General features: G+C 45.3%; 1 protein-coding gene and 1 long non-coding RNA gene across 2 annotated transcripts in view; both read right to left on the reverse strand.

Annotated features, from left to right (window-relative positions):
* LOC120817929 (uncharacterized) overlaps positions 1-1,480 on the reverse strand; it is a 2,007-nt gene extending 527 nt beyond the window's left edge. Inside the window, exons 1-2 of the long non-coding RNA XR_005712049.2 lie at positions 493-1,480; positions 1-10 (exon numbers count right to left, since the gene is read on the reverse strand). The exon at positions 1-10 is cut by the window's left edge and continues 527 nt beyond it. This is a non-coding gene — a long non-coding RNA (uncharacterized LOC120817929). The remainder of the gene's footprint in view (positions 11-492) is intronic.
* Positions 1,481-15,588: 14,108 nt separating this feature from the next.
* pcdh18b (protocadherin 18b) lies at positions 15,589-53,064 on the reverse strand. Its single transcript, XM_040174699.2, has 5 exons — positions 52,941-53,064; positions 23,030-25,633; positions 22,510-22,598; positions 21,318-21,487; positions 15,589-17,065 (listed from the first exon to the last, which is right to left on the reverse strand). Exons 2-5 carry the CDS (start codon positions 25,529-25,531, stop codon positions 16,116-16,118), a joined length of 3,711 nt encoding a protein of 1,236 aa, XP_040030633.2. The 5' UTR covers positions 25,532-25,633; positions 52,941-53,064; the 3' UTR covers positions 15,589-16,115.
* Positions 53,065-72,089: the final 19,025 nt, after the last annotated feature.

Here is a 72,089-nt window from a genome sequence, read left to right on the forward strand (position 1 = left end):
TTCCATTTTCCTGTGTAGAACAATAATAATAAAAAACGAATACAGATCGTCAAGGTGTTGTCATAGCATCGCAAATAGTTGTTTTCAGCAGAGAATTACGCATATGTATCTGCTATATTTATTATATAAAAAAAATGTATAGCATCATACTACATCAATATCACTTCAGATTTTGCTCATGTTCCGTAATAAACAGTATATCAACATTATATAGTATATAGCAAGTTAATATCAGATTGACTTTATATTCTATTCTAAACTTTTATAAAAAGAAAAATTTGCTTTTCGTTCAAGGTAACATAATTGAATTTTGACATAAAGCATTTTGTATTCCTGTTCAGAAATTAAATGAAGAAAAACAAATATAAAACAATGTTTCAGTACATGACAGTAATATACAATGTGTGTAATATATATGTAATATATAAGATATATAAGATACAGACACATCTCAATGTTTGCATAGTGTATGGTGTGATAATTTGAACATACTCCGTTCTGAAAATGCTTCTCCAGAGCTGCTACACGATGGCACGGAAGAGCTGCAGCCCAGCGGTGGCGGCAACTCAACGTTGTCTTCACGGTCGTTGATGGCAGACAGTTTTATAAAAATACACACAAGACGACAGTGCTTTAACAGCTAAGAAACATGCTAAGATAAGAACAACTCAAATAAAAATTGAACTTATCGCCGAGAACACAGTTGAGAACGTCAAAATGTGGATTTTGGCGTGGGCGCCCATTGTCGCTTCGACCGAGGTCCTTTTTTTGGTCCCTATAGTCTTTTAGTTTTTTTAGTTTGTTTGTTATCTGGACGAGGCTCCGGTCAAAACCAGCTATAGCCATCTCTCTCTGAATCTGCTGCAAAACCGGTTTCGTCCGCGAAGCCCCATCTAACTTACTCTGGACTTCTGAAGAGGACCAGAGTGCAAGAAAGCAGCTTGTTTCCTCGTCTGACCAGTGCTGTTTTTGCCTAGTAGCGTCCATTGTGTTGTTGTTTGCTCGATTAGCTGCTATCGAAAAATGGCGGATCACAAAGTTTCTCTCGTCTTGTTGGTCACGGTAACCCCACCCTCAGCCGCTGACGTAAGCGGTTCTTACTTCTAGACCAGCAATGATATGGTGCTACTTAAGAACCACTTTTACTGGTTCGGAGCTGGTGCTTTGGTGGTGGAAAACCAAAGAACCGATTTGAAACTAGGCTCTGGCTCCGAACTAGCACCAGTTCTGCCTTGGTGGAAAAGGGGTATATGTTGTGGCTGTGAGGGCAACCGCCTCACGCAACCCTTTAACAATTGCGTGGTTGTGTTCCTAACCAGCCGTTTCACAACTCATCATCAGTTATTACTTGAGAAAATCTGTGGTTAGTAGAAATATACAATGGTAACCGTTGTGTTTTCTTTTGCATTTTAGAGAGCATAAGTAGACATAATGTCTACACTGGATGAAGGAAGAGGATTGTTTTAGATGTCATTCTTCAGTGCCTTTCACATCACATGCTGAATTCCATTCTCCTGTATTATATTAGAGTGTGGGCAAAAATCTCTTAAATGGATCCCTGATCATGTGAAGGCACATAAGAACAAAGTTGTCTGTCATTTAGGCAGACTGACCCTTTAACCACATTTGAATCCAGCTTCAAATTAACTCAATGTGTACATAAAGGTTTTTGTAAGTTACGGCATTTGTAATTGAGGTTACTGGTGATGTATTGCTGTATAATAAGGCAAGGTAAAGAGAGTATGGTGGCAAATCACTGTCAACGTGAACTTCCTTGCTCGCGAGACTAATCTCTGCTTGGGCTCAAAGATGTTTTCTACGCGCTCGCTGTTGTTCTTTTTGACAGTAAGGGGGCGGGGCCAGTCACCATGCTACAACATCTCTACGTCTAATTGGTTACAAACCCCGTCTCTGGATTGGCTGGAGTTATGCATTCACAGAACTATAGAAGCCCATTTCCGCACTACAGAAAGGGGATAGAAAGTCGAAATTATGAAATAAAAAACAAACGATACCTCTCTGTTGCCACAGTGGAGCGTAGATGACAACCAGCTACAACCTTAATTTACCATCATTACCGGCCCTCCTCCGGCCGCACATTGAGACAGATGCGTCCAGCTCACAGACCGGTCTGTATTGGTAAAAAAAAGTCTGAATCTGTGAATATCCTGCCAACTTCGGATCGATTTTTTGAAAATGGAAATAATGACATAAGACATGCGCAGGCTCCTCCATTGTTCTGTAAAGTTGGCAAGATACTCACAGATTCAGACTGACGGACCGGTCTGCGAGCTGGACGAATCGGTCTTAATGTGCAGCCGGAGGAGTGCAGGTGATGATGGTATGGCGCAAATCACTGTCAAAATTCAAGAGCGCAAATCAGGTAGCTGCGCACGCATAAATCAAACCTCCGCGAGCAAACGTCCGTCTCTATTGAGTATTTTCTCAAGATTGGGAGGCGCACACAAAGCAATATGGCTGTTTGTTTTGTTTACAAGAAAACATGCCCCTCTTTTCATCCAAGCAGTTGGAGAGATGTTTTTCACCCCCTCCCTCCCCCAAAGGATGCGTGGTTACACCCTTGTATGTACTGTTATTATAAGCTTTATGATTGGATAATAAATACATGACCAACACCAGATACATAAGGACTGATTCACATCAGTACCTTTTAAACGACTGACAAGTTCTAATTGTCATGGCTTTATTGGCTTTATTCCTAATTTGCTCTTTTTCCAAAGCACCTGACTCCAGAAAGCTTCATAGATGTCATCATCATTTGCTTTCATTTTCAAAGCATTAAATATGATGACGAAGAGTCATCTTTGGAGCATACGGAATGGAACAATGCTAGACAATGCTGACATGTCAGCCTTCCCATTAACACACACTGTTGGACAGTTGCACCTGAGACTGGAGTTAATCTGGATCATATGTCAACAGAAATCTGCTCAGGCCTTGTAGACGGGAAAAGAAATCCAATTTAAGTGAGCATACATGAGATGCATTTTAACAACAGGTGTAAATGTAATCCAGCTAAACCTGAGCAGAGCCAGGTATGAGACACATGCTGGTGCCAGTTGGAGAGAAGGCCAGAGCTAGAGAAAAGAGGGATATCGAAGGCATATCCGAGAGCCAGCAGGCACATCCACGGTGGGGGGGAGGAGGAGCAGCCTCCTGAGGAAAAGGAATAGCTCCACCTAGTGGAGGGAAACACCTGCAATTGCTCATTTCAATGCATGGTGGTGTATCTGAATTGTGTAGACCTTTGCCTTTAACTCTTGCCTATGCAGACCAAATAACAGGTCCACCCCACTTTTTGGTTGCTGCCACTTTTCCCCTGCCTCTTTGTGCATGCACTATTCTGCTTACTACTTGCTCATAATCACACATGCTGAACCAGGGTCAGCTCTTGCTTTCTACACAAACACACAGAAACACAATCACGCACTCTCTTTACATCCTATTCACAGAGCATGATACAAGGAGAAGGTGTCAGGCAGGTTTACCTTGCCTGATGACAACCATATCTTTATTAATATCTTAGGCAGCATTGGTAGTGGATTTATTTATTGTTTATGGCAGCAGTGTTTGTGTGTATCTGGTGGGGAGAAGAGGCGCTGATGTTGTGCTGCTTTGAGAGACGTATGCTGCATGGAAGGTTATGTGATGCTAGTTTGCCAAGTTGGGTGTTACTGTATCTTCATATAAAAAGGGGCTTCTTGGCAAGTGTCAAGGTGAGAGATATGTTAGTGTACACATACACGTAGTGTAAAGCAGAATAGTCATGTGGCTGCTCAGCTATTGCTAATGTTGAATGCACAGCAGCTATGAAATCTGTGTAACTGGAAGGACAGTGTGTTTATGGAAAAGAGCATGTATGTGTAGGTACCTGAAGGCTTTTTTTTGGGCCTCTGCTGTGAAAATGGCACACCCGTGATGAAAATTGTAATAAACTCCTAAACTACTTTGTCTATCTGGACATTTTTTGTGGGAAGAAAGTGGAATCCCTGTGAGTTCATACGTTACTGGTGAAGAAATATATCTATATTGCACACAAAAATCAAGTTTGAATTTTGAGATTTGCCTGAAATTGTCACAAAGAGCTCTATAAATCCTATAAAACATTCATGAACCGGGCTAAAACCACATCTACGTGTGATAGCCCTGTGTATGGACAGTACACATAGTATGTTTTAAGTTGATAGAGTAAGGATAAACTACTCTAGAGAAGACTTTTGTGAAGGCCTCACGTCAGACGAACGTCTGAACCAAAATCTCAAATCTTCCCCTGGCTCGAAACACCTCATTCGACCATTCATTTCATCTGAGCTCACTGCATATGATCCCAGCCACAGAAATCCGTAGAAACTCTCTAAGTACCCTGAAGTCGGTACACCGCACAGAGAAAGAAGGGGTCGTAGCTCATTGCAAAAACAGCGGTTTAAAACCTCCCTACCGTGGAAACAAAGGAAAGCCATTAATGCTATAGCTTCTATGGCTTGGTGGGTTTTGTACTGCATGGTCGGCATGGTTTGACTAAGAGTAATATAAACAGTATCACACTTATTCAGGGCGATCTGCTGATGCTGTTTGATGTTTTTTTGCCATGGTAACACTTAGCATCGGAGGACTGACCAAGTTGTACACCAACGTACGCAGAATTTTTAAACTAATTTGCATAGCATATTTATTTCACTAAATTGTTGTGTTTGGAATATTTTCAAGTGGATTGTGGCTTATTGTAGCCAGGACTCTTATGCTTCAAACCAGGTGAAGCATTCATTTGTTTGTGAGTACCCTAAACGTTGGATGTTCTGGTTCACACCCGGTTTTGTGTCACCTTTATTTCCAAATGGGGGACTTTAGGGTACTCAAGCAGGACGTTTTTTTCCAAAATTATGGGGTGGGTACACGTGCCAGATACCCAAATTAACGTGTAGAAGCACTAAAAAAGTGGAATGTCCCCTTTAAGGCATTGTCTTTCTTTAACCAAGATGTTTCTGTACTAAAACCTGACAAAGCTCAACTAGTTTTAGGTTTTTACAATTCTGGAAGGCACTGCCTTTGCAGAGCTGTGAAAGATATTGAACTGTTGGCCTCCACCCACACCTCCCATGACAGTTGCCAGATAAGAGGAGGAAGATAAAGAGAAAATGTATAAATTACAGGACAGTCACACTGTTTTCAAAACAGGAAACCTATTTTTCCAAACACAGTCCAATGCTTTAGTGTTTACAGGAAACATATACCGGTAATGCTAATTTTAAGACTCCAACTTGTTTTTAGGGTTTCCACCTTACACACGTTCACATGTTTTGATGTTAAAAAAGAATATAATTTGTCTTGTATAGTCTGTGTGACTACGTTACATTTTAGCGCCAGTTTCTTTAAGCCCGCCCTCCCAATTCAGACCAATCTTAGCGCAAGTTCAGCGTTGTATTGGCCCTGGTTGAGAAAACAGTTTCAAAATAATTTCCGCAAACCCACAGCTTTATATATGAAATCCAGACTTGTAAATTTGGGACGCCATGTAGAGACTTGTACGGAACTGCACAAGCACTATCAAAGTGACATTTTCATGATAAGTCCCCTTTAAGATGCCAACCATTGCTCTTCGGTCATTGCTCTCATTAGAGAAAATCTGATAAACCCATTGTGCTCTACCTGCTCAGCCGCAGTGAGCGACTAGCTGGTGAGCATTGTGGAACCTGTAGCAGTTTGTCTCATGAGTTGTTGGGAGACCCCAGCTTAACGAGATTTGGGAGGTCCTAAATTCATCCGCTGGACACACACAAACTGCAAATGAATGGCTTCCTTCATATGGCAACTGGTTGCTATATGTATGCATATGAATATAACATTTCCTAAGAAATCAGTGATGGCAACTGTACGAAACCGTTTGAGAATTTCAAAGCTTCAACTTCAGTCACAGGATGGAAAGTATAGAAAAACATTATCAAAAATCTAAATTGATAAAGCTAGAGTGTCCATTTGATTCTGTGCTTCACACGGGACCCAAACTACGGTCTCCTGGGTGACAGTCCTGTCTTTCTTTTTTACCCCATCCATCCACCCTAGGAGGAGTTTCTCAATCGTGTTCTACTGTGTTGCTCTCAGCGTTCAATAATGGCTTCACATTGTAGGTAGCTGAAAGTCTGGTGTGTCTCATACAGACAAAGGGTGCCACAGTGAGACCGTATCAGAAGCAAGAGGCACACAGCTACGGTCAGACAAAGATTAGCTTTGTGTGTCTGACACATTCTCTCTCTCCCTCTCTCACACACACACAGACAGTCTTATCGGTCCAATCTGCTGTGGAACAGTCCCAGAATGTCCACAGATGTTGTTTACTGCCATATTCCAGGAGATAACACTGGTTTAGTGAGCCTTAACACACACACACACACACACACACACACACACACACATACACACACACACACACACATGCACACCAACAGACAGAGACATTGTAGCATCAAAGCAGATACATAGATGGGTTAGACTGAACAATCAAGAAATCCCAAATGCTCATAAACAAAATGGAGCACACAGATTGAGACATTAGCACACAAACACGGTGTGACAACACGGCATACACACACACACAGCAGCTATATTTTAGCTGATGGTCCATTATCTAACCACAGCCAGCCCTTCTCCTCAGCGTGTGTGGGTGCATGTATTTTTGGCTATAAGCTTTTTGTCACACTACAGGTGTTACGTTTAGTCCAAACACACACATATATGCATGTATACATAAAACAGACCAAACACAAATGAAAAACATCTCTCCAACTGCTTGGATGAAAAGAGGGGCATGTTTTCTTGTAAACAAAACAAACAGCCATATTGCTTTGTGTGCGGTGGGAAGACAAAAACAAAGACTGATTGAAATATGGTATTGTGTGTAATATATATATATAGGTGTGTAAGGTGTCTCACCAATGATGAAACCTCAATGAATGCTTACAAGGTTTTATCAAACTACAAAACAAGTTGCTGCAGTGACTTAGTCAAGAGGAATATCTGTGCGTATCACTTCTCTTGACCATTAATGCAGTGTATATTATGAAAACTCTGCACTAAATTTAAGAACAAAAAAAATCTAGAAAATAAACGCCAATCAAACATGAACAACGTATCAGAATCACAAGACCCAACAATGGGATACGATGCAGGTTCTATGACACGAGGGACAAGACAAACTAGCAAATGATAAAGGGAGGCGCGGAAAATATATATACACAGGATAAGGGCAAAGGTAGAACTAATCACAGTCGAGGCAGACAATCGGACCAGCTGGGAAGCACACTGGGGGAAGGAGCCAGTTGCCTGAAACGAGAGGAGAGTTAACTTTAAAAAAATAAAATATCATGAGACAACATAGATACGAGACCGATCCGACGATGCAGCAGCAGGAAGCTTGACCCACCATGCCCCCGATTTGTCCGACAGTGAGGCAGTGTTGTGAAGTGGAGCTTCTAATAATGACCCGAACATGTCTTATATTGAACGGTAACAGTTTTTTACTGTCTAAACGGCGCAGAACGCGCTCTCGATACAGGTTCACATATTACCCTAACCCAAAACAACGTCAATGCTACTTCCTGTTGTCCAACAAAATAAAGCACTTCCTGTTTAGTACGCTATTCAAACAAGCAGCGCCACAGAAGCACTCCAAAACAATCCACAACAGGCAGAGGCTGCGGTCTTTGAGCTGCAAAATGGGGAAGCGGTGGTGTTGCTGTTCAACTGATACAAAAGACAAAGACGTCTGTGGCTTCAGCGGGGACAGTAACAATGGAGAATGTCAGAAGCATTTGATTGTGCAGTGTATAGTGTTCATTACTGGCGGACGTTTCAAAATTTTATCAGGTACCGCTAAATTAGCGGTGTATAACCGGGCAGAGCCATTGGGGGTAGAGGCTATAGCGGACATTGTGAACAGATATATGCATTGGAGGGAGACATAGGATTTTTGATATGAATTTGTTGTTTATTTGAATATTTTTTACATGTAATTGTTTATTCTTTGTCACTCAAATGACTCAAATCTCTATAGGCCGGTGTCCTGATGTCGAAGTACATGTGTTAACAAATTTTGCAATTGACAAGTGGATGTTGTTGTCTACATTGGAGATCAAGTTTGTAAGATTTCTTTTCCTGTGTTGGGCAGCTGAAGTGGATTGCTTATAATTATTACTTACAATTATTTAAATTGTAGGTTTCCAACCTCGTACCTTAGCATCAGGTCTTTAAATGAGATAAATGAGTCGTTTTGAAACAGTCTCAATAATTTCAAATGCACAGTACGACTCACAAGTGCAAACCGGAAGATTCACAAATTCACACTGAAGGATTTACAAATAGATTTCAATGCACACTTCAATAAATTACGATTTATATTGGCAGATCGCTTCACATTTGTGTGTGGGTTTTTTGAGACTCGTCTTCTGGCGCAGATCCACAAATTAGTTTTTCTCAACATGGACCTGTCTGTAGCCAATCAGATGTCACCCTCATTTTTAACCAATCACAACTCCCCCCTCCCTCCAAGTTTATAGTTTCATGGCGTGCACGATTAACGTTAATTACGTTTGAGTTGTAAATGACTGCTAGGTAAAACATGTTGCATCATGGATGTATTTTGCGGCATTTTAATACAAGCCTTAGCTAACTGCTTTGCAAGGTAACGTTAATGCATACAGACAACCTAGCATTGTAAGCTAACGTTAACTTAGTTACTATACAATGATTTTTACTAACTTCACACAACATAGCCTTGCTAGTAATTTTTTACTAGCATAATTAAATCAAAAATTTAATATTAAATTATAAGTAAAGTACATTGTTCATCCCTCACAGATTGCATGATAGACTGGAACATTTCTTGGAGGCAACCTCTTGACATTGAAGGGTTCTGCTTCAAGGGCTTCTGTAACTCGTACTGAACGGTTAGCCTCCGTAATAAAAACATTGCAAAGGTGATGAAATTCACCTTGCAGTTCTTGAATGCAACATGTGTTTGTATCACACAGGATTGACACATCAACCCAATGTTATGTTATACAATTAACCTTGTGTTCAAGCTAATATGGAGTGCTATTTTGTAATGCTAGCCATCACTACAAGAAGTTAGACGTTTATTCAAAAATTTGACAAATGTGACCTTTTTGAGATCAAAAATACATCTGCAAAATAATGTGCTTACAATGTCATGGCTACATTAAATCAGAAGGATTTCTGCATAATTTACCTAGATGCACTGGCTGTATTAAAGTAATAAGGCCTAAACAATATAAATTACTAAAACATTATTTCACACTAAATTTCAGAAACGTCTTCATCCCTGAACTGGATGGCAAGTTGGAGACGAGCAAAACGCTAGTAGTGCATTTTTCTGAATTTGATTGATTCTGAATCTGTTACGGGCAAGTAAAGTCAATGAAGCCCTTGAACAAGTCGACATGCTCATCCTCACTGATAGCCAGGGACAGAAAATATTGGAATCAGAGGCACCGCCGGCCCCACGGGTACCCAGTTTCCCAATCCCTCACGCCCGACCGGACCCGGCTCCCTTCCCGACCCACCGAGGGCCTCCCAACTGTCAGGGCAGGAGTGTTGGAGGTGCGGGCAGCCCGGACACTACCGGCGGGAGTGCCCGCTGATAGACTATCTGAGAGGGAGTGGGACAGACGGTACGGGTTGCTGGGCCTCCAACACCCCCCCTGGTCCAGGAGCGACATACAGCGTTCCTGTAAGGATCAATGGGGGTACACATCAGGCGATGGTGGATTCAGGCTGCACACAGTTTATGATTCACCTGAGGCTGGTTCACCCCAGGGCATTGGTAGAGGCATTGCGGATGTGTGCATGGGGATATTCACGACTACCCAGTGGTGCCAATAGATATTAGATTTCGGGGTAAAAAGCATAAAGTGAAGGTTGCGGTTATCTCCCGCCTTACGCACCGCCTAATCTTGGGGACAGATTGGTCAAGGTTTCATAAATTAGTGGGGCAGTGCGTGGGGGTGCGTTGACGACCGACAGGGACATGCGGGATGTGTGTGGTGCTCAGGGGTGACGCAAGGTTGTCCGACACTGCAGACGGGGAGGGGGAACCGACGAAGCCTCCTATGGAGACCCTGCTGGTTCCCGAATTACACTCCATGGAAGATTTTCCACTGGAACAGTCTCGTGATGATACTATACGCTTTGCCTTCGACCAAGTGATACAAATTGATGGTCAAATGGTGCGCCCTGACGCAGCGTTATCATACCCGCACTTTTCATTGATGGGGACAGGCTATACAGAGTGAATCGTGACACTCAAACAGGTCAGGAAACATCCAGCTGTTTTTCAGCGGTGCCGAAAAGCCTGTTCGGACCAGTGTTTATCGGCTGAATAAAACCTTAAAATCGTAAATTCATTCACAACAATGAACGTAATTGGTATAAATGGCCTGATCCTCTGTTGTTAGCAGTATGGGATGTTCCCCAGGCCTCCACGGAATTTTCTCCCTTCGAGCTGCTGTTTGGCAGGAAACCACGGGGGGTGCTCGACCTGCCTAGGGAACACTGGGAGGAGGGTCCGAGCCCTGGTAAGAACGATATTCAGTACGTCCTAGACCTGCGAGCCAAACTCCACACACTGGGTGAGTTGTCACGTGAGAATTTGCTCCAGGCCCAGGAGCGTAAACAACAGCTGTACAACAGAGGGGCCAAGCTGAGGCAATTTACACGGGAGAAAAAATACTTATATTGCTTCCATCGTCTAGCTCAAAACTACTAGCCAAGTGGCAAGGGCCCTTTGTGGTCACACGGTGGGTAGGGGACGTTGACTACAAGGTGGTGCGATCTGACATGGGTGGAGCTACACAGACCTAACCCTTCTCAAATTATGGAGGGAGGCGGAGTCTGTTTCCCTGGTGTCCGCAGTAGCCGAGAGAGAGGAGCTGGGGCCAGAGGTCCACCAGTCCGACCCGGCTCCATTTCAACGTCCATCTCTCTGCAACCCAGCAAACAGACATAGCACTCATGCAGAATGAGTTTAATGGTGTGTTTTCCCTCCTGCCAGGTCGCACGGATCTCATAGTGCATCACATTGAGACGTCCCCAGGCGTGACAGTGCGGTCGCGGCCCTACAGGTTACCTGAACACAAGAGGAAAATTGTTCAAAGAGAATTGGCTGCTATGCTGGAGATGGGGGTAATAGAGGAGTACAACAGTGCCTGATGCAGCCCCATTGTTCTGGTCGCCAAGAAGGATGGCTCTATAAGGTTCTCTGTGGACTATCGCAGGGTGAATGCTGTGTCACGGTTTGATGCGTACCCGACAAAAGACGGCTTTCTCCACTCCATTTGGATTATACCAATTCACCACGCTTCCCTTTGGGTTGTTTGGTGCCCCGGCCACCTTCCAACGCGCCATGGACCGGGTGCTGCGTCCGCATGCTGCGTATGCCACCGCCTACCTGAATGACGTCATCATATACAGCACCACGTGGGCGGAGCACGTACGGCGTGTGGGTGCGGTGCTGGAGTCCCTGAGGCAGGCCGGGCTCACCACCAATCCGGATAAGTGTGCAGTTGGACGGAGGGAGGTACGGTATCTGGGGAACCACTGGGGCGGCGGGAAGGTGCGCTTTCAGGTGCGCTCTCAGGTGGACAAAACTGCAGCCATCAGCAGCCTTCCCCCGTTTTGTCCCAGTAGGTGTAGGGGGTGGACCGCCCGGTCCTCTACATCTACCGGAAACTATCTGAGAGAGAGACCAGGTACAGTACGGTGGAGAAGGCCATCCGTTGCGCGGTCAACCCTGCGGTACTACGTCCTGGGACGCCAATTCACCCTCTGTTCGGACCATGCTCCGCTGCAGTGGCTCCACCGTATGAAGGATACCAATGCCCGGATTACTCGGTGGTATCTGGCTCTACAACCTTTTAACTTCAAGGTGGTCCATAGGCCGGGGGCGCAGATGGTCGAAACCTGCTCACCGCAAAAGAAAAATGAAGTATATTGCCAAGTAGACCCGTGTGTCCGTGTGTCCTTCGACTAACCCGATGGTAGTAGCTCCATCGCGGCTACAGTCGGTGTCTGCAGTGCAGGAAACCAGACTAATACGGTAGATGTACCACTTTAGTCTTTTGACCACTCAAAGCGGTTTAACAGTCCATGGTGTGTACACACACATAGCGACTATGTAACCATTCATCACCGTTCATGCACATCCTGACTATTGTACCATTCATACCCTTTCATACATGCACTTACTTCACTAGCAATTTGGGGTTCTTACCCAAGGACACATTGATATGAACTAGTGGAGCCGGTGACAGAACGGCTGGTTCTATAGCACAAACTATTGCACATAAGCAAGGGAAATAATATCCATTATTATGGAGGTGTTTCTTTATCTTACTGTACAAAACAACAACAACACTGTGTATGATTGAAGATAGCATGCTGGCCTTAAAGTTTTTTGCATGTTTTGGAGGTAAATAATGTTTTATGCGAAATGTTGTTCCTTTCCTTTTTTTTGTTCTTTGTGTGCTTTGTGTTTCAGTTTTGCAATTACAAGACGTATTATACTGTTGCTTACTGGGTCTTTGAATGAGATCAAAGGTTGTATGGTTTGCAGTATCTTAGGGAATGTTGAAGAAAATTTTACGTTGCCACGCAAACTGTTTGAATCTGCCTTTAGTGCACTTATTTCTGCGTTTGTTGAGACCTTCCACAGTGGTTTGGAGGCAATGACCAGATCAGGTTTTTGGTTATTTGATTATAAACCACTGAACCTCAGATGAATTCAATCAGCTCATACAGAACACAGCTCCCAGCTGGTGTTCCACCTACCTATCACTCCCACACTACCTCCCGCAGCCTGTGTATTCCTCGCAGCTTCTGCCAGCTGGCTCGCCACTCAGTCAATGGGACTGTTTGCTATCAAGGACGACCCGTTGACATGAGGACAGCAGAAAGTCTACACTCTTCTGTCGCAGACTGAGAACCCACTTGTTCTGACATAAATTTTAATTACAAAATAAAAAAGAAGTTAAACAGTTTTGCTGAAATTGATGTACTTTGGCTTGGAAGAGTCACCTAAATAAAAGTTATGTATTGATAGGATGAGGACACTGGGTGATCATAAGATGTTGCTTGTAAGCTGTTGTTTTCGAAGGAGAAAATACACAATTAACAAAACAAGGTTTAAACAAACACACACAAACACACACACACACACACACACACCTCTACACTGACAATAGCCTCTTACTTGGGATAGCTTCGTAGCAATCAAAGTGTGATTCTTCCAACTTATCCTTAAACAGGGTTTATCCAGCCAATGACCGGGACTGTGAAACACTTTGTTGGTGGTTATGTGGAGTTCTGATCCTTTTGTATCAGCAGGGGGGGAAAAAGGATGTTGAATTCCTTGATCTTCCCTGTAAAGGTTAAAGTTGGTGTTATCCGTCTCTTCTTCAGGATTCAAGTGTGCTGATCTCCACAAAAACAGGTGTGCTAAGAAGATTACTGGGGTGGTATTGTGTACCAAAGTTGTTACAGCCTGCAGAAATGTAAATTGCAATGAGGAGGAACAGTGACATGGCGGGAGCCCATATCTATGGCCTTGGCAATGTCATGGCTAAATGGAAACATACCATAGTGTGAGAAAGCACTGCTGGAGTTATACATAGTCAAACTAATGAGATCGTTATTGATGAAACCAGAAAGCCTCTTAGCACAGTCCCGGTGCTTATACACAGTGAAGACATCAACATTGTAGACCAGTGAACATTTCCCCGTTTGATAATACCTTAAAGTTCTAATACAGAACAAACCAACATAAATACTTCCCCAGAAAATGTAATTCATACAGTGTTCAAAACAGTACTACCAACCTTCTACAGTTTACTTATTTCCTTAATTCTTTTGTTTTTCTCTATAGGAACAAAAAAAGTATGTTGTGTTTTGTGACTAATACTATAATCATAATAAAAAACTGTTTCATGTTAAGATTTGTGGATTTGTGAGTTTGGGTGGAATATGAAGCAAATTATAATTGGTTAACAGTCAACAAAAACTGACAACAATTAATTTGAGGCTATAGCCTAATTTAGATGTGAACAGTAAACTCTAATGTACTGTTCTGTATTACAATGTATTTTGAATTATACAAAATACAGTGATTTCGTTTAATGATTTAAAAAACAATTTAAGCTTTGCATGAAAATATGGGTGTCCCATGGCGGTTCCTTCTCAGTCTGCTGGTCCATTCAGCCGGTACCCTGAAAGCTGCAGGGTGGGGGTTTGTCCTCCAGGGGGCTCTGTCCGGTTGTCTGCTCTGGCTCCATGTCAGGCTTGTTGCTGCGAGTGGCAGTAGTAGTGATGTGGTAAGGGCCGGGTGCTGTAGTCACTGGTTTACAGTGCCTATGATAAGCCTCTAGGTGTCACCCATCATCTAGTCGTTAACGCAACAGAGGAGGGTGGTGATTTCACAAGTGGAGGTTGTGAAATCCCCAATGTAGACAACATTGGGGATTGCAGCAAATCTATCCATAAAACCTCCTCCTCTTTCTGCACAGCAGCTATTTTCGTCTGCTTTCACAGCAAATTTCTACCATTAGTCGCCATACATTCAAGGTTGATCCTTTTGTTTTGTGAACTCAAGTGGCACTGCAGAGCCTCTGTGTGCCTATTTTTTTGGGCTGAGACTACAATCTTAAGTCATTTAACAGTTGGAAAATGCCTTAAAGCTTAATCAAACAAGCTGATGCGAGTCACACAATCTGCTAACACTGATAAAAACCTTAAATTAGCCGGTGTGAAGATGAAGACTGGTGATGGGTTTGGTGAAGGGTTACGGTTTTTTATCATCTTTGAAGATTTAATGAGTCCATTGAGAAAATCCAAACGTATGGATCAGTTAAATGTATTCATACTTCAATGACATTAGTATAGTATCAGTTTTACTAAACAAACCAGCATCACTCACTTATCATCATAAAGGAAAGGGAACAACTACGAACTTCCATGCTATTCACCAGTTGGTAAGTGGTAGCAAACACACACACACGCACACACAACTAACCCTTTGCTGTGAAATGAGTTACTAAACTATTGTATTGAGAGTACACTGGTCAAAGAGAAAACAAACAGGATTACCTACAGTATATTAGATAGTATCCAACATTTTTCTATAGTTTAGATTAAGCACATCATGGTGTTATAGTGTTATGCAAAATGCAGTCCATGATGCTGATGGGTTTGCCTTTTGAAAGGGTTACAAGGCAAATAGCCCCCTCAGTGAATCATTATTGTGTTGAACACAACTGCTAGTATGAGGTGTCAGTCTTAATCAACTGCAATGGTCTGTTCTTTGCTGACAGTGGGACAACGACGACTTACGGTCTTTCAATAGTATGCTGACACTGTATAGGAATTCTGATCTTCATTGACATGAAGAGCCACTTTAACTACTTTCAGAGTGAAATTGTCTTCATGTCAGATCACATGCCAAATATATATAGTTTTCTTTCCCTGCTCATAAGAAGCAGAGTGAAAATCAAATATAAAACACCTGAACAATGTTTGTTATTTTTATTTGTTTACCATCCCCTTTCCCAACAATATTTCACAAAGACAGGTGTCCATTAATTCATTGATATATTCCGGTATACATATCGTAGTGACAAATAAAGAGAGAATAACAATTCAAAAGACAATTTAAATATGTAGAATGTTGATCGCATGTCAGTCTTGATTCAAGGTTTTCGTACTCAACATGCATTCAAAATATAAAAATAGACTTATTTTTAGTTTATATACATTTTTTTAAATAAATATAAGTATACAAATGTATTTTTAAAATACAAAGATAAATACAGTGACACAGAGTACATTGCGTACCAAACCAGCAATTACAAACAATTTTTTGGGATATTTAGCATTCACAAAACACAATTATTACATTAGAAATGCAACTTTAACGACAATTGCAGGTCTTGTTTTTTTTCTCTCCCTTTTCCCACCCATGGTCCCTCACTTTTTTTTAAAGTAAAGAAAGCAGTCTGTGGGTAGTTAATAAATAAAGAGGAACAGAAACAGGAAGTTTAGGTTTGCCGAACATCCTGTAAGAGTTTGTTGATTTCAGCCACCAGGTCGCTGGCGTCCACTAGCTCGTGTCTGCTGTCACTACGTTTGCCTTGAAGGTGGCCGAGCACGGAGTCAAAATCATCCTCCTCATAGTTCTCTGGGATCTCCTCCATGGCTGGCAGCCACTTGGAGGAGGGCCCGAGGAGCGCTGCTGGCACCGGTGCCGGGGAAGGTTGCACCAGAGTGGGGCTGACCAGTGCAGTGAGCATCGGGCTGCTGTGGGTTTTGGCGTTGTGGCTGTTGTTCTGGGGGCTGCTTTTGGGTGCCTGCGAGCCCTTGTGGCAGCTGCTTTGGGAGCTGAGCTTTGTGCTTGGTTTCAGGGTGTGGTAGCTGCCACCCTGGTGATGGCCAGATGGCCCAATGCTGCTTCCCGGGTTCTGGAAGTGGGTGTTGGCGGCCCAGGCCGCTACGCCTTGCTGGTGGACGGAGGGGTTGGGCTTCCCAGGGAGGTGGCATCTTCTGCGATCTAAAGATCCAGTCATGGGTACGCCCACTCCGCTGAGACTGGTCCCTTTCTGGTTCTCGTTAACATGGATGTACGAGTCTAGACCTTGGGGGAGCAACCGCTGGAACACACTACTCATCTCTGACAGCAGCGACGTGGTCCCACACAAGTCCTCATCTCTGGCATCAACCCCACCTCCCTCTCCCCCTTCCTCTTCTTCACCTTCCTCACCCCCTAGGTCCTTGCCGAAGGTAGAGAAGCTCTGGTTTCGGGCGGGGCCGCTGTCTGTGCAGGGCTGCGGGGGCTTTTCCTGAGAGAGGTCAGTTGCTTGGCGGGCTTCTTCCCCAGGGATGTAGAGGTTGCTGCGGTAGTCAGACGACGAAGACGGGGAGGCCAGGGGGGGCATCCAGCACTGATCTGAGTGACCTAGGACACGACACTCCTCTGTGCAAAGCCTCATAGCTAGAAAGAAAGACAGAAATATTTGTAAGTAATCAGGAATACCGAGCAGTAATAGAATACACACGCTCCTCACATCTGAGAAGCTCCAACCTGAAAGTGTTGATCTTTTCCATGGATTAAACACTTGAAACGACATCTGTAGTTGCACTGATTTGGACCTTGTTTACTCAGGTTGGTTTTGCAATCGGATCTGCATTATATGAGCCGTGCAGGTTTATGTGCCCATGTTTGGTTGTATGTGACAATCTGTGAATTGGAACTACAAGTAGGAGTTGGTCAAAAGAATCACAAAAATGTGGGAACCCATAGACTAAATTTGAAGTGAAAACAGTGGGTATATATTAATATATTCGCTTTTCAGAAAAATAAGAGGATAAAGTAAAAAAATGTTTTCTACTTTATGGGCTGAGGAAGGCAGAATTCTATTCTATTTTAAACCCTAACAATGTATCATTTTTTGAAAAGTTTACATTTAGAACATAGAGCACTTCAATTCAATTTCCGTTATATATAACAGGATAGTGTTTGTATTAGATACAGGCAAATTTTGCAGAAGAGACTCAGAGATCAAATTATCTTGTATTTGTTTCATGTTTCAACAAAACAACTATTAATCAGATAATAAATCAGAGTGATGCAAAAATGATTCCTGTCAGTCGAGTCATCTCCCATACAGCTTATCTCCCCCAGCTCCCCTCAGGTGCTTTTATTTTTTTTGCTAGGCTGCTCTAATTAGTGTGGAAGGCTCTCTGCAGGAGCAGTGCCTGCTACAGTACCGTCCAAAGTATTTACCGCAGAGAGACAATTCCGAGAGGCCGATCAATGCCTATTACAGATTCAAAATAACCCGTCCTCTAAAAGCTCTGCATCTTTCCCTTTCAAGTCGCTCTTTTCAATATTAAATCTTCAAATAGAAAATCTCTGAAGAATAAATTAGACAAATCAAATATGCCAACTTAAAGCCTTCATTAAAGGAGTGCAGAGCTTTCAGTCGTGCTATTGAGGGACTTCATTATCCCCTCATTAACATGAAAGCAACATTTATAATACATCTTAGAGCAGATGAAAAGTGCATTTGGGTGCAGTGGAAAGGGGGGAAAAAAAGAGTGCGGGGGCAGAGCAGATTGGGTGCCTTTCTAATGAAAGTGTAAAAATGAAGGATTTAACCCAAAAGATTTTAGTGTAAAAACAAATAAGAACATATAAGGCAAACACTAAGTGAAAGCTTGCCTATCTGATTGACTGAAGTCAATTCAGCTGCCTTACTAATTGATTTACATGCCAAAAATGTCTCTGGCTGGTTTATTTAGAACGACAAACATGACTCGTTGCCGATGATGGCTTTGTGAACTTTGTGAAGAGTTTTTTTTTTAGCAAACCTGAATCTGAGGACTACAATGTGGTGACACGTTTCAGGGAACATTTAAAGTATTTAGCATTGTAGTTCTGTAAGTTGGAGTGGTCCACTAGGAGACCAATAAAAAAATAAGAGTGGTCAAAATGTAAGAAACAAATGCTGAGCAATCATGACTTTTGGTTCCTAGCCGGGGTTCCATGAGCCCTATATACTACAAATTTCCGATAATGCAACCGGATGCTGCCTTATGTTGGATACTACTTGGTTGGTAAATGCTCACATCTTCAAACTCCATAACCTCAATTACTGTCACAGGTTTAAATTTATACATTTGTTCCTATTTTCTATAGGCTGTGTAGTCGGCATACCTCTCTTAAATAGTGAACTGACTTTGACCAATACAAGTGCTTATTTTACCCTTCTAAAAGGTCAATAAGAAATAGTATTCATGAACACTACACAACTGCCACTGTGACAGTACTCATTGATTGTGCAAAACGAATGGGGTCAGATCTCAACAGTGAGGGTACTTTTGATCAAAGCAATGACTGCGGTATATCAGAGTCTGGGGTGGAGAGGCCCACTTCTACACACAGCTCTGAAGAACAACCTCAGAACAAGCATATATTCTTTGGTCTTAAAAATGTCAATTGTGACGTTATTTTCTAAATAATGAAAATAATTTGAAACAATGTGGCCAGAGTAAAACGGTTTTCACGGCCTTGCAATTTTGGGCTAATAAGCCAAATACCTTTATTGCAGGAGTAAAATATTTATATTAATGTCGTGCTTTTGCTATTAATATGGGGGTTTTAGAGTTTAGCTTAGCATTCAGACAGGAAGCAGGACAAAACAGCCCCTGAGACAGATGCTTTGTCTAAAGAGGTTGAACTCAAGTCAAAACTGTAAAGTTATTATTTTTTGATTTGTCAGAAACATAAAAGGTGCAGTATCTCTGAATTGCATTAACGTTGGCAACTCAAGTTTGTTTCTGTCTCTGCTCAGGTTTGATGCTACCACAGCTGATGGCAAGACTTCCGTAATCAGCGGTTTGTCAAGAAAGATAACCAGCAGCTAGCTAATTTATATATATATATATATATATATATTTTACAGGAGCTGATGGGTGTATTTTTCAACTCTTCACAGGGTAGAAGTCCCCCCCCCCCTTCCCCTTTGCAGTTTTTATGCTAAGCTCTCTGCCCCGCTGCTGCGAGCGCCACACAGACTTATTTGCAACATATTAATGTTAGTGTGGAATTGCAGTGCGTGGAAAAATAACAACAAAAATGTATCACCATCAAATGTTTTTTTTAGAACAAGTATTGATCTTATCGTCTCACTTTCTCAGAAATAAGTAAGTCAGCCAAAGCAGAATATAGAGTAGACTGTCGTACTCGTCATGGTTTCTTAAGAACAATAATTTATCTATTGTTTAAGCCTGAAATAAATAGTTTCTACCTCACTGGTCCCTTCTGCAGGGAAGGCGACCATATCAAGGCTTAATGACAGGGCACTGACTAAATACTGCTGAAAATCATCCATGCTGCAGTGGACACGGGGGCGGGAGGCGGGGTGAAAGGTGCGCTTCGAGATATAATTATGCTCTTCAGGGCTTAATCACGAGCGCAACTCGGCGCCGACTCCATGGCAACTATTCGTCACATGGCAATTAAGTGGCTCCTTTTCATCACAGGAGGACGAGGGCTTCAGTTTGGACGGCTGGAAGTGACGGCTCGAATGTGGAGAAAAAGGACGAGTGACTAACGAGCAGAACTATGAGGGAAGGGAGGCAGGAGGTTTTGGTGATTAGATTGTCTACCTGTCTGGGTCAGCTCTAAATGGGATGTAGCTCAAATGTAGTGTTAAGTGATTAATGTGTGGGAAGCTGGCTGAAAAAGAAGCGGGAGCTCTGGGATAAGAGGGATGGCTTGATAAAAGAAGCTGCGGCAGCTTGCAACCTGTGCGAAGTAAGCTAAGACAAGCTGAGAGGACGAGGGATTTTGGAAAGTAAAATATTTTAAAGTTAGTACGGGTCAAACAATGTTCAACAACTTTTCAAAGTTCTTCCTTGTTAACTTCGCTAAGGAGAGGAGGAAACGTTCATGCAGTGTTACAGTAGGGAGAGGAGATGGGTGGCTGTAAAGGAGGATTAGTTGAGCCATCCAGACAGATATCTCAACAACAGAAAACGGCAAGGAGAAACTATTCAATGGTTGAATACATTCAGTAACATTGTCAAACATCCAGCCACTCGTAATGCAGCAAAAAGACATGCCGGAATGGCTGAAACAGTCCTTTGCTAACAAGCAGCTGATGAATAAAGTGAGATATGGAGCTTTGCTATGTGTAGATCATGGGTTTCTCAACCTGTTGTGGCCTGTCAAAGGGTCACAAAACTAAAAGGGGTGATTTCCAGGAGATGGGGGTGATTTCAGGGGTGCAATGATATAATCGAAGGTGAAACACTATAATAGAATAATTTAATATAACAAACAGATACATTATTTCAATTCTAACTATTTAAGAGCTGAACAATTAGTTGATTGCTCAAATTGTCAACAACATTGATATTTAACTGTTTCCACATAACATGTTGCTGAGAGAAGATATAAGCCTTTTCTGCTATTTTTTTACATGTATAAAGTACTTTTCTCACATATATAAAATCTCCCGTTAATTTGAATTAAGTACTTGTCCAAATGTTTTGCAGATTAAAACAATGAGGAAAGTCATTGGCCTCCAATCATTGCTCCAATTTAATAATCTGATGCATTGTACAACCTGAAAAAGGACTGAACTCTGGATCCACCAGTAGATGCTAAGACACGAGCGTAATGGTTGGGCATGAATGAGAGGTTGTGGGGTGCGATGGATGGAGGACTAGGGGTGTACCTGCATGCGATCTGTGCTGGCCATCAGGGGCATATATCTCAGTAAAGCCCTCACCAAGGAGCCTGTCCATGGGTGACTCCCTTCCAGCCTCGTAGTCACTGTCCCCTGCCTCACTGTCTCCACGACCGCTGTCCTTCAGACTGAACTTGTCCATCTCATTCAGGGCAAATCTGCAAATAGAGACAGGCAGATGGATTTGATATATTTCTCATAGAGCACTGGGGTCAAATAAGGCTGGGCGATGACCAAAGAATTCATATCACAGTGGTTTCTAAGATTCTGACGGTATCACGTATACCACAGTATTTTTTGGGGAGTAAACATATTCATTCATTGACGACAAAGAGGACCGCTGTCAACCGCTCGCTGAACAACTCACTAGCAACTGGCCGGCGAGTTAGCTTGTTAGAACCAAAAACCCTCCGCCCATAGCTCCTCTCTTTGGCACACGTTATGTTAGTGCATCTCTGCTCTCCCATTGTTCCTCCTGCATTGTTTTCATGTAGCAAAAGAGTTTCTTCTTGTTTTGATGGCGGGGGAGCGCTAACCACAATGCAGTTCAGCAGGGTAATTTTATAAATTTACAATTATTAGTGTTACAAATTGTTGTGTCAAACTGTTTTGTCATGGTGTTTTACTATGTTAAGTTGTGGGTTATTAATTGTTCTAAAGTTATAACCATGACTCAATCTCAATACACGTACGACGACTAGCTAAAGACGACTAGCTAAAGACTAGCTAAGACTACTGTGCGCTCTGCAGTGAGCTGTGAAAATAAATTCTGCTGCCTGCCAAAGAGCAACATCAGTTGTTACGGCTATTCACGTATGGCTATACGTGAAAAACTCATACCCCAAGGAAACCTGTTACCGGTTGAATCAATATAGCCTAATATCAATACCTAAGGGAATGCGCTGCTACTGATGAATAACACGGTGCACTGAGAACCAAAGACCACCCTGCAGAAGAGGTTTTACATAAAATTATGCAAATGTGAAGTTATTGGACATACAGTTTGACACTAAACCAAATGTTCCTGGATATGGATTAAAGGGCCTGTGAGAAAGCACTCATAGCAGACATAATCATGTGGTCATGATAATATAGAAGTGTACAATAGAGTTACCATTATTTTTTAACAAAAGATATCTGACAATAAAGGTTTAAAAGCATAATGTTGTGTGTGTGTTACCTGTAGCTCCTGGTGTATTTGTTGCCTCTGAAGCTTGGCCGTGGCTGGTACTGGCCCTGATGGAGCATGGACAGAAGCTGTGAGACTTGCTACAATCCCAAGAGAAACCAAAAAAAAAGAGAAACAAAAGGGAAAAAGAAAAAAAGGAAAGAAAAAATGAGGGGAAAATGATTGGAGTCAAACCAAACAAGCAAGACCACAAGACAATGTATAGGTGGGTTGGGGTTGGTGGCATGATATATTTGACTTAATGGGATGATCAACAAAAATATGACACAAAGAGCTGAAGGTAACAGAATATTAGGAGCAATTTATTTGAAACAAATACTGAATATAAGAAAAAAAAATATTTTAATGTTCATAATAGAATAGAATATTGCAAGTGGGATGTCTTTAGGTTTTAAGAGACATCAAATCCATTCGTAAAACTAATACAGCTATGTATTTAAGGTATTTTTTAGGATTTAGGTCTAAATGGAACTAAATAAAATCATTAGACATAGAAATATAGTTGTCTTACCTCCACTGGGGGCGTAGCGTGGGCCAGCTCTAGGGCGAAGTTCTCTGGCACATGATTGGAGGAAATGGTTACCAGGCTGTTGAGGGACTGACGGCTATGGTGGCTCTGCCTGCTGCCAAGGGTTCCCCTCTCAGGCATCGGGGAGGCTGAAGGGGAACGTGGGTGGGCCCGGATAGGCAGAGTCCCATTAACGGTTGGGACCAGTGTGATATCTGCCTTGTGGATCTGCCTAGCAGGCTTTTTGGGATGGTTCTGGTAGCTGTTCTCTGCCACACGGCAGTTATAATTGTTTCTGGGGTCTTTCTTCTCTCGGCTGCAGCGGGCAGTAGCAAACATAACCATGACAATGAGCAGGAGAGCACAAACCGCACCTAGAGATATGATGACGATGAGGGAGAGATCCAGTGGGGCCTGGCTGGAGCCTGTGGGATAGAGAGCAGGGAAGATGTCCATGTTTTCCTGCAGGGAGAGTCTAAAGAGGGCCCCTGTGGACAACCGAATGGTCCCCCGGTCTTGCACCTCCACCCTGATCTCCATCATGTCCCGGGGAGCCTGCTCCAGGCTGCCGTTAGTTCTGAGCTCACATCGACGTGTGTCCATCGCAAACAACCCATCCTCATTGCCACCAACAATGGCACAGCTCACTTCTCCATTAGTGCCGGCATCGCGGTCTGTGACTTTAAGCGCAGCGATGAGCTGACCAGGTGATGCATACTTCCACACCGGCAGCTCAGCGGTGTGATTCCGAAGGGAAGGGGAGAGGATGTTGGGTGGGTTGTCATTTTCATCCAAGACAGTGAGAAGGACAGTGGTGTTGGTTGACAGAACAGGGTTTCCCCCGTCACGTGCCTGGATGGTGAAAGTGATACGGCTGACGTCTTCATGATCAAAGCTGCGTAAGGCATAGATGGCGCCATTAGAAGGGTCAATGGTGACGTAGGTGGAGATGGGGCTCCCCTGAACCAAAGCATCCATGATGGTGTAGGTGACCTGGCCGTTGGTGCCTAGATCTGGATCTGAGGCCACCACAGTCATCAGGTAGGCCCCAGGAGAGTTGTTCTCCGATTTAAAGACCTCGTAGCGGCTTTTTTCAAAACTTGGGGGATTGTCATTTTCGTCCAGCACCTGAACGGTGAAGTGTTTGATGGTGGAGAGGCTGGGGGAGCCCCTGTCTTCAGCTATGACTGTCAGACTGTACTCTGACCTCTTCTCCCTGTCCAGCGTGACATTAGTGAGGATCATGTAGTTCTTCTCGTGGGTCTTTTGGAGTCTGAAGTGTCCGTGTCCATGCAGCCTGCACACCACCTCGCCATTGAGCCCAGCGTCACTATCGTCAACACGTACCAGAGCTATGAAGGTGTCCACTGGGGCACCCTCTGAGATGTAGGCAACTTCTTCTTTCCCAGGCGTCATCAGGTTGATGTTTATCTCTGGTTTGTTGTCATTTACATCCACTACTTTCACCACAATTTTGCAAAGTCCAGGAATGGAATTTGGGCCCATGTCCTGAGCCTGAACATCCAGCTCGTAGGAAGCAGTGCTTTCGTAGTCCACTTTTTTAATAAGAGTGATGTGGCCATTTGCTGGGTTTATCTTAAATGTTTCCAAGATCTTTGCCGAGACATGACTGCTGAAAGAGTAGACTATTTTCCCATTAGTGCCCTCGTCTGGATCTGTGGCATTTAAATCAATCATTAGAGTCCCTAGAGGAGAGCTTTCCAGCAAATTAATAATATAAGCTTGCTCTTCAAAGGCCGGGCTGTTGTCATTGGAATCCGAAATGGTGATCTTGATCAAAGTAGAGCCAGATTTAGGTGGTGAACCGTTATCCGAGGCTGTGAGCTGCAGCTGGTAGCTGGACAGCACCTCCCTGTCCAATTCTCTCATCACCACCAGCTCTGCGTACTTGGCCCCGTCGGTCCTGGTCCTCACATCGATCTTAAAGAAGTTATTTGGCGTCAGGGCATATGTGTGCAGGGAGTTTTCCCCGACGTCCGCATCCACGGCGCCATCCAGCGGGATGCGCGTCCCCACGGATGCGCTCTCCGAGATCTCAATGGGGACAATGGCGCGCGAGAAGTGCGGGGAGTTGTCGTTGATGTCCAGCACTTCCACCTCCACATGGAACAGCTGCAGAAACTCCGTCGGGAGTGTGACTACGTCGAATTCAATAGAGCAGTTCAAGTTCTTTTCACAAAGCTTCTCACGATCGATCTTGGTGCCAATGCTGATCTCCCCGTCCTCCTCACGAACAGACAGGAACGGCGTGCTTCCTCGCTGCATAGCGCGGAACCGAAAGGTCAGGGTACTCGGTAGTCTGGATAGAACCCCGGCAACATCGTCTTTCAACCGTGCAATAACAGTTCCCACTTTCTGCTCCTCGTAAACTTTATATTTCAAAGTCTTTCCGGCGGCGCAGCGCGTAAGCGCGACAAAAAACAGTAGTTTAAATAGTGCCGAAGAGAATAGGTTTCCTTTGATTTGGATCATTTTTGCCCTCATCTTCTGTGCGCACACTGTGGCGAATTCTTCTACTGAGGGGGAAATCCGAGGGGGAGGGAATAGTTGTTTTCTCAGACGTCTGGCATGGTTAATCCTCCGCAGCTGCTCAATGTTGCAACCAAAAAAAAACAGTTAATAAAATAAATAAATAGATCGATAAATAAATAAGTAGACTCTGCCTCTTTTGGAAAATAAAAATGACTGAAAAGCAAACCGTGGCAATCTCCTTGTTGACGGATCTGTTGCATATATCGACATATGCCCGTCGCCTCGTGTGTGTCTGCGCCAGTGAATGAGTGAGAGTGGGTGAAAAGACGCAGCTTGTGTGCGAGAGAGAGAGAGAAAGAGAGAGAGACGGAGCGCGAGAAGGAGAGAGTCTTTGTCTGCGCGCGCGCCCCGCTCCGTGCGCTCTGTCCCAACCCCCCCGCCTTTCCTCCGTTCCCTCGCCCCCTCTCCTCCTAAATCGCCAGAATGGCCTCCTTTAAGCAGGGCAGGAGGGACTATTGATAGTAGCCCAGTTGCCCTCCTGCCACCCCCCAACACAGAAGACACCCCAGTATGAAAAGTGTGCCACAACAATGGTCCAGGGGAGGAAATATTCTGGGCTCAGACACTTTGAGCACAACCACACACTGACCCGTGGCAGACTTACATTGTTATGGTGGCAATTCACAACGTGTGCCAACTGGGCTCTTTTGTCATGTGTACGTAAAACACAAAATCGTGCCTATCCGAATAATAATGCCACGAGGAAAGAAACGTGCCCATCGTTCAGTGGCTGTGAGGCCAAATCAAGTTCATGGATACATCATCGCATCTTTGGACTACCCTTTATAGCATGATAGCTTTTCACCAAAACTACACAATCATGGTTGCCTAATGAAAAACCGTCAGTCTACACCTGTCCGTCTGCATGTGCCTACCTTTTTTTGAAAAATCTAATAATGTAAATATATATATATTATATATAAATATATATATTTTTTTCTCTCTAAACTATGAAATTCTTTGGGCAAACACGTTGCACGGAAATACGGTAAAATACCTGCATCAATGTATCTATTAATTTTATTTTTTTATTTTCAGAGCGAAAAAACATCTTGAACAATGTTTTATACAGTTGCTCCGGCGTCCTAGTTCAACAAAGATGAATGATTCCACATTTGTACGCAAAACCTTCAAAACAGATTTTTCATATTTGATAGCGGTCTCATGAATGAAAATCCTTTGGCCAGATTAATACATGGTTAGGGATTGAAGGAAATATCAAGACGTTCTCTTTTCACAACTCTTGCTGCTTAATAATATTATATAGAACCCTACACACATTTGATCTGACCAAATCACCTTCCTGCAAACTGAAAGTGTCTCTTAGGGAGAAACCCAAGGGGGCAAGCAGAGTTTCACGAGACAAGCAGCAGGCCATCTGGCCCGGGCCTCCGACTGCCCAAACCTACAATTACCATTTATTCACACCCAGCAGCCCCCAACCAAATGACACCAAGTGAGAATTAGCCCCAGCTAAAGCCAGATCAAATCCAAATATTCTCCTCTCATTGCTTTTGAAAACTATTCTAAACTCTTGTTTGGGTTTTATATTCAGTATGAGAGGCAGTTTGTGCTCTTGGATTGAATTTATTTGGATGTGTCACAGTTTTTGATAAGATCCAGTAAAGGGGAGAAAGGAAGGAACAGCGTCAGGAACACAGAGGCAGTTTTTGTATGGGCTTTATTAACCCATCATCCACGCTGTTACAGTTCATGTCATAGCCGACATTTCTATAGGACACCCTCATCAATGTGGCACAGACTCTAGTAAGCTTATAGAAGCCCATTTTGGATTTTCCCCAGATTTTTTTTCAGTCAGAAAGTAATGAGTCGCTTCTGTGCAGCCTTCTATTATCAATAAGCTTCATTTGGGAGCGCGAGCCGCAGCGGTGATTGGTTTCAAGATAGCAAATCATCTGAAGCTACTGCCATCTTTGAGAGGATGCGGCTCTGTGATGGATTTTATCTGCATTTTAAATTCCTATGTGTGACCCGTGGGAACAGACTCTCTGTGCCGCCATCTGCCTTTGAGCAAACACATGGACATCGACTCCACAGCTGATGGACACACACACACACACACACAGTGATGCCGGATGGCTACACAAGGGTAACGTCTATTCTATGCATGGTTTAAATATAGTTAGTTTACAATGTCCATCATATCTTCTTAATATTACTTTAATGAGTTAATTTCCTCAACTGATTTGAGGATAAACTAATAAATGAATGTTTTGATTTTTGTTATGGTCAAAGATCTGAATCAAAAATGCTAAGAGACATCAGTGTTCTGAACGATGCTGCCGTATTCATATATTTGAAACTCACATTGAGCCTCTGTATTAATTGAGAGTGGGTTTGCATCCTTACTGAACTCCACCCACTTTAGTTTTTTCATCGCTGGTTACGCATTGACAGCCATTACGCACGGTGCTCAAGTTCTCACTGTGGTGTTTCTCGAAAGAGCAGCTATGGTCCCCCAGCCTGTCTACGGAGCACATCATGTCTCCCATGACATATAACAACGTTGCTGCTACACCCAATACCTGGTGAGGAGCTCATGGTGCCCTTATGGCATTACTTGTGAATTCGCAAATCACACTTTTACCGCAAAAGCATAAAGAAGAATCCCATCAGAGCTGCACGACAGGACTTCACTGTATGTGATGATACTGGGAAGATTCAAATAGCCTCACTGTTACTATACATAGTCACATGTTTCACTCATATAGGGCAGAAGAGGCTGCTGAGGCCAGGTGGAGGGACGGTTACTGGATGGCTGATGTTGTAGATGCAGATATATTTTGTCCTTGGGGACCTTTAAACAACTGAAAAGAGTCAGGGGTCCGGGTGTGTGGGGTTGTGGGGGATGTGGCGACGGCCTGGGAAACTTTGTCATTGAAATGAAGCAGAGGATCCTGAAGACAAAGGCTGCGTAGCAGGTGGAGAGAGGGCGGTGCGGGGGACCCTCCCTCCCCTTGGACAATCAGTGCGCAGAGGACGGGGGAAGGGTGTGGAGGCTGGGAGCGGTAATGGAGTTTACTACTTTGTTTTTTTAATAACATGGGAATATACGTTGTTCCCTGACATTCATCCCTCTCATCGAATTTTTCCAGTTTCCAATTCAGATATCACATCAAGAATGAATCAAGTATGAAATGAGCAAATGCTATCAACAGTCACGGACGGAGTGAAAAAAAAGGCTGAGAAAAAAAAGGGAGAACTAAGATATTGAAAGCACTATTCCAGAACAGTTCAAATAAATAGTCATAATTCCGCACCTCTCCATCTTCCAGGCAGAATGGGGGTCTTGGCGTGCGTCGGGGGGTTGGGAGGATTGTAAAGGCACGCGAGCATCTGCCACCGTCTCATTACCATGCTGTTAGCTCGCGCGAGACGGAAGGGATTTGGGCTCACAGAGAGGGGAGTGAGGAGCAGGGCCAGAGTGACACATCACAAAGCCGAATTCAAAAGTGACGCAAAACCAGCTGATCGCTGGTCTGCTGTCGGCCCACAGAGCATTGCAGAGGTCCAACACTGATGTCGGGTTATGCTGCCTCCCATTTCATTGCAAAAGTGTGTGTGTGTCTCGGCGGGGTTTGAGGGGGATCAATGTCTTGCGTTGAAACTAAAAAGAAGAAAAAGAAGAAAAAAAGAAAGAAAGAAAGAAGAAAAGTTTTTGCACTGCATCTTTAGCTTGCATTGCTTAGTTCCAAAGTAGAGATGGACTCATACCTCTCTGAAATGTAATTTCCCTTCACAGGAAAAAAGGGGTCTTTGTTAAGTTGTCACAGTGTAGAAAAGAGCAAAATGACACAAAATGAAATAGAACAGAGAGTATGGTGACGCATCTGCAACCATGCACGCTGCCAACCTCAGTCCCTGTTTCCTCTGGATTCTTTCGTAGATAATTGTTCAACTCCGGCAAAAATATAACACTTTGATTAGAGACGTGACGTTCAGGCGTCAGTGCCTTGGAAACAAACTCCATCGTAGCTGTATAGAAGCTAGTTCACCTTGATGTTTTCACAGTTCAGGTTTTCTCTGTACATGTATGCTTGGTAAGGTTCAGGATAAGAATCTGGTTCTTAGTTAAAATAAGTATGTTTGTTGCATTAGTTAAGTTTCCATGATCACTTCCACATCCAACCCTCCACCCTGACTCCCTCCCTCAGCAGATGTTTTACTTTATACTACATCAGTTATTATGAGATTTATGAACAGTGAAGTTAGCTGAAACCCATGCATTGTGTCTAGTACAGACCTGAGTATCAGACCTCGAGGGGCACTTACCAAGCCTCAGTTCTTCATATGCTGCAAGTCAGAATAGGCTGCTAGGTATTGGAAATAAAGCTATACAACGCAGACCCGTTGAGGCTAAAGTTAAGTTGGACGCAAAAAAAAAAACCTTCTTACGTGCTGTGGTGTGCCAAGGACGTTAACACGTCCTTATTGTTATTGCTATTAGAAGCCTTTGTTGTATTGATTTGGGATACATTTGTCAAAAACTGATACTCCGATCTTAACCCTATGACAACTATGATACTATGATGTATTTAATGTGATTATATGGAGATCTGTTCTTTGTTAAGGTAAATATTGTGGGCCTTTGTCACATGAAAGCATAGATAGACAGAGAAATTTGGAATTCCTGCATTGTTTACACCACATGTGGCAGTGCCATGCTGAGCCTTTCTCTGCAGCCTGTTTGCTCTCCTCTTGTCTCTGATTGTCTTTGCTGAGACTGCGAGCCCATCCATGAAGCCCCCGCCTCTACCTGGGGTGCCGTCATGTTAACTGCCCCGTGGGACTCCATTCACATTTGGAGGTATGGAAAAAGCCCCTTGACTTGGTAATGGGGTCTCCAAGCTATACGCAACGCCCTTCTCTGCTTTGCTATGTGCTGTGCGACGCCACTATTTACCTTGTTGACTTCTCTGCTAAAGGTTTTTAGATGTCCTGTTTGACCCTAAAGAGCAGCCCTCATTACTTTGGGTAAATTGGTGTGCAGAGATGATTTTCACTGAAAGAATCAAATAAATGCTGTTTGTGTCTATTGGGGGACTCAAAGCAAGACACAATTGTAACCAGATTTTAAACTCGACTTGAAGTTGTTTCACCCATGAAATATTAAACGCCCCTGTTCTTTAAATTGGAACGGTGCTGACAAACACCTCAAAAGGTATCTCTCTGCATGTTTTGTCTGCCATGAAGGCTAATTGACTTGACAGGCTGTCCTAAAAAGAGTCACAGTAGTCTTACGTTTCATGCACCAACAGTGCAGGGCTGTTAACGGAGCTCGCAGGGACTTTTTACATCAAACCCTTTCCTGCATTCACGTGCACGTAAAGGAGCCAAAGCCCTCCTTTCTGACAGACACACGTCTGGCATATGCTGCCCTGATACCTGATCACTTGTTTTTGAAGTTTCACAATAGCCTCTCCTGGTCTACGCCTCTTCATGACTTAGGTCCGGGATATTTGTGTGCAGCCAGTAATGTCCTCCGTCAAACACTACCTTTTTGTATCAACCCTGCTCAATTCATCTCACCACACCCTTCTTTCTCTTCACCTTCAAAAGGGTTAGTCTGCCAGATGCTAAGCAAATATTTTGTATACATTCAAAACCTGTTCCCTGCTCTTCTCTCTGCACAAACAAAGCAGTACAGTGCCTTGTCGTATTTGGTTTGGTTCCAATCATAAAACTAAACTAAAAGTTTTTGTGCATGGTCAGGCTCACCAGCACAAAGCTTTCTTTTTTGTCAAGCTGTCGGAGAGCTGTGGGCGACGCATGCTGGTGGGACAATGGAGGGACAACTGCAGCAGCAGTTTTTCTGCACCGATCAAAGTGCTGAGGGGGGAGAAGTCAGTGAACAAAGGCCTCGTATGGGGCTCCAGTTGAACGTTCACCACGTGCAGGGCCAATGGGTGACATATTTTCGGAGGGTGCTCATTCATTAGAGGGAAGATTTACTACACCCAACCCCCACTTCTTCTCTGTCTGTCTCGGCAGATGTAAGGCAGGCGCTGGCCTTTTTCTCTCTCCCCCCCCTTTTCTTTCTGGTGTGGGGGTAGAATTCATATTACCAAAGCACGTGTTCCTAATTTTGGGGCCAGTGGTGTGGAAACTTTTCGATTCGTGGATCAGCTTTCACAGCAGGCTAGACGCTCTCCCTCCGACATGAAGCCGGCTCTCCCTCGTTGTAATCTTTGCTCTAGAATTTCGTCAATTAGTTGATCTTTTTTGTGTCATTCTAATCATTGGAAATATGACAGTGACAGAAATATGACAGTGTGGTATTGAAAGCAACAACCGGTTATTAAATTGTAAACTGATGACTTAATGCATGAATGTAATTAGCATGCATCTAATCCATTACAACATAACTAATGAGCTGATTCAATAACAATTATATTTAACATTTTAATGGGTTTAAAGTGCTGTTATGTTGCAAATATACACAAGGCTTAACTGTAAAGTGGGAGATTTCTTGTTCATTAGAAGCCATTACCAACTTTCCCAACCAATACTTGGGTGCACCACTGAACTTTTGCAATAATTGTCCGCTACAATACCCCATGCAAACACCAACTTTTCACAGGAACCAGCTATTGCAGACAAGCCAGTGCTATCACGGCAGGATCTTGTTTTACAACCTTAATTAAAAGGTCCAGACAGTGAAAACAGCAGTTGTGTTTATCATGGTGGCCCAAGCGGAAGGCAATACTAAAGGATGCACTTATTACGCAGTCCATAACCAGGTCAGGCATAATGACTCTCAGACCCATGTGCTTTATCCAAACACATTCCAAGTTGGACCTGGGGAGGGAAAAGGCAAGGGCCTCATCCAAGCAAACCTGAAAGGCTGCAGTGTTTTATTAGCTAATGTAGTCAGCGTGATCCTCTGCTCTGCCTGACCTTCGACTTCTGAGAAGAGAATTCAAGTCTAGATCAGATTATCTGAGAGAAATCTCTCTCTCAATGAAATGCCAATAACGAGTCTTATGTGGGGCACGCTCAGACAAAAGAACCATTTCTTCCCTTGAACTTGACTGAGTTGGGCTTGTAGAAGCAAGTCTAGGGCAGCGTTGCATCAACAAGGATTAATTTATTCTAAGATTAATTCTAATCAGAAGGGGGAGTGTGTTCCCGATGGAGCCAAACCGTCAAGTTTAAGTTTAAAGTCAGGATTGGGTTCAGAGTATAAAACTAAACTGAGGATTAAATTGATGTACAAATGAAATATTCTGAATTTAAAGCTACTTTGAAAGTTTGGTGCAGCATAATTTAATTAGGTTAAAAAAAATGAATTCATCATTAGAGCAACCCAATCCAGGTGCATATTTGTTCGGTTGGGCTCTGCAATCCAGCAGTTGAGTTGAACTGAGTCGCTAAGAGAAATAGACAGGAGGAAAAGCACAAGTGCAGTGGTACGAGTTTTTTGGAAGTGTAGCCGAGATGACATAAGCCCCAGAGTAAGGCAACGGAGTGGTGTAAAAACGAAAAGTAAACACGATTTTTGACAGCTTAAGCGTCTCCTGGCATCTAGCGAGCTCATGTTCTCCAGACAGACCCACTCCCAGCTACTGAGGGAGGAGTACAGGCGGCCGCTGAGCACAGTGACAGAAGCCTCTAATGTGTGTGTGCGTGCGCGTGTGAACTCACATGGCTGAAATGTGGGCCAGAGTCAGCACTACGCCGAGGGGCAGCACCTGTGTGTCGACGAGGAGGGACACATTAAAAGCAGCTACCAATTGGCATTAAGAGTTGCAGACACTTAGCGGCATGTTCCCTCCTGAATCATTCATATATAACTCAAGATATACATTTAAGAAAAAAAAGGCTGGAATTGGGAATCTTGGAGGACAGGGAAATAATTTAAAATGTCAGACGATTGAGGAGCATTTTTCAGATGAGCTTCTCTATCTAGGATGGAGTTCTGGCATGCATATTAACGGTCGGGCTAATTGACTATTAATTTGAATCAAAGCCTTCCGCAGGACGAAAATAACTTTGAGAAAACCCCCTAATGATGGGATTTGGTGCAATGTGCACTCTCTTTCTCCTCAGTTCTCTCCACCGCTCCATCTTCTTCTTCCTCCCCATTCATCCCAGCGGGTTTGTTAATGAAAACTTAAGGCTCAAATAGATCCCTTTCTCTCCAGAGGGATTCTCTGGTGAGATTGCTGAAGAAAGAGCAAGAGATGCACTAGGAGCACCTCTTTGCCGAACTGTGTTTAAGCTAATGAAAGAGCTTCCTAATTACTTTGCATGTGTTGATTTCCATGAGAAAGACCGTCATCAGTCCCAATACCTAATTCATTAGTCGTGACCAGAGGACGGCCCCTCCAACTCCAACCCCCCTCGTCTACTGCTTTCATTTCTAATCTACTCTTCCCCACTCCCTTGCTGTTGAGCCACAGTGTTTTTAGAGTGAGGAAACGGGAGCAGTGGGAGGGGACTGGGGTAGCTGCACTTCACGCGGACCCCCCCATGCATTGTACACAGCTCCATGGAGGGGGGTGTGGAAAATCCCTGAGTAGTTTTGTTTTATAAATTGTAATTGTAATCACATGATTTTGCCCCACACATGAAATATGTTAAAAAGGAAAATCAATGCTTGATACAAATAATCAAGCTTTGAATTTGAAGACAAAGATAACGATGCATTTATTATGTGAACAATTCCCCAAATTGCTCTCAACAAAACAAATATTTCTGCAGATGAAAGTGGGAACATAGTTTACTGTACACAGCTTTTTTGGAATGGGATGGGTTGGAGTCATGGTTTTTAGATGAGTAAAATTTGCCAGCAAACTATTCAATGATCATGTTATTTGTTTAGATGATTATGTGATTCTAATATCAGATTTTGGTGTCATCGTGAATAACAAGCGTGAGATTAAGATACATTTCCAGTGAAAAGATAGAAAGGCCTTGAGTTAAGATTTCATTGTTTATTCAAAATGGAAATAGTTACAGGTGAGCTTTCTCACACATCAGACCCATTTAAAGACAAATTGCATTTCTACTCAGCAATCCAACTCTACTTTACTTATAAAGGTTTCAGGACATATATTATTGTAATATTTTGAAGAAGCTGGTCCAGGCAGTCGAAGGCTCTGCACCCTGCACCTGTTCGTCTGCCTGTGCGTGAAGTGCTCACCCTTCACTTGTTACTGCAAGGATACTTCTTCCAAATGGACCCAATGAATAGCTTCACCAAAAGCCCAAATCATCCAATCTGTCGATGCTTGACAGCAGGCAACGCTCGGGCCCGCGACATGCTGTTACACATCTACAGATGTCCACCCCCAACCCTCCCTCCCTGGTGCTTTATGTTGTGGTCCCTCTCTCGCTGAGGGATAAGTGTCAGGAGGTACAGATGCTGATCCGTCATTGTTAGGCCAAGCGAGTGCTGATGGTAATAAGCCTCCTCCTCCCAACCCCCTCTCCCAGGCGCATGACTTTTTGTGGAGGTTTCAGGCCCCTTTTGTCGGGCCACAGGTGACCCCTGACCTCTTAGCTCCACCTCCACAGTAGACACACTGCCACTCGGTTCAACCCCTAACTCACACTTTCTCATACGTCACTCACGCACAGGCACACTTTCACACAAAGACACTTGTACCCTGAGATTGCCTCAACCCTCTGCCTCCTTTTGACTCTCTTTCTCTTAGCTCTCTGTGGGAGGTGAAGCCTCCTGCAGGTAATTAGCACTCTGTGTGCTGAGATTAAGGGAGCCTGCTCCCTTAATTAAGAGTTGGGGATGCATAGACTTCAGCCAGAGAAGGAAAAGAGAGATGCTGTGCTGGAATCATTAGAGCTTACGGCGCACATTTCCTCTCTCCTAACTTTCCCTAAAATGAGCCCTTTTTTCCTAATGAGTGATTGAGGCTGCCCGTAAGACACAGGCAATTTAGTACAATTGAGTTTACCTCCAGTAGAATTATAATGTTAAAAGCTTCCTTGGGGAGATCAGACATCAGCTTTGTCAAAAGGACCTACATTATCAGGGGGAGCTAGGGTAGATCTTGAGCGAACAATAACTTCAAAATTTTCTTTCCTTGCCAGAAGCAGATTGACTTTCCCTTACAGCTTGAGGAAACACAGGGAGCTGAAGTTGTTTATATTCTATTGCGGCCCACCCTATCGCATGGGTTTTAAGACATTATACAGAATGCCTCTCAAAGCTCCGAGGGGGGTTGGCGCTGGTGGAAAACGAGCAAGAATTGAAGATGTAAAAAGATGAAAGTGGGCGACTTTTCAGGATGAATATTGAAATGGGCCCTATTTAGGAATCATCCTACTTTTTCAACATCAAACCTGTGGGAAAAAAAGACTGACCTTTTTTACCTTCTCCTCCTTGTTGATGAAGCCTCAAAGAAGTGAAATAGTAAGAGCACTTGTTGGAGGTCTTTGAAGTTACTACAGTTGCAATCAAAATTATTCAACCCCCCCATTGCACATTAGGTTTATTGGCATAATATACTATAATTTCTCAGCTGTTTGCAATAAACAAATTACACAAGAATTGTTTAAGTAGTTTAATGAAACTAATATTACAAAGGTTTTGTCCAAATTCAACACAAAATGCTACTTTTAATGACTTGTGACGGCCACTCTAGAATCTTCCATTTCTTCTTCTGAAACCAAGCCTTGGTGGACTTTGAGGTATGCTTGGGATCATCGTCCTGTTGGAAGGTCCAATGACGCCCAAGTTTCAGCTTCATCACAGACGGCATGCCGTTTTTTCATAAGATTTCCTGATATTTGACTGAATCCATCGTGCCCTCCACACGCTGCAGGTTTCCAGTGCCAGAGGCAGCCCCAGAGATTCACTGAGCCACTGCCATGCTTCACTGTAGGCAGGGTGTTCTTTTCAGCATATGCTTCATTCTTCTTCCTCCAGACATAGCGCTGATCCATAGGCCCGAATAGTTCTAGTTTTTGTCTCATCACTCCACAGAACAGAATTCCAAAACTTCGGTGGCTTATTTATATGGTTTTCAGCATATTGGAGCCGACTTTTCTTGTGCTTTTGGGTCAGTAGTCAGTGTTTAGTATGCGCCTTACTGTGCAAACTGAAACCTCAGTGCCTGTTGCCACCAAGTCTTGCGTCAGGTGTTTTGCAGTCACTCAAGGGTTTTTGACCACTTGCCTCCTCAAGAATCTGGTGGCAGCCGCTGATAGCTTCCTCTTTCTGCCACGTCCAGGTAGTGTACCACTGTTCCTTCAACTTTGAACTTGCGAACTATGCTTCCAACTGTATTTCTAGGGACATTCAGTGCTTTTGCTATCTATTTTGTATCCTTTTGCTTGTTTGTGCAAGGCACTGATCTCTTCTCTGAACTTTTTGGACAATTCTTTTGACTTAGGCACATTTCTAACATGCAATCAAACGTCACTCTGAATAACCCTAGCCAGACCAGGTATTTATGTGTTCTATCTCAAGCACACCTGAACTAATGAAGCCCTTGATTAGTTGCACCAGGTGTGCTTAATACAGGGAGTTGAATCCTTTCAAAGGGTGCTCTACTAAGTACTGAAGATGCTTACTTGGGCTTACTTGGAAGATGCTGTACTTGGGTTAAACCATAATTTCCAGTCATCTGAATACGTTATTTTAGAAATGGAACGCAAAGATTTCCAAATGACTGGAGGGATGCACTGCTATTGCAATGAGGGCAGTCACTTTAACTTTAAATTCTACAGTAACATCCACAGCGCTTTTCCAAATTTTTGTTTCCTAAATTGAAACAATGGTTTCGCAAAGTTAACCATGTGACATTATGCATTTCGTTCAGTGTGATATGATATTCAAAAAGTTTAAAAGATCGCAGAATCCAAACGGCAACTTGTTGTATGCCGTCTGTCAGCCCGGGAGGAAGATAGGAAGCAGGCGCAGGGTTCTCAGGTAGGAAAGGAGATCTTTATTTATGCAGCGAAGGTCCTCCAGACAGAGTCTAAAGCGGGCTATGAAATTATCCTAGGTCACACTTCTTCCGATAAAATAAACCAGGAAGAAGTGTGGCTATAAAACTATCAAAAACAAAATCACTCCGCTCTAGGAGGAAAACAAAAAAAACTTTTAATCTTATCAAAATAACAAACGCACTCTTTTAGACGGAGGCAACGTCCCAAAAACAAAATCACTCCTTCCGGAGGAAAAACAAAGAACTATGAAAGATTAATGTTGCATCTAACCTAGGAATACAAAACTTAAGCAAAACCAAAAACAACCTGCGTGGAGGTGAAGGCACTGGGCCGATCGAAGATCCTGAATAACAACAAAAGGGAACCTGTGACGTGGCAGAACGAGGTAGAACACATGGGTAATGACGACACACTGGCACAGGACAAAGGGAGACGCAGACTATTAATACACATGGAGGGGAATGGGGAACAGGTGGACACAATCAGGAATCAGGGAAGACAATCAGACTGGTGACACATGAGGAAGGGTAAGTGACCTGAAACGAGAGGAGTTATTATTTCAAAATAAAACCGTAAATGACAAGACAAAATGCCCCACAGAGTAAAACAACAGACAATTTCACCGCGGTGTGACAGAACCCCCCCCTCTAGGACCGACACCTGACGGTCCAGGTAGCTCAGGGTGGTCTCTGTAAAAGTCCTGAATAAGTGAAGGGTCATCTATGTGGCGCCGCGGGACCCACTGTCTGTGCTCAGGACCGTATCCCTCCCAGTCCACTAAATACTGTTTACCCCTGCCTCTATTGCGTACGGCCAATAGTCTCTTGACTTTATAGAGTAAGCCTCCGTCGGCTGCTTCCAGTGGCGGCGGGGGCTCAGCGATAGGAACCATGGGGCTTTCCTTGGTGGGTTTGACCTGACTGACGTGGAATGTGGGGTACGCCCGAATTGACCTGGGCAAACGGAGACGGACGGCAGCGGGGCCAATTACTTTGGAAATGGGGAAGGGCCCAACGAACCGCGGTGCTAGTTTTTTGGAAGGGACTTTGAGGTGCAGATCCTTGGCTGATAACCAAACCCGTTGTCCCGGTTTGTATTCTGGTGCGGGACGGCGTCTTCGGTCGGCTGCCTTCTTTACTCTGTCCCCCTGTCTGATGAGCACTTGACGGGCGGCGGCCCAGATGCGATGACAGCGACGAACCAGGGCATGGGCGGAGGGAACTACAACTTCCTGCTCAGAGTAAAAAAATACAGGAGCCTCGTAACCGTATACACACTTGAAGGGTGAGAGACCTGTGGCAGAGGTGGGCAGCGTGTTGTGGGCATATTCCGCCCAGGCCAGATAGGAGCTCCACGCCGTCGGTCTTTGTGACACCAGGCATCGGAGGCTTGTCTCCAGCTGTTGGTTGAGACGTTCGGTCTGGCCGTTGGCCTCCGGGTGGTAACCTGAAGTCAGGCTGGCTGTGGCACCGATAAGCTGACAGAACTCCCTCCAGAACCGTGAGATGAACTGGGGCCCCCGGTCTGACACGATGTCCTTGGGAAATCCGTGAATTCTAAAGATGTGTTGCATCATGATTTGGGCAGTCTCTTTAGCTGAAGGTAGCTTAGGCAAGGCAATGTAATGTGTCATCTTGGAAAAGCGATCCACCACGGTTAAAATCGTGGTGTTACCTTTTGAAGCCGGGAGCCCCGTGATGAAGTCCATCGAAATGTTCGACCACGGCCTGGATGGGATGGGTAGGGGTTGCAGCAGTCCCATGCGTGCCCCGGTGGCCGTTTTGTTCCGAGCACAGACCGGACATGCGTCGACGTATTCCCGGACCCCTGATTCCATGGATGGCCACCAGAACCGCTGAGATATGGCGAACATTGTTCTCCGGACTCCTGGATGACAGGTGAGCAGCGAGGTGTGGGCCCACCGAATCACGTTTGGGCGCAATTCCACTGGAACAAACAAACAATGCTCTGGGCACCCACGAGGTGGAGGCGCCCCCCCATTCGCACGCTTCACCTCTTGTTCTATCGGCCAGGAAACTGTTCCAACCACACAGTTCTGTGGAAGGATGGGTTCTGGTTTTTTGGCCACTGGTTCCGGGTCGTAGATGCGTGACAGGGCATCTGGTTTAACATTCCGGGACCCCGGCCTGTAAGACAAGGTGAAGCAAAAGCGGTTGAAAAACAATGCCCACCTGGCCTGGCGTGAATTTAGTCTCTTCGCTTGTTTGATGTACTCGAGGTTCCTATGGTCTGTCCACACGATAAACGGATGTTGTGCCCCCTCCAGCCAATGTCTCCACTCCTCCAAGGCCACCTTGACCGCTAGCAGCTCCCGGTTGCCCACGTCATAATTCCGCTGTGCAGAGTTTAGTCGCCGGGACAAGAAGGCGCAGGGGTGCATCTTGCCATCGGCCGCTGACCGTTGCGATAAGACGGCCCCGATCCCCTCATTGGAAGCGTCAACCTCTACCACGAACTGGCGCTGTGGGTCTGGCAGAGTAAGGATGGGCGCCGAGGTGAAGCGACACTTGAGGTTCTGAAACGCCTCCTCTGCATCTGGGGACCAGTTGAACCGCACCTGGGGGGATGTCAGGGCGGGAAGGGGACCAGCTATCGCGCTGAAGCCTCTGATAAACCGCCTGTAAAAGTTAGCAAACCCCAGGAATTGCTGAACCTTCTTGCGGCTATCGGGCGTAGGCCACTCAGCCACCGCGCTTACTTTAGCCGGATCCATCTGGACTCTTCCAGGGGCTACAATAAAACCCAGGAAGGAGATGGTGTCGGCATGAAACTCACTCTTCTCTGCTTTCACATACAGGTGATTGCAGAGAAGACGTTCAAGGACTTGGTGTACATGGCGTTTGTGCGTGTCTAGATCTGGTGAGTAGATTAAAATGTCGTCGAGGTAAACAAACAAAGTGGTCAAGAAAATCTCTGAGGACATCGTTAATCATGGCTTGGAATACGGCAGGAGCATTGGTGAGGCCGAAAGGCATGACTAAGTATTCGTAATGACCGCTCGGTGTATTGAACCCAGTCTTCCACTCGTCTCCCTCTCTTATTCGGACCAGATGGTACGCGTTGCGCAAGTCCAGTTTTGTGAAGACTGTGGCCTGCTGGAGCTGATCAAAAACAGAGGTCATCAAGGGAAGTGGGTAGCGATTCTTTATTGTGATGTTGTTAAGTGGACTATAGTCTATACATGGTCTCAAAGACCCATCCTTTTTTTTAACAAAAAAGAACCCGGCACCCGCAGGTGACGATGACGGCCGGATGAGCCCCGATTTCAGAGATGCATCAATGTACTCAGTCATCGCCTGACGTTCGGGTCCCGACACAGAATACAAGCGACCCTTAGGAATGGTGGAGCCGGGGATGAGCTCGATGGCGCAGTCATACGGTCGATGTGGAGGGAGAGACGTGGCCTTTGTTTTATTAAAGACCTCCTTGAGATGATGGTAGCAGGGGGGAACGGAGGTCAGATCTGGGTACTGGGGCTCTGTGACGGGGTGAGCAGAAACAGTGTTTATTAAAGTGGTGATGGGTCGGTGAGGCTTCTCCCGCAAACAATTCCCTTCACAGTCTTTTCCCCATCCCATGATCTTGCCCGTAGGCCAGTCTAAGTGGGGGTTGTGGCGAACAAGCCATGGGAATCCCAGTACTAGGGTGCTTGTCGGTGAGTGAAACAAAAAAAAAATTCATCAGTTCTGTGTGATTGTCTATGGAAAGTACAGCAGGCTCAGTGACATGTGTGATGGTGAATAATGCTTCCCCACTTAAAGCACTAGCACTGATGGGACGTGCGAGAGTCTTTGTCTTTAACCCCAGTCTGTTTGCTAGTCCCCAGTCCATTAAGCTCTCGTCAGCCCCTGAGTCAATTAAAACATCCAACGTCGTGACTGTGGTGTTGTGTTGTACCTTAATGGAGGTCAAAACCCATGTCGATGAGCCTGGAGCCGTGGGTCGGTTGCCTAACCACGGCGTCTTGGCCGTACATGCGGCTACCAGGTGACCGAGCTCCCCGCAGTAGAAACACCGACCTTCCCTCAATCGGCGCTGCCGTTCTTCCGGGGTGAGCCGAGCACCACCCAGCTGCATAGGTTCGTCTCCGCCAACCGGGGAAGAAGACCGGCGCTGATCTGGTGGCGCCCGGCCGGGAGCCCACCCGGAGGGGGCGGGGTAGTGCTGTGAGCGATGTGGAGCGTCCAGGCGTTGTCCCTGGAGAGCCCTAAATTCCAGGAGCCGATTATCCGTTCGGATAGCGAGGGCGATGAGGGAGTCCAGGTCTGGAGGAAGGTCCAGAGGCAGCAATCGCTCTTGGATGGGCGCAGCCAATCCTTTAAGAAAGACGTCATAAAGCGCTGTGGTATTCCAGCCGCTCTGCACCGCCAAAGTCCTGAAGCGAATGGCGTAGTCACAGACGGATTCTCTTGTCTGCTTCAGCCCACTGAGCTCTCTTGCCCGTTCTCGCTCTGTTGTGACCGGATCAAAAGTTTTTCGGAGCCCTTCTTTAAAATCCTGAATGGAGTCGCAGATTGAGGATCCGCTTTCCCATTCTGCGACGGCCCACGCCTTCGCCCTTCCCGACAGGTGGGAGATTACGTAAGCCACCTTGGCTCGATCTGTGGGGAAGTGTTGAGGCGAGAGTTCAAAATGCATGTCGCAGTCTATGAGAAATGCCTTACATTGTCCATGGTCTCCCGTATATCGCTCGGGAGGTGCCAGCCGAACCCCAGTTCCTGCGTAGGGGAAGGTGGGAGGGGGCGAAGGTTCAGGTGCAGGAGGTGCCGGGTCCCTCCTCTCAGAACCTCTGAGAAGCTGCTGAAGCTGACCCGCGAGACCCCCTATCTGGTCAAAAACAGCAGCCTTGAAGTCCTCCTGACTACGGGCCAGGCCTCTGAGTCCCTGGCTCAGTGAAGTCATCTGCTCTTCCTGCTGGAAGAGACGCTCCCCCTGAGAGGCTAGGGCCTGCGCGAGAAGGTCCTCCCCTGCTGCTTCCATACTGGCCAGTGTGTACTGTCAGCCCGGGAGGAAGATAGGAAGCAGGCGCAGGGTTCTCAGGTAGGAAAGGAGATCTTTATTTATGCAGCGAAGGTCCTCCAGACAGAGTCTAAAGCGGGCTATGAAATTATCCTAGGTCACACTTCTTCCGATAAAATAAACCAGGAAGAAGTGTGGCTATAAAACTATCAAAAACAAAATCACTCCGCTCTAGGAGGAAAACAAAAAAAACTTTTAATCTTATCAAAATAACAAACGCACTCTTTTAGACGGAGGCAACGTCCCAAAAACAAAATCACTCCTTCCGGAGGAAAAACAAAGAACTATGAAAGATTAATGTTGCATCTAACCTAGGAATACAAAACTTAAGCAAAACCAAAAACAACCTGCGTGGAGGTGAAGGCACTGGGCCGATCGAAGATCCTGAATAACAACAAAAGGGAACCTGTGACGTGGCAGAACGAGGTAGAACACATGGGTAATGACGACACACTGGCACAGGACAAAGGGAGACGCAGACTATTAATACACATGGAGGGGAATGGGGAACAGGTGGACACAATCAGGAATCAGGGAAGACAATCAGACTGGTGACACATGAGGAAGGGTAAGTGACCTGAAACGAGAGGAGTTATTATTTCAAAATAAAACCGTAAATGACAAGACAAAATGCCCCACAGAGTAAAACAACAGACAATTTCACCGCGGTGTGACACCGTCTATTCCTCAGATTCAACTATGTACTCTGTAAATGTTCTTGCTAAAACAAATGGAAATAATTTACTTAAATAAACTAAAATGCATTCATTTTTTGTGTTAATTTATATCAGTCTGAAAAGCTATGTGCACATTTGTTTCCACCGGGAACAAAGGTACTACAACCCTATCAGATGAAATATAACATTATAACATTGACATAATAATGCAACTTAGGTATTTCCTATAACCGGTTGAGTTTGGATTCCTTCTGAATATGTGATATATTTAGATAAATGTTGGGTGAGACTGATTGGAAAAGCTTTTAAATAAGAGGTCAATAAAGCCTATGTATTTCACTCATCTCGAGTGAGCACTTTGTTGTTTTTTAGTCTGGCCAGCACCTCAGCTAATCAGCCCAGCAATCAGCCCGCTGTGTGTGTGAGTGTGTTTTCTGCACACACTCACACACAGCATTCATTCTACTCCATTTGGTATCCCTCCTCCGCCAATTCAACTATTTTTTGTCACTCTTTTTCTTCCCACTTCCTTAATTTCTTCCTTTCAGTGGCAGACCCCGCCCCTCCCACCAACGGGCTGTCGACTTGGCAAGAACCTTGGAACGATTGTGGTATGTGTGTGTATCAAATGATTTCAAAGCAAGGCCACCGGTACACATGCATTGCCATTAGACACATATAGACTAAATGCCTATATGTTTGCCCAAATGGGCCACCAATCTCTCTCTCTCTCTGAGTGAAGGAGGTTTTAGCGAGCAGAGCGTGTTGCTGAGAGAGATTGTTTTTTTTCTGACGTATCTTTCCACTGTTGGTTCTGCTATGGATAGAACATTGTAGTGTATAAGTGTGTTAGCGTTTGTGTGGATTTATTTGGATGTTAGAGTTCCTGAAGTGTCTGTTTTTTGCAGCCGATCAGCTTGCGCTGTTCGGCATGCTAAACGCCACCATGGACCTTACCCGCCTGACGAGGAAACACGGCGTCAGGATCGCACCGTGTTTCTCCTGCTCGGTGGAGGTATGCAGCTTGGCCGTGGGGAGAGTGGCGTGAACTACGCCGTCCCCATGAATAACGCAGTGGTGATTTTTCTGGGTGGCGTTGAAAAGGCCAATGTGGTGGTAGAGAAGGGGATTGTGGTGAATGACACGCTTGTACCCGTCCTGCCTCTTATCAAGGGACGAGACGCTAATCAGGAAGTTGGCTAGGCACGGAAAGATTGTGTTTCGGATCAGGAAGGTGTCATTGGGGTGCAAATCTCTTCTCCTGAGGCATGTGGTATCGCACAGGTGAACACTTCTTATGATCCTAAATAACAGATAAGGATCTCAACTTGGTTTTCAGACTCACAATAGAAGGTTTTGACTTTGTGGTGCTTCCGACCTCTGAAAACACCAAATGTTTTAGTTATGGTGGAGAGGGACATCTGAGCAGGGCATGCCAGCGAGGACCTCTTCTGATGACAACGTTAGTAAAGGGGACAATAGGCAGGAAGGACAGGAGGGGACGGGTGAAGCCCAACAGGGGGGTGAGGAGGAAACAGGTGAGTATGGTGAGTGAGGAGGGGACGGGTGAAGTCCAGCAGGGGAGTAGGGTGTGCACGGGGGGGACAGGTAAATTCAAGCAAGTAGGTGGGGAGGGAACCGGGGAAGTCCAGCAGGGAAGTGAGGAGGTGGAGTTCAGAAGGAAAGCCAAGTGTTTGAGGGGAGACAGGAGAGAGCAGTTGGAGTCCAGCAGCTAAGTCAGGTGAGTAGAGGGGGCTGAGGAGGGTCAGCCGAGAAGTCAGGGGAGTGCTGGAGGAGATGTGGAAACAGGTAGGCAACAGGTCACTAAAAAGGAATAGAAGAGAGTGTTACAGGTGTAATAGATGTTGTGTTGACAGAAAGCGACATGAAGAGGAGCTCAAAACCCCTCGCTGAAAAAGGAAAACTATGAGTAAAAATGGGAGCTCACAAGCAAAGAAAGGAGCTGCGAGCATGAGGAAAGGGAGGGGAGAAGCAGGATCTGGGTCTGACATGGAGGTAGACTCTGACAGTCAGTCCTCTGACTTTCAGGCAGGTAGCCAGAGGAGCGCCAGAGGGTGCAGTGTGTTTTTACAAAAAACATGAAGGGAGCTAAGGTAGGATTCCTTTTTCAAAAAACTTTAACCCACAGTCTATGGAGGCAGAGCAGGTGGTAAAGGCAACACAATGTTTTTGTGAATGTTTATGCTCATGTTTCAGGTCCCGATACTGTTTTTTTAAAAGGTTTTCAGCACTGTTTTAGGCAGCGTGAGTGATTAAGATTTTTTATTTTTAGGAGGGGATTTTAACTCCACGGAAAATTATCTTTCAGACAGGAACCACATAGAGCCTCTCAGTTCGTCACAGCATGCTCTGAGGCAGCTGGTAGAAGAACGCAAGGTCGTTGATATGTGGAGGCGAATAAATGGGAATGGGAGACAGTATACATAGGCCCACTCGAGAGAGAATGTTATTTCCTTAGCCAGGCTAGATAGGTTTTGTTGTTTTAAATACCATTTTAACATGTGCAAAATGTGCAGGTTGGTTTTACTGATCACGCTCTGGTTATTTGCACGGTTGTTATAAATAACTTCAAATCAAAGCGTGAATACAGGCACTTTAACACAAATCTTTTAGATGATGCATTTTTAAAGATGTGTTTAAGAGAGCTGTGACATTCTACTCCAAGCTCTACTGCAGTGAGTACAGAGAGAATGATGGACTATTTGACTCTTTTTACAGGGAGTTCCCAAAGGTTCCAGAGGACATGAATGCCGGTTTGGAGGCTCCTCTGTTGGCAATTGAACTATATGCAGCTCTGCAGGGCATTTAACTGTTTTAAGTATAGGAGTCTGCCACTCAGTTGCAGGAGAGCAGTGTTAACCTTGCTGCCAAAAAAAGGAGACCTTCAGAACTGGCTTCCGGTGTTGTGGCTCTGTGCAGACTACAAGATCCTGTTCATGGCGGTGGCCAACAGGCTACGAGGGGTGATGGTTTGGTCCTCCACCAAGACCAAACCTACTGCATGTCTGGTAGGAACTTAATTGTCCTTAATTCGAGATATTTTGGACGTCTCTGGTTCATTGGGCATTAAGACTGGTCTCATTTCATTTAGACCAGGAAAAGGTGTTTGGCAGGGCAGAGCACCCTTACCTCTGGAAGACTCAAGAGAGGTTTGGCCTCAGCCCAGGTCTCATAGCAATAATTAAGGTTTTGTACCGGGACCGAGAGTGTACTGAAAATAAAAAAGTCTTAGTGCCCATTTTAGTGTGTAGAGGAGTGAGACATGCTCTATCTCAGGGATGCTGTGTGCCCTGGCCATTGAGCCAATGTTGTGCAAAATAAGAGCAAACATGGAAGGGCTGGTTTTAAAGGATTTTTACAAAAGTTTTATCAGCCCATGCTGACGATATTCTTGTTTTTATTAAAAACCAAGAGGAGGTTGGTAGACTGGGTACGATTGTGGAAGACTTTGGCAGATCTTTCAGCTGCAAAGATTAACTGGGCAAAACGTGAGGCACTGGCAGTGTTAACCTGGAAGAACAATGGGTTTAAATATCTTGGTGTTTATATGGGTAGGGAAAACGTAGTCCAGAAAAATTGGGAGGGAATGGTGGAGAGAATAAAAGAAAGACTGGAAAAATGGAAATGGCTGAAACCACACATGTTGTACAGAGGAAGAGCTCTTATGATTAACAACCTGGTGGCTTCTGCAGTATGGCATAGGCTGGCCTGTATGGAGCCACCCAAAGGCCTCATACCAAGGGTGCAGGCCATCTTAGTGGACTTATTTTCAGACAAACTCACTGGGTCCCTCAAAGTGTGCTGTTTTTAGCAAAAGGGGAGAGGTGGGCAGGGGCTGGTGCACATCCTTTGTAGAGTGGCAACTTTCAAGTTCTAATTCTTACAAAGATACCTTACAGGTCCATCACAGGTGGTTTTGAGAGACTAGACAAGCTTCATTTTGAAGAAATTAGCTGTCTGGGAGTGGACACTGGACTATTTTTAATGCATTTTAATCTTGTTAAACTACGTGGATTATCTCCTTTTTAGCAGTCGCTTATTCGGACATGGAACTATTTTATCTGGGAGAGACTGGGGCCGGCTTGCTCCCTACACTGGCTGCTCGAGGAACCTCTGGTGAATGGATCTAGGTTGGACATACAGGGCGGCACAACATCGGGTCTTAACAGCGCGCTCTGTTCATCTGGGACCACCACCCTGAGGAAAGTGGTTGAGGTGGCTAGTCCAGGAATGACAAATGCACCTGCAGTGGCTTCTCTTATTTGGCTGAAATCAGTTCGGGTGAGCAGAAGGATCCTCAACAGGTGGGCTGACAGACTGACAGAGGAAACAGTAAAGATGCTTCAGTACAGCAGAAGAGTGGAAACTCCTGAGGACGATGATCCTTTTCCAGACCTAGGCTTCATTCCAGGGTTCCGAAGAGGTCTCGGAACCACTACTAGATGGAACAAAGGAGAAGCTGGACGTGCACACAGCAAAAAGGGAAGGCTGTCTATGCAATGTGTGTTAAAGTCCTAAACTGGAACAAGCTGAATGGGAAAGCAGACACAGTGTGGAGAAAAGAGCTGGTTGTAGACACTGGTAGTGTAATGTCAAGCCCAAACGCAGACTGGATTGGTGGGGAGAACAGAATAGTTTATTTTCGTGGATCCAACAATAACGAAAAAACACCAGTAGTCCAAGGGGGTTTGGTGGGGAGGAATCCAGCAGGGTGAATGACGGTAGTCTCAGGCGAAGTCCTGGCACGTAACGATCCGGCAGGGACTGGATCTCAGGACGGCTCTTCAATACCCCGCAATACCCCAGCCAGGTGTGTAATTGACAGCAGTTGAGCGTTCTTAAGGTCCACGGCCCGTTGTCATGACAACTGGAAAAACATCAACAAACGGCCGCGCACACCAACAACCTGATCACGACGTGGCCGTCGTGACCGGTAAAAATATGCCTCAAAATGGAAGCTGCTCCACTTCATTGTAGGAGCAGCTAAACTTGCAGTATATAGCAGCGGGAAGAACAGAATGGAGGACAGGAGACACTCCCTGTCTTCATGTCTTTGGTCAAAGCCAGAGTGTGGGTTGATTTCAGTTTTTTTAAAAGTATAAACAACATGAGAAGTGGTGCTTTAAAAAGGCAGTTTGCTATGTCAGGCAAGACAACCTAGTTTTTAACCCTCCTTTCTAGCTCGTTTTGAGGAGCCATTGTGTCGTACAGTGTTTTATTGTCATGAGAACTTTGTTATGTTTTGTGTCCTTGATTTTATATAAATAAAGGTTTTTCTAAAATCTCTATCTCTCTGTAGCTACATGCTCTTTGACAGCATAAGGAGACTAAACTCTTTCTCTGTTCCTCTCTCCAGCACCCCCCCTCTCCCTCTACACACACACATAGGAATGTATGCAGATTAAAATGTACCACATCACTGGCTTAACACTTTACCACATCACACACACACACACACACACACACACACACACAGCCAAACAGCATCTCCCTGACTTTCCCCCTTGAGAAGATCACTCATCTTGAGCCTTGCAGCTCTGTCTCACTCTTTTTCTGCAGCTGTCTTCTCTTATTCCCTCTTTCTTCTCTGTCTCGCTATCCTCCCTCAGAGCAATCGCCCCAAAGCTGCAATCCCTTAAATTCCTGCATACATCGGGATAGGGTTACATATAAAAACATTATATTAGTCTTATTCGCTACTATTACATACAACAGTTTATGACTCAACACACTACAAGCATTTGACAATGCTCTGTTTTGAATCATTCAACTCACTCAATGTTGCATTGTAAGTACTTATCGCCATGAATAACAATATTCACACAGACCCCATGAATACTGGTTGCTGGTTTAGTGGAGAGACAGTGCACGTTTATGTCTAACATCCAATTGTTACATAACAGGTCATTTCACTGACGCTTTTATCCAAAGTGACTTACATTGCATTTTTAACCCACGCTTTTTTTTGCCCGGGGAGCAATTAGGGGTTAGGTGTCTTGCACAGAGAAACTTCGATGACTGAAACTAATGCAAATGCTAATTAGCGATCCTTGCTTAATAATAGACACATTTAATTTCATTCCAAAGCAACCCAGGCTGACTCCTACTTGTTCGGCTGACCTTTAGCCCCCCCCCCCCCTTGGTCAGTTGAAAAGTAGTTTGCGAGCTGGAAAAATGTGCGTATTCCTGCTTTACATGCTTGGTATTGAATCAACAATAATCCATTATGTTTTATCTCATGAGGATTTAGCAATATCAATTTTTAAACTTTCTATTCTATTCTAAAACAAAATGAAAACTCTTAAGTCTCCGAAGTCCAAATTCATATGGGATTGCTATTCTTTCATTTACTATTATTGTTCTCAGCAACATATGGCTGACGTACAGGCTGGAGAATGTGATGAAGGAGTAGAGGTTAACAACACCCCCTCCACGCACACACACACATACACACAAACACATATCTACGCTCACAGACACAATGAGATATATGAATAAATGGGGTCATGGAGCAGCAGAGGCGAGTGCGACTGTGTGTGTGTGTGTTTGAGCAGTGTGAGGATCTGATTCACACAAAAATACCACAGGTGTGACACCAATTTGTGTGTGGTTGTCTACCGGCTTAACACGTGATTTAGTAATAATAATGTCCAGTAATAATGCATTTAGACACAATGCGAACCACATGTGTAACGGCCCGTTTGATTGGTTCTAAGTGTATTCTCCCATGGCTGTGTGTGCTCTCTGTGGATATAGTGAGTCATTAACCACAACACACACACACACACACACACACACACACACACACACACACACACACAGTTTTATTGAACAGTGTGGCTGCTAAGTGTATGGACTGAGGCAACAACTCAAAAAAAATTTCTTTTTGGCTGTTGCCTAAAAATATAAAAAGACCTTTAAAATCAGATTCATTACAGAACATAGGGATAACGGTGTATATTAAAGAAAGGATATATATAAAAAATATAATTAAAATAATCAAATGCATATAAAATAATGTTCTTAGTCACATTCATATTGCCCCCTTCTGCTACGAGTGTTGCAGTGATTTTTTACTTCTTCTTATGAAGTGTTTGATTGTTTGCTATTCTCATTGTGCCTTCGTTCAGAGCCAGAATGTGAGCAAGCAACCCTTTCCTCAATGAACAGAGAGAAACAGAATATTAGGCAGAAAGGACATACAAGAGGAGGTTTTCAGTTTTTTAAATTGCAGGCTAGAAACCAGTCTCATTCTCTCTTCCTCCCTCCCTCCACCATCCTGCTGGTGTCCCATAACCAAAATGGACCACTCCACATCACTTGAAACATAATACCCCCACCGTCCCACCCCCATTCCTCTCCCTCTTCTCTCTTCGAGGGAATTCAAAACAATGAGATCCTTTATACTCTGTCTGTCTCTCCAGACACCAGCCGAACCCCCGGTTCCCCAAGTCAGTTCATACCTCCACCCCTTCCTTTACTTACTGCCTAAACAATAGCAGAGCCCCCATGCTTTTAGAAAACTTCTGGATAAACATGCACATCCACAAAAGCACATCAGCTCATGTACTGTGTCTTCAATGGCATGACTATCAGAGATTACAAACGTAACCCCTCCCCCTCTCCCGCTCCTGCACAAACACTAGCTGCCATCTCAAAAGGCTTGATTTGTAGGATTCAGTACATCATTCTGGTTTGACTCTGATTTGGCTTCATACAAACTTCACTCTGAAATCAGTCGGCGGTTCATTTAAGAGATTTTAACATCTGGTTTTACTGTATGAAAATAAGCAGTCCTGTCTCCTAGAAAAAAGACTTCCTGTACTACTGAACTGCACTGGAGTGATGTGTACTTCCCTGCTGATCTATCGACAACTCTCTTCACCATTCTTTGAGCCATCATCGTCTGGTGAAGCTGGTTTTAAAGTTGCTATACACTCATCTTTTAGTGTCCGTTTATTGATGTTGATTTTGCTTTTAGCTGAAATAGCTGCCGTCGTGCTCAAGACAGCAGGTTTGTATAGCTCTTTTTCTAGGCTAAGTGTGTATGTGTCACTTTGCGTAATAATGGCATGATTATTCTTTTATTTCATGCACAATGTAAAAATATATATTTAATTGAGAAGAATAATTTGATATACTTAAGTTAAAACAAACAGTGATTATGCAGCAGAACAGGGCCTTGGTAAGGCCAGTTTTTCATTTTTTACATTTTCACACGTGTATGAGAGTTATAAAACTGTGTTTTCAATGCAGAAATAACACATTTTACAGACATAAAGGGAGACACTGATACCACTGACGATCAGATGCTTTTTATGCAATTTCTGGCTAATTTGGGTCAGATTCTTGGGACAACTTTTCCCCGTTGTGCTAGGATCCTCATACATGTTACAGTTTGCAGCAAAAATGCTTTAATCGCAAAGAGAGAATCACAGTCTGTTCTCCATCTCGGCTTTATTTAGAAAAACAGAGTGTTGCATATGTAAGACTGTGATTGCCCTCAAACTGTGCTAAGAATTGACTCCAGACAGGCGACATAAACAACAAGGCTAAGGGGCACAGAGCATGTGTTCACAATGATTCTGGGAGAGCCGCCATGGTATGATTAGTTTCAGATTGCTCGGTCTCTCTCTGATCTTTCCATCTTTCTTCTTGAAAGCGTTTCCAGCCACAGACTTGGATCCAGACCGCACATTTCTCTCTCTCACACACACACACACACACACACACACACACACACACACACACACACACACACACACACAGAGTGAAAGAAAGAGTAGAGTGTAAGAGAGTAAGCTTTATAAAGTTTTTATGCCACTGCGAGCAGAAAAGAATTTTAAACCCAAGAGATTCACGTGCCTTAGACATGAAAACTTGCCCAAAAATGAAATAAAAAGCAGCATGGAGAAAAAAGGAAATTAAGCGGTGGGGCTGAAGCGGTAATGGCTGTGGCTCCTCTGACGTTCTCAAATTGAAGCCTCTCTTCTTCGGTTTTCAAAAAAACACCATCGGAGTGCCATAGGGTTTGGTGACTGCAACTAGTATAATATTGGTTTTGAATGATGTAAGGAACATTTCATTCTGGAGAGCACCAGCCAGCACTCGGCTCTGGAGACCCAATCTGAGACTAACGCTGGCAGTCTTCAGGCACAGACACATGGCATCGTATCCCACTGGTATTTGTCGATACGTAGAGCTAGTAGAAAGACAATCCTGCATATGTTGACTGTGGATCCCTTAAGACAGCTCATCTTACTTCTCCTGATCCCTTACTGTCTAGGGCTAAGGGCAAATCTTTTTTTTATTAATGCGATATTTGTCATATTCAAACACATATGCAGGGGGTTGGATTCAATTCTAAATGAGTGACAGTTATTCCAGTTAGTTGGACAACTAGTGATATTTTTGAGTTTTATAATTTGTTTCTTATATGTAGTGTTGCTCCCTCCCCCCACTGCAGTACACTTTCTAAAACACTCAATTTAAGTACAGAGCATGTGCTGGTAAAAACACTGAAGCTAATTAGGGTAACTTCAGTAGCAGGACCACGCCTCCAACACGCCTCTTCTGGTATTTCCATAAACCCCCTCTTCTCATTCTCGAGTACGCATTCTAAAACCAGACCGAAGGCAGGTATCACCAGATTGGACAGTAAAACTACTTACAATCAGCTTACCTACCCAACTTTCAGCATGGATGCCATTGCGGTTTCCACCTCCGACGACTTCACATTCAGAGAGGACCAAAACAAACCACCCCGAAGTCCGGAGGATTAATCCAACGGCGTCTACACGAAACAGACACCGCCTGGGCTCACTGCACACAGCCGAATGCTCCGTAACCACGCTTCGGTGCCATCCCCGACAATCTCCAACTGGACAGTCATAACGTTACAAAAAGTATTAACCCTCTATGGTATGATGTTGACTCTAGGCAACATACCCGTTTTTGGCCTTCTACATTCGCACAATACATCCCCAGTTCTGATGCAATACTTTGAAAAAGAGCCAGGAGTTTGAATTTGTCGCATGACTCTCTGGATGAAAACCTTTTTTGCTGACTTCTAATAGCTTGATGTACTTTGTTTGCTAAATATGTAATGTAAACCTGTAAAAATGCAAATGTTGCCTTGAGGCAACACCGTACCATTATGGGATTCACCACGACATTGTGGTACATGTTGATGGCATGCCAGATTTTACTGGAAGTTCAGGCAAGGCCGAAAACCGGGAGATCCCTCAGTAGGCAAATCAAATCAAATCCAGAGGGCCAGTAGATAAAAACAGGCAGGGTCAGAACCAGGATGGCAACCAGAGAGGCACACAAATCCGAAATGGGACAGGCAGAGAATACGTGGTCAAAAGGCAGGTAAGATCAGCGCAGATGGACTAATTCAGAAACACTGGAAGACTTTGCTTACGCACAAAATAATCTGGCAGGGAGCAACAAAATGTAACAGGATTAAATGAAGCTTAGGCGAAAATTCAGTCAGGAAGACTGGACAGGCTGTGCCGTTCCCTGGTGGCCTCCTCTCTCCCTGGGGGCGCACGGCCAGCTGATTAGGGGCGGGGTCGAGTAGTATCAGACGTGGGTGTCGTCACCGTAAACCAATCGCATTGGGGCAGGCAACGTTAAAAAACTGTTCTCCTCTCTCTTGCTGTCAGTTGTCATTTCAGCACGCTCCAAAGGTGAGGATTATTTTTCGCCTGGATTAGCAGCGATCGTGACGGCAAAGGAATGTCCGATTCGGACAGCGATTTATTCCGGAGACGCGAGTCTCAACAACCGGAGCCGGCCAGCAGCCCACCGAGCGGCCGGCGCAGGAGCACTCGTCTCACAAGGCGCAGCGGCTCCACTACGAACGAGCAAGAAGAAATTCTCACTCAACTACAGAACCGCGGCGTGACTGCCGCACCGGGGCTCCCTCTCTCACAGCTGCGGGACTTGGTGAAACACACAGCGGGAGGGGAGCGCAGCGATCCCTCCCCGCCTCCCGCGCCAGGACGGAATCGCACCCGGAAGTCGGGACCAATACAGCCGCCGCAGGCGAGGCGGAGGAAAACTGCTACCCGGTCCAATTCTCCACCAGCGACGGCAGGCACGTCGGGCCCAGACGCCGTGGTAATCGCAACGCTACAAACATTGGTCAACACGATGGGCACCATAGAGGCGCGCCTGCAGCACCTAGGGGACAGGCAGCCCACTCCATCCACCTCATTCGGCGCAGGCATCCAGGATTCCAGAGGGCCCATGGCCGGCATGGTGGTTCAACCCTCTACATCGGCACAAGGGGAAGCGGCGCAGCATTCTTTGGCATCAGCGGTACCTGATCGCCCACAGGGTAGGACATATATTTCTCAGGTGTCGAATGTGTCAGCACGCCTGCGGGCAAAAATACTTCAAGGGGAAGACATCAATCTGGTCTCCATCATCCTTACATCCCCAGAGTGTGATGTTAGCATAGCATCAGGCGTTAATATTTCTGCAGTGTTCAAAACCGCAGACCCACGACTGAACAGAGAGTGATCGATAGGGCAATTCTTCGTTGCGTTTGGAGTATATCGAGACGTTATTTGTGCCGTATTTCCAGATAGAAGGCAGGAGTTAGACACCTACATGGCACTGATCGGTGATCTCGGCGTCAATTACGGGGGTCACGTGTTCTATCGGTACCACAAAGCCTTCGCTAGGAAAGCAGCATTATTCATTAGGCAATACAATATCCGGCTAGCTTGGTCCGTAATGGACATGGAGATACATGGAGTGGTTCGCCAGCCACTGGCCAACCGCTTTTTGCAGGTTTGAAACATCGATAGCGCTGTACGAGATCTACCCAGTGTCGGTGGCCTGTTTCATCTGGGGACGACACTGGACCCGCAAGCGCATCTCCATCATGTGTGACAACCAGGCAGTGGTGGACATTGTCAACAAAGGCCGCTCCTCGGCCCGAGACATCATGCCATTCATGCGAGGCATCACGTGGTCCGCCGTCACCAACAACTTCATCATCACTGCCCGGCATGTGCCCGGACGGCATAACAAACTGGCTGACTCACTTTCCCGTTTTGATTTTCAGACTTTCCAGAGGCTCTGCCCCGAGGCCCACGAAGCACCTGTTACAGTCCCTCCGTGTCGCACCCTGATGCTCTCATAGGACAAGGTCAGATAGAGCACTACATGGTGGCAGCCAGGTATTACATGCGGAAAGGCCTAGCTAGGTCTACCATAAAAGTGTACGACTTCGCTTGGCGTACATTTGCCTTGTTCTGTCTGTCTGTCAGCATGCCGGTGCAACCTGTTGCTATGAAAACGGTGTGCGCGTTCATCTGCAATTGTACCGACGTGCGGCATTTCAAACCTCCGTACATTTGTAGTCTGCTTGCCGGCATTCAGTTCCACATTAGATGTTCAGATCCCGAGTTCCCAAGCCTGTTCTCTCACATTAGTGTCAAGCTACTGCTCAAAGGCATTACACAAGAGTTACCTCAAATCCCCGACTCCCGGCGTCCCATCACCCTGCCGATCCTGCAGCAGATGGTGGACACACTCCGGGGAGGGGTGTTTTCACCCTATAGCGACACCTTATTAGAGGCAGTTTTTTTGCTGGCATTTTATGCCTTCCTCAGATGCGGCGAATTTACCACCTCCGCTAACTCCTTTAGCCCGGATACAGATCTCACAGCAGGAGATTTGACCTTCTATCCTACCCATTACCAACTGCGGCTTAGACACTCCAAACGAGGCGGCGCTTGCTCCGTGATCGTGGCAAGAACGGAGTCCGACTTGTGCCCTTTCAGAGCTATGCTGGGGTATCTCCGGGTGAAACCTACCGCTGGGCCCACGACACCTCCATTTCTCACTCCCGGCAATGCGCCTCTATCTCGCACCTGGTTCCGCCATCATCTGAACATCGTACTCACTAGAAGCCACCTATCGCCGCATCACTACTCTGGGCACTCGTTTAGAATAGGGGCTGCCACGTCAGCCTCCAACCAAGGCATCCCCGTGACTACGCTACAGCAGATGGGGCGGTGGTCCTCCTCCGCGGTGACATCATACATTCGCCCTGACCTTACCACGATACTGGCAAAGCAACGAGCTTTAAGGACTTAAGTCCGGTAAGCATGCATATAACTGGTGGTGGTGGTGTCTTACAGCGCGGCTTGTCTGGGAATTTCTTCCTCTTCCCCTTGCCACAGACGTAGCATGTCCTAGGTGAACGTGACCTGTCTTAACGTGTCTGTGTTTCCTAGGTTTGACGTTACCTGGCTTAACGTGTCTGTTTCCTGGTCTAACGGGACCACATCCCTTACCCAAAAGATGTCCGGATGGACCAGTCAAGCTGACAACACTCTGTTTCGCGGTCTTACGGGACCAGTCAAGCTGACTACCTTTCTGCTTCGCGGTCTCACGGGGCCAGTCAAGCTGACTACCTTTCCATTTCGCGGTCCCGCGACCGGTCACTCTAGTTAGTGCTAGTGCCGGCCTGAGCCGACCCGTCAAGCGACGGTGTTCCGTTCAGCACGGATAATCCAACCAGTCAGGGACATCCAAGTGACCATCTGTTTCCCGGTCTGAGCGAACCCGGTCAGGTTGTTCTGTGAGGGGCCCTCCGCAACAAAGTCTATTCTGCGGTCCCTCTCTGACCCCAACTGTCCTGTTCTGCGGTCCGCCGTGACCACCCCTATCTGGTCTGCGGACTTACACGACCACAACCTGTCCTTGTCTGCGGTCAACCTCGACCCCCAACTTATCCTGTCCTTTGGTCTGGCAGACCCTCTCTTTTACTTCGGGATCTTCTGAAGCCCACCATGCCTTACTGTGGTCCAGCTAGACCCTCGCTATGTGCTGCGGGTTCCCTGGCCCCCGTGTCCTTGTCTGTGGTTCAACTAGCCCTTCCTCTCTCTCATTGTCCGGTTAACCTCTGCCTGGTTTCTCGGCTCCATGTGACTTACTATATGTCCCCTTGTGACACCAGCTCCGGATCAGGACCCGCAGTGGCCGTAAGTATTTATTTTAATCCATCAAATAAACCGGGTTTGGGGGATATGCCTCGTCTCGGCTCGAGATCCCGGCCCCGGGTCTGTCCTGCGGCAGGATGGAGTCCAAGCCCCAAACAACTTGCAATATCATATTATACCTGTTATAATAAAGCATTGTTCAAATTTCAACAAGTCTCTCCGGATTGAAATGAAGCTTAGGCGAAAATTCAGTCAGGAAGACTGGACAGGCTGTGCCGTTCCCTGGTGGCCTCCTCTCTCCCTGGGGGCGCACGGCCACCACCCCTGACACCTCCAATCTACAGCAGAACCTGGCATAGCTGGAGAGTTATGCAACTTGGGCTCTACCACCACCACCACCAGTGTCTGGACTCCCAAGGGGGGGATATGCCTCGTCTCGGCTCGAGATCCCGGCCCCGGGTCTGTCCTGCGGCAGGATGGAGTCCAAGCCCCAAACAACTTGCAATATCATATTATACCTGTTATAATAAAGCATTGTTCAAATTTCAACAAGTCTCTCCGGATTGAAATAGTGATTGGCTGACCAGGGGATGTCCTGCAGGTGAGGGTAATGAGCTGATGTGGGAGGATCAGAAATGACAGGAGAGTTGGTAAACATGCAGGCTGGAAAAACAAACTATGATGCGGTCAAATGTGTGACAATAAGTGTCGTGCAGACAGGAGTATGGGAAGAATGGATCTTCTGGACTCACTGATTGCTCTCTACAGAACAGATCAGGTCAAGGAAGTGGTATCACAAGATTGTGTTCCACATGATGAATTTCATTCTTGTGAATGCGTGGTAGGGACTACACCCAAATCGTCATGGAAAAAGGCAAAGGACCCACCTCACCACGAGTTACTTTCCCATTCAGCCTTAGCAGGAGGACCTATCCGTGGCCACCTATGCCATTTGGCACGGGGATGCTGGCATACACCCATAATCCTCCACCACAGCAGCAGCTTGTTCTAGCCGGGACCCATGGCACAGAGATGCCAGCACTCCCCCACCACCCTGGCCCTGCCACCACAACCAGTCACAACATTCGTGGCCACCCACGCTAGCTGGAGCAAACGGCACCGGGATGCCGGCTCACAACTGTTATCCTCAGCACTTACAGCATCAGACCTTCACCCTAGCAACCGCTGCCTTCCCTGTTCGCCACATCAACACGCATAGCTCTGTCCTTCTCCAGTTCCCACCAACCTACGCAAACAGATTGGCAAGATCGATATAATTAGCGTTGATATTCTCTTTTTGCCTTCACCAACCACCGGCTAACATATCACCAGAAAACCACCTGTAGCGGGTACAAATATGTACTACGGCTTTAAGACTCACGTGAACGCGGGAGAGAGAGAGAGAGAGAGAGAGAGAGAGGGAAAACGGGGTTACGAGCGGCGAAAAGGAGAGCGGTAGAAGTTTTTGGGCTCCACGGGCGCGTCAAGTCTTCGAGTCGACACGTTCCGAACCAGTAACGCGGTTACGTTTGGGTTTTTGTTTTAATTGATGGTGCGAGCGCCGAAGTCGGGCTGCATTAGATTAAAGTGACACGTTTAAACCAGTAACGCGGTTACGTCTGGGTTTACGTTTCCTCGGATAGTGCGAGCGCCGAAGTCGTGCGGCGTTAGAGTAAATTTAAAGTTAACTGTTGCATTTAGTTGGGGCTAGATGGCGGTGCACCGATGATGACTGGAGGAGTGGGAAAGGGGGCGATTGACGTCAAGTCAACCCGTTTCATTGGAGTTTACCCTGCCAGCCATCGGACATCCCACGACGTGTGACCTCTGCGGTTGTATGGGTAATCACTGCACCACATTTCAACACACTGATCCATGAACCAGCAGGCAGCGTGTGCAGCCGAACAGAACTGTCTGTGAACTGGACGAACTAGCCGCACTGTGCGCCCACACACACACCCAAGCACGCATACGCTAACAGCACCTACTGAACTGAACTGAACTGTACAGCAACGGAGCTGACACCAACACGCACACACACACACACGCACCCATACACACCGGAGTGACACGGTTATCTAATGCGGACTGGCACAGCAGACGCTGAGTAACTGTTTATTTTGCCATCTAAAGTAAGTTTACTGGAATGTGAATGTGAAATGCCTTTTAGAAGTAAGCTATATTCTCTGTTAAGTTTCCCGTTCTGGTTAAAGGGAGCCATTTTTAGTCGTCACAAGGGTGAACGTTGCTTCACCAGGTTCCATGAGAACTTGTTTGATGGTGAAGTGAAACAGAGGTATTGAGTAGCCATTCACGAGGTTTCTAGGTGACTGTATTAATTTTGATAATTTGATAATGTTTTCCTTGTGCTCTGTGTTTATCCTTGAGTAAACAATAGAGTAATAATAACAGCTGTATGTGTTTATATAACTTTGTCTAGTATATTGGGCTGCTTATCTGGGGTAGGGGCGCCTCACCTGTTTAGCTAGACCCAGGTAGAGTGGTGGGGGGTTACCTCACGCACCCCACACACACTTCAGACGACCACCTACTGAAGCCCACTTTGCCCCGTCTAAGAAGCTACCGTCCAGTATAGCTGCTAAATAGTAAACAACCTGTTCACTCACCTGAGCATCGAGGCCACAGGCATTGAGTGTGGGAGACCCAGATCCTGTCCCACTCAGTCCTCCCCAGAGTAAGTGCTTTATAACCCCTATAAGGCGGCGGTAATAATCCGACCCTCACACACCCATGAGAAAAAAAAAACACCCATTCCAAAAATCTTACATCCAACAAATTTGCTTATGCTTTCTCTTTTGAGAGAGGTGATTTCTTCCCGATATCCCAGCACTCCAACAGGAACTACTTGACAATCATTCTCAACCCCCCAACTAGCCCTCCGTTTCGGAGGCAAATGGTTACTAACAGTGTCCACTTTGCCTAAAAACAATGTGACCTACATCCATTCACAATCGACAACTAGACTTCGCCCTACGTATCGTCACTCAAGAAAGATCATTCATCTTTCACCTCTAAGCATTAGCCGCATCCGTCCCATCCCTCTTAGATTTCATCCCCCTGGATAGTTGCGCCAAACTCTGTCTCTGTCAGAATCTGCTCTCCAATTGGAACGGGATCACCTTTTTCTATGACGACACAATCTACATTTGTATACGGATGCTGCTCCTTCTCTTGGTTTTGGGGGCTTCTACAATGGAAAATGGTTTGCAGAAAAATGGCCTCCCGAGCTCACAAGAGACTGCCTAACAACCTCCTCCGCACTCCATAAATTTACCCCATAATAGCCGCAGCCATTTTGTGGGGACACGAGTCCCGCAAGTCCACCCTCATCCACTCAGACAACCTCCCCGTAGTTGACATAAATCAACAAAGGACGGTCCAACGCACCATCAATCATGTTGTTTATTCGCCGACTAACCTGGCATTCATTCACACACAATTACCTTCTCCATGCTGCTTATATCCCCGGGCATCGCAACACTATCGCTGACTCCCTTTCTTGTTTCTTATTTCAGAAGTTCAGAAGCTTGGCCCCTTATGCAGACACCCATTTGACACCAGTTCCTCCATATTCGGCACTGACGTTCAAACCCTGCCTTTCTACCACTGATAGGTTGTGAGTATGGAGTCGAGTATGGAGTTTTGCAAGCTATCTATCAGCATCCACCCTCTCGTCTTACTGGACAGCTTCGAAGGGCTTCGACAACTTCCACAACAGATAACAATTAACCTTCCTGTCATTTGACCTGGTGTCCATGACATGCTTTGTCGCCTTTGCCCATTCAAAGATGGCCATCAAAACGCCTATCAAAACCTCGTAAACATTCTTCGTTTTAATAATGGCGGTATTGTGCTATGAAAACGGAAATGTGAGCCGCGGTAAAGGATGTAGTTAGCAGACCAATCGCAGCCTTGTGCGCTGCAGGAGGCATGCGCTGAAAGCCTAGAAAAATGGGTCGACGCACGCAAGGAGGTGTGAAAAGGCATGCAAGGGACACGCAAGGGGCTCTTGCGTCTGCGTTTCCTTGTGTCGCTCTGAAAACGCAAAAGCATAAACTAGGCTTTAGAATCGGCACTGCTACCACAGCCTCCCGTAATGGCATCCCAGATAACCTCATCCAAATCATGGACTGATGGTCCTCACAAGCCTACCACTGCTACGTCCGTTCGGATCTCTAGGATCTCCAAGCCGCTCAATCACACCGCAAGTAATGAGAGTCTTTTGGGGGTTCGCCATGCCTGGGCGCACGGTGGATCCTCCGTTGTAGACCCCACAACCCATCCAAATGACTAGATGGAATAGATCAACGATCCATTCAATGTGAGTGAATTCAACGTGGATCACGTGGTCGTTGCTAGTCAATTTAAGCTAATTATAATTTCAGGAGGAGGACCAAGCCTCTTCCGGTATTCCCATAAATACAGCTTAACCCACTCTTCTCGTTCTCAAGTACCCATTCTAAAACAACACCCTCCAAACTCTTTCCTTTTCTTTATCCCTCTTTTTCCACCTTTTCTTTAGGGGCCTGGGGGGGTTTGCCGTGCCTGTCCATCTTCAGAATAAAGTCCTCCAAAAAAGAACTTTTTTAGCTGACAAGGGTATGCAAGATTAAAAACACGATAGACTGCCAACACAAATCCCATGGGAAATGAAATGTCTGCCTCCTTGGTGTCAATAATCATTTTTAGTCCATCCGCCGCTATAAAAACGTCTGTGCTTTCACCCAGGGGCTTTCCATTACTGCTTTTCAGGACAATTATGAATGTTGGGCTTGGTGGTTCCTGAAATAAAACATTTGAAACTTCAAGCTGTTCGGTGATGGTGTAGTCAGGTGATGGTGTAGTCAGTGGACCAAAATGCAGGTTTAATCCAAACCAAGGTCTTTATTCCTCAAGAAAGTGGTAAAAAAAAAGATAATGAGGCAGCATCAAGCCTATCCAATGAAAACAAGGCGCTCCTCAGGCTATACCGGAATACCGAGGGAAACACCACTGATCGCTCACGGTCAGGAGGGTCAGAGCGGTTTTCTTGTGTGGAAGCCCGAGGTCCGACAGAATAAGCAAAGTCCAGTGAAATAAAACATGCACAGACCGGTTATGACTGAACTCAATTTAGGTGCAGAGTTAAACAGCACCTAAGACCAACCTAGTAACCGAACGGACTGACGACCAGCCGGGGAAACAACGAAGCATTTAAGCCTGTCAGTGGTGATCACTGGGGTGAGCCACAGCCGAGCCACAGAGTAGGACGTAGCAGTGGGCGGAACACGGGGCTGGAAACTATAGGTTGACACAAAACAAAACGTAAGCACCATGCTCTCTAACAACACAGACAGGAGAAAGAAACAGACGAGCACACAGTAGGAGAAGACAGAAAGTCTAACAAATGCTGAATTCCGATCAAAGCTTTTTGATATACTTGGTTGCACCTTAAATGCTAGTTTGTTGACAATGTTAAATTACAGACGTCAAAAATATATTTAATATAAACAATATAACAAATTACAGTTGTTCTCCAAACACAAATGGCTAACTTTATTAATTGCAAACAGTTGTGATGCATTTCCATACTAATGGTAGGAGGAGTATGGCTGCTTTTAACTGGCCTGCAAATGACAAATCATTTGAAAAAAGTCAATTATTTTTCTGATTCAAAGGCTCATCCAGAAGGACGTGCATGTATTCTATAAGAATATTCTGTTCCAGTCAAAGAGAGACCTTCTCCAAAGATCCAAAAACTGTCCAAAGATTTGCCAGTTGAGAAGGTTGAGCTGCGAAAATCAATAATAATAGTGGTTTTGGTGGTAGCAGGAAAAAAACTAGTTGTAGTAGCAGTAATACTGGCATTTGCCGTAGTGGTATTAGCAGTAGGTTAGTGGTTTCAGTATTGTTATGACTGGGGTCATATGTGTAGTGTTTGTGGGTTTCCTTTTGTGTCTTTTTGTTTTCCCTTTATTCATACAGACTGCCAACACAAATCCCATGGGAAATGAAATGTCTGCCTCCTTGGTGTCAATAATCATTTTTAGTCCATCCGCCGCTATAAAAACGTCTGTGCTTTCACCCAGGGGCTTTCCATTACTGCTTTTCAGGACAATTATGAATGTTGGGCTTGGTGGTTCCTGAAATAAAACATTTGAAACTTCAAGCTGTTCGGTGATGGTGTAGTCAGGTGATGGTGTAGTCAGTGGACCAAAATGCAGGTTTAATCCAAACCAAGGTCTTTATTCCTCAAGAAAGTGGTAAAAAAAAGATAATGAGGCAGCATCAAGCCTATCCAATGAAAACAAGGCGCTCCTCAGGCTATACCGGAATACCGAGGGAAACACCACTGATCGCTCACGGTCAGGAGGGTCAGAGCGGTTTTCTTGTGTGGAAGCCCGAGGTCCGACAGAATAAGCAAAGTCCAGTGAAATAAAACATGCACAGACCGGTTATGACTGAACTCAATTTAGGTGCAGAGTTAAACAGCACCTAAGACCAACCTAGTAACCGAACGGACTGACGACCAGCCGGGGAAACAACGAAGCATTTAAGCCTGTCAGTGGTGATCACTGGGGTGAGCCACAGCCGAGCCACAGAGTAGGACGTAGCAGTGGGCGGAACACGGGGCTGGAAACTATAGGTTGACACAAAACAAAACGTAAGCACCATGCTCTCTAACAACACAGACAGGAGAAAGAAACAGACGAGCACACAGTAGGAGAAGACAGAAAGTCTAACAAATGCTGAATTCCGATCAAAGCTTTTTGATATACTTGGTTGCACCTTAAATGCTAGTTTGTTGACAATGTTAAATTACAGACGTCAAAAATATATTTAATATAAACAATATAACAAATTACAGTTGTTCTCCAAACACAAATGGCTAACTTTATTAATTGCAAACAGTTGTGATGCATTTCCATACTAATGGTAGGAGGAGTATGGCTGCTTTTAACTGGCCTGCAAATGACAAATCATTTGAAAAAAGTCAATTATTTTTCTGATTCAAAGGCTCATCCAGAAGGACGTGCATGTATTCTATAAGAATATTCTGTTCCAGTCAAAGAGAGACCTTCTCCAAAGATCCAAAAACTGTCCAAAGATTTGCCAGTTGAGAAGGTTGAGCTGCGAAAATCAATAATAATAGTGGTTTTGGTGGTAGCAGGAAAAAAACTAGTTGTAGTAGCAGTAATACTGGCATTTGCCGTAGTGGTATTAGCAGTAGGTTAGTGGTTTCAGTATTGTTATGACTGGGGTCATATGTGTAGTGTTTGCGGGTTTCCTTTTGTGTCTTTTTGTTTTCCCTTTATTCATACAGGGATGTGCCACAACCAGGCGCGGATTGGTGGACGGTCTCCTACCCGTCCTGTGATTGGCTGCAGCCGGCATATAATGGAAGCAAAGATGGCGTCTGAGCAGCAGCAGCAGCAGCACACAACCCTCGTCCTCCTCTTCCAACCAGCCACTTTTCTTTTGAGTTGGTAGGAAAGGAAGGAGACAGAATCAGAGCTTATTAAATGTCAGGTCCTTATTATGAGCAGAATTCACTGTATGGGGGATTTTTTTTTTGAAAGGATGGAAAAGAGTGAGGGACAGAGGAGGAGTGGAGACCGAAACAGAATGTCTGGCACACAGTTTTTAGGTTTTCACATGGCAGGCCTACTCAGACAACTGTCACAATGAGAGTAAACAGAGGTATTACAATGCCAGATAAGAAATATTGGCACAAAGTGAGATTCATTTGTTTGCTTAAATGATTAATTCTTCATAGCCAGTATACCTACAGGAGATTCCAAGTACAAACACAGGGACAAAGTAAAGTACTGTTGTTGCTCATTTCGCCCATGATGTCTCGTGGCGTGGACTACCGTACTCATGTATATTTTTAAAGACCTCAAACATCTTGGCATCAATGTTTCCATTTGCACATATTAACTGCATTTTGATCAGTGTGTATGTTTTAGCACATGTGGAAGTGGAACTAGTTTATTCAAACTGTGCGTCATACAGGTGTTGCTTTGACCCGGCCATAGCCCCTCAGTGGCTTATGGCAGCTTTCAAAAAGTTGCGACAGCAGATAGCAACCTGTAGCTACTTCTTTCAAATTTAACAAGACTGAGTCAACAAAAGTTTCTATCATCATTCCATGGCCCAGATCATGGCAGTCACTGGTGTACGGTTGCCTTCATCATTAGTTTGTTTATGTTGTGGCTTTGATGAATCCTGATTTTACCTTGCAAACACACACACACAGCACAGTTTGGACTGAAACATAAACGGGCATTGTGTCATGGGGTTGCAACTAAATTTGGGAATTCAAGTTTTACTTTAAGCCAAAGAGGCTCCTCAAGGGACATGCAATTCTTCAGCCAAACACTGAGCTCACTAACATTGAGGCTGCTGAGGCCACATTAAAAACATCTTTTTAACCAATTTTTATCAGAAAAAAACAGTGGACGTTCATAATGCAGATTCTAAACAATGGGTCATTCACCAATGTCTATTTTCCTAAATGCATTAATAATAAGATTTTTCTAATAATAATTTAGATCTTATATTATACAACCAAAGAAATTACCAACCGACCAACCAATTGTTTTACACCAACACGTCACCGCTCAAAAACACCCTATGAAAAAACGGAAGAGGGAAGGAGTTACCCGGCCCGGAGGAAGCCCTGGGCCCCCATTTGGAGCCAGGCCCAGATGGAGGGCCCAACAGCAAGCGTCTGGTGGCCGGGTTTACCGCGGAGCCCGGCCGGGCACAGCCCAAAGGAGTGGCGCGGCAGCCCAAGACTCTACTCCCCATGGGCTCACCACCTGTGGAGGAAACCGATGGGTCGGGTGCGCTGCCACAAGGGTGGCAGTGACAGTGGGGGGTCTAGACGGAACAGACCTGGGCGGCAGATGCTGGCTCTGGGTACGTGGAACGTAACCCCTCTGGGGGGCTAGGAGCCGGAGTTTGTGTGGGAGGTGGAGCGTTATCAGTTGGATCTGGTGGGGCTTACCTCTATGCACAGCCTCGGCTCTGGAACCACACTCCTGGATAGGGGATGGACTCTATTCTACTCCGGAGTGGCCCATGGTGTGAGGCGCCAGGCGGGTGTGGGGATACTCATAAGTCCAGGCTGAGTGCTGCTACATTGGAGTTTAACCCAGTGGACAAAAGGGTCGCCTCCCTACGCCTTCGGGTGGTGGGGGGAAAAACTCTGACTGTTGTCTGTCCATATGCACCAAACAGCAGGTCAGAGTTTTCAGCCTTTTTGGAGACCCTGAATGGAGTCCTGCATGGGGCTCCAGTAGGGAACTCCATAGTCCTACTGGGAGACTTCAATGCGCACGTGGGCGACGATGGAGATAACTGGAGAGGCGTGATTGGGAGAAATGGCCTCCCTGCTCTGAACCCGAGCGGGTGTTTGTTACTGGACTTCTGTGCCAGTCACGGATTGTCCATAACAAACACCATGTTTGAACATGAGTTTGTTCATAAGTGTACGTGGTACCAGAGCACCCTCGGCCAAAGATCAATGATCGATTTTGTAATCGCATCGTCTGATCTGAGGCCGCATGTTCTGGACACTCTGGTAAAGAGAGGGAAGAGCTGTCAACTGATCACCATCTGGTTGTGAGCTGGGTCAGAGGATGGGGGAAGACTCGGGACAGACCCAGTAAACCCAAGCGTGTAGTGAGGGTGAACTGGGAACGTCTGGAGGAGGCTCCGGTCCAAAAGATTTTCAACTCACACCTCCGGCGGAGCTTCTCTCACATTCCTGTGGAGGTAGGGGACATTGAACCAGAGTGGTGTATGTTCAAAACCTCCATTGCTGAAGCCGCAGCAGTGAGTTGTGGCCTCAAGGTCTTAGGTGCATCAAGGGGCGGTAACCCTCAAACCCCGTGGTGGACACCGGTGGTCAGGGAAGCCGTCCGACTGAAGAAGGAGGCCTTCCGGGTTATGATATACGTCGGGACTCCGGAGCCAGTTGCAGGGCACCGGCAGGCCCGAAGGGCAGCAGCCTCTGCGTGATGGAGGCAAAGCAGCGAGTATGAGAGGAGTTCGGGGTAACTATGGAGAAGGACTTTCGGTCGGCACCAAAGTGCTTCTGGAAGACCAACCGGCACCTCACGAGGGGGAAACGGGGAACCATCCAAGCTGTGTACAGTAAGGATGGGACCCTGTTGACCGCGACTGAGGAGGTTATCGGGGCGGTAGAAGGAACACTTTGAGGAACTCCTGAACCCAACTTCAGGCGGAGGAGGGCTCATCGTCAATTGGCCCGGTGGAGGTCACTGTCAAACAACTCCTTAGTGGCAAAGCCCCGGGGATTGATGAGATCCGTCCAGAGATGCTAAAAGCAATGGGTGTTGGGGGGGTTGTCTTGGATGTCACGCCTCTTCAACATTGCGTGGAAGTCTGGGACAGTGCCAAAAGAGTGGCAGACCGGGGTGGTGGTACCCCTCTTCAAAAAGGGGGACCAGAGAGTGTGTGCCAATTACATGGGTATCACACTACTCAACCTCCCAGGTAAAGTCTACTCCATGGTGCTGGAAAGGAGGGTTCGGCCGATTGTCGAACCAATGATTGAAGAGGAACAATGCGGTTTTCGCCCTGGTCGTGGAACAACGGACCAGCTCTTCATCCTTTCCAGGATCATAGAGGGGGCTTGGGAGTATGCTCATCCAGTCTACATGTGTTTTGTGGACTTTGAGAAGGCGTATGACCGGGTCCCCCGAGAGAAGCTGTGGGAGGTGCTGCGGGAGTATGGGGTGAGGGGGTCCTTGCTTGGGGCCATCCAATCCTTGTACGCCCAAACCAAGAGCTGTGTTCGGGTGCTTGGCAGTAAGTCGAAAGCGTTTCCGGTGGGGGTTGGCCTTCGCCAGGGCTGCGCCTTGTCACCAATCTTGTTTTTGGTTTTCATGGACAGGATATCGAGGCTTGGTCGAGGGGAGGAGGGTCTACAGTTCGGGGGGCTGCGGATCTCATCGCTGCTTTTTGCAGATGATGTGGTCCTAATGGCATCTTTCGTCTGTGACCTCCAACTCTCACTGGAGCGTTTTTCAGTCGAGTGTGAAGCGGGCGGGAATCTGAGGCCATGGTTCTCAGCAGGAAACTGATGGATTGCCTACTCCAGGTAGGGAATGTGTCTGTGACAGGTTCGTCTTAAGGGTGGGTCTCGGAATGACCATCAGGGTCTTGTTCACGAGTGAGGGGAAGATGGAGTGTGAGGCCCCGGGGAAGACCCAGGACTAGGTGGAGAGATTATATCTCTGCACTGGCCTGGGAACGCCTTGATGTGGCCCGGGAAAAGGAAGTTTGGGGTCCCCTGCTGGAGCAGTTGCCCCCGCGACCCGACCCCGGATAAGCGGTTGAAAATGGATGGATGTCACCGCTCTAATGTGTGTGTGCAGATTCCATTCTTTCCTCAGAGTAGATCATGTAGATCCTAAGATCCAACGATTCTGAGAAATTTTACAAACCGCGCCCCATAGGCATAAGCATAACACGGTTTACTGTAGTACTTTAGGAGCAACAAAAGAAGTCTTTTCTCTGTTGATGTGCTTTTGAGCAAGTCACTGCTCCTCAAACTCATTGTAGTGGCCAGTCGAGGGTCTCAATATGTGGGAGAAGTAGTGTTTGGGGGAAAAGTAAAGCTCAGCTCATTTTCCCTGGATAAAAGGAAAACACAACATAATTTAACACACACTCTTGTGTGTGTTTACGATTTATCGGTTGACTCCACAGTCTGACCATTCAATTCAGTTTCTATTCTTGCTCAAGATGGGAAGAGAAGAGCAGGAAAAGGAATGTGTCCCTTGACCCTCTCAGGAGCAAGGATCCTTCAAGGGGTATGTTTTTAGAGCACATAGTTTTCTGGTTAAGCAGCTTTTTTTAGGGAGTCTAATTTGGAGTTTAAGCCCAAAGACGTTTAACGTAGTTTAACATTAAGAGAAAATTGCATAGAAAGTTAGGAGAATTGTGCTGCATGAAGCCAGTTTTGAAATATGTCGTCATAAAACGCTTTGAATTGCTTGAATTTATTGTCACCATAAAAACAGTAACAGTAATGGGCTTTAGTTATCACAAAAAGAGTCAATCATTTTTCATAATGCTCATGCAAATATAATCCATGCTTACATTACATTTCCGAGCAAATATATTTGTTAATGCAAATTAGTTGTCTTTGAATATAAACGTTCATGGCAACCTTTTGCTCATGGCTAACATTGCTACCGGTAATAACTACGGCTAGAGGCCTGACTGGACAGTGGCTCTGAACTTGAGCAGCAAGAGTGTCGGTCTGGGCAGGATTGTCAACCGTAACCGCCTGATGAGGGCAATGCAGCGGCGCCCCAGACTAACCACTAGGGCACGCTAACAGTTAGCCTTCCACATGCCAAGAAAATGTTACTATCTCAAAGCAAGGCAAAGCTCTGATAACATAGAGGGAGATACTTGTTTGACTTAATATATTAAACTCTTTAGGTTTGATTTGAATATAAACTAACCTATAATCTGGGGTCCGTCTCAAGTAGGAGGTTTAAGAAACTCTGAATTTGATTAACCCTGAGGTTGAGTAGGTTGACTCAGAGTTGAGCGCGTGCACCACCACAGTATGAAGGCAGCATGAATGGAGCCACGATACTACGATTCACCATTTTACTGTTAGAATGCACTACACACAGGCTTGAAATACACACCCATGCTCATATTTAATCACAAGAACAATATCGTTGGTAAAAATTGGTACAATGGTATTGGACCTATAGTATATTTTTTTCAGGTGCAATGCTGTGGAACTCATTTTTAATGGTTCTCACTGGTTTGTGTCCAGGGTACAAAAATGTTTAAAAGACGTTTCAGAGCGAGGCACACGTTTCTCACGGCTCTGCATTCAGCAGCTTTACTAATATTCTAATGTAGAGAAAACTGCAGTTTACAAAAAAAGTAATACTACACAAAGAATCTTCTCGGATGTGAGAGCATGTCCACGATGGGTGACGTTAGTTAGATGAGGATGAGGTTATATACATATTTGATGGACTGAAGAAAAACGATACTGTTCAAACGAATCCAGAGGGGCAGGCAGGAAATCTGTAAACAAGGTTAGGTGGGGTTCAGAACCAGGATGGCAATCAGACAGGTGAACAAATCTAAAAAGGGGCAACCCGAGAATTCGTGGTCAAAAAGGCAGACTAAGTCAGGACGGGATATCAGGTTAATCGAGAAACTCTGGAAAACTTGGCATACACACAAGACAATCTGACAGAGGGCAAGTGGAAGTGTGGAGACCTAAATAGTGAGGGGCTAATGAGGAAATGAGCTGCAGGTGGGAAGGGCATATGGACCAGGTGAAGAGAATGAGATGATTTCTTCTTGATGACAGGATCTGAAATGACAGAAGAGTTAATTGACAAGCAAGCAGGCAGGCAGGAGAAAAAATAATAAGATGGAGAATTTGTGACCCTGAGCTTTAGTTACCTCCCTTAGTGAAACAGACAACCCAGAGTTTCCCTCATCGCAGGGTTAACAAACTCTTAGTTTTCACTAAACCAGCTTCTTGAAATGTACCCCTGGAGATACCTGCAAGAGTACACTAGATTTAAAAAGTACTAAAATACCCAAGCCAAAACCCAGTCAGTGTCGTCAACTATTTTCTAGTCCAAAGCGACGAGCAGCACTTGCTCAAAAATATCCTAAATCTAGCTAAAAAGCTGCCAAGTCGGCCACACTGTCAGCCTGTCCCTCCAGGCCCCTCTCCAAAGCCACTCCCCTGAATATAAATGCAAACCACCAACATGGTTATTGTTAGCTCTCGCACTGTCCCCAGTGATGAGAAGCGAGTGCACAGCCAGGTAGATTTACAGTCCTGTGACCGCCACGGCTACAGCCATTTTGTTTCTTGTAATCTGTCAGGTGTTTGAATGTCATCCAAAAATCTCAAAAAACAATTCTAGTTAAAGTAGTTATTTTGTTAAGACAAGAACATTACTATTTTTTTCGACTGCTTAAGCAAACTTTCTGTACAGATGACAAAACGTTGAACAAGTGTCTTCTCTCCCCTTCTTAATAACATGAAATCAAACCAAAACATCTCTCGTTACCACATTACAGGTCATTTAGCTGACTTTTTATCCAAAGCGACTTACATTGCATTTTTAACCCACAGCATTTTACATTTTTGCCCATGGAGCAATTAGAGGTTAGAGTGTCTTGGGCCAGCCGGGACTTGAACCACCAACCTTGCAGTTCCCAGCTCACCCTCTCTACCCCCGCGCCACGTCACCACTGCACTGCACTCTGTAGCATTCTTCCGCTGCACACTAGTGTGTGTGTGGGGGGGGGGCGTGGGGCGGGGGACTGTGTTGGCTCCTGTGAAAGGGACAGAAGGTGTCTTAGGGGAGTGTGACAGATGCGCTTTTCACCATCACATGCATGCAGTCTGTCGGAGGTCAAAGAATCAGAGGTTAAAGGTCAACCCGCCTGCACTATTCATGGCACTGCTAGTAACAGGACAGATACGATGAACAGGAGTTAAAGTATCTGGCTTGTGGTCTTTGAAAATATTAGTGCGGACACATTAGTATGATGTGCACTAAATACACACTCTTAATAGATTAGATTAGATTCAACTTTATTGTCATTGCACAGAGTACAAGTACTGAGGCAACGAAATGCAGTTTAGCATCCAACCAGAAGTGCAAAATAGCAAAAAGTGCAGAGAATGTGCATATTTAAAGTGTAATAAGTGAATAAATAGATATGTACAGTAAGAAATAGATATGCAATATGAACAGTAAGAAATAGATATGCAATACGAACAGTAAGCGGTATTGTAATATAAGATGGCAGCAATGGATGCGTTGC

Source organism: Gasterosteus aculeatus, chromosome 4 (genome assembly GCF_964276395.1).
Source record: "Gasterosteus aculeatus chromosome 4, fGasAcu3.hap1.1, whole genome shotgun sequence".
Lineage (NCBI taxonomy): Eukaryota > Metazoa > Chordata > Actinopteri > Perciformes > Gasterosteidae > Gasterosteus > Gasterosteus aculeatus.

Coding starts and splice junctions, on each gene's coding strand:
- pcdh18b (XM_040174699.2), bottom strand. CDS start 25,531: ATGAGGGCAAAAATGATCCAAATCAAAGGAAACCTATTCTCTTCGGCA. Junction 22,599..23,029: donor ACGCTACGCCCCCAGTGGAG/GTAAGACAACTA, acceptor TTGGGATTGTAG/CAAGTCTCACAGCTTCTGTC. Junction 21,488..22,509: donor AAATACACCAGGAGCTACAG/GTAACACACACA, acceptor CTCTATTTGCAG/ATTTGCCCTGAATGAGATGG.